The sequence below is a fragment of the Gymnoscopelus microlampas genome (assembly GCF_963454915.1).
Source record: "Gymnoscopelus microlampas genome assembly, chromosome: 2".
NCBI lineage: Eukaryota > Metazoa > Chordata > Actinopteri > Myctophiformes > Myctophidae > Gymnoscopelus > Gymnoscopelus microlampas.
In genome coordinates, this window is record NC_139939.1 from 30144692 (window position 1) to 30215153 (window position 70462).

At 43.6% G+C, this 70462-nt stretch overlaps 1 protein-coding gene and 1 long non-coding RNA gene across 2 annotated transcripts; both read right to left on the minus strand.

Moving 5' to 3' along the window:
• Positions 1 to 33631: 33631 nt before the first annotated feature.
• On the minus strand, positions 33632 to 55124 carry LOC311054857 (uncharacterized protein; the record flags this gene model as incomplete). Its single annotated transcript, XM_084070855.1, has 9 exons — positions 33632 to 33868; positions 35031 to 35231; positions 35458 to 35552; positions 35848 to 35977; positions 53496 to 53696; positions 54321 to 54449; positions 54593 to 54609; positions 54829 to 54876; positions 55069 to 55124. 9 exons carry the CDS (start codon positions 55122 to 55124, stop codon positions 33759 to 33761), a joined length of 987 nt encoding a protein of 328 aa, XP_083926981.1. The 3' UTR covers positions 33632 to 33758.
• An 814-nt stretch (positions 55125 to 55938) lies between these two features.
• Positions 55939 to 59524, minus strand: LOC311037494. The gene is made up of 5 exons (XR_014599970.1): positions 59021 to 59524; positions 57213 to 57369; positions 56972 to 57107; positions 56242 to 56355; positions 55939 to 56134 (listed from the first exon to the last, which is right to left on the minus strand). It is a non-coding gene; the product is annotated as an uncharacterized lncRNA (long non-coding RNA).
• Between the last annotated feature and the right edge of the window lie 10938 nt (positions 59525 to 70462).

Here is a 70462-nt window from a genome sequence, read left to right on the forward strand (position 1 = left end):
ACACAGGAACTTTATATCCTTGAGCCAACCGATCGCCCCAAACTCTAAATATTAGAGTGTCCCCAAGAACCAATCTGCAGCACCATACACGTTCCAAAATATCAATTTGTCACACAAGACATCTTATTATAATCTAATGCTACGCTCACACTAACATGTGGCAAAGCTACTTCTAAAGTTGTAAGCCATTTTCAATGGAAGCCAGCGACAAGAACAGACAAACTTCAGCGCTCCAATGATGCTGTGAATGTCAATCAAATCTATGTTTTTGCTTCAATTTGTTTCAGTTTTGTTTCAGTCAACGAGCGTGTAGACTAGAGTAACGCTTCAGTCAGTGGCAGTTGGGCGGGGGGTGCTCCTTCCATTCCGACATCTCGCCACTCCGACTAGTGGCTTCCGCGTGCGGTTAGGGTTAGGTATAGGGTTCGTTAACGTCGGAAAGGCAACATGTCGGAAAGGCGAAATGCACCCGTTGGGCGGCTGTGTTGGTCACTGTACATTTTGTCACTGCTAGTGGAAAGCTAATGCAGTATATTAGGCAGATTTCTGGATGAACTCTACTGATTTTGACCCTGTAATTTTCCTCTAGCACCACCCTTCAGCCATTTTTCATTTTTTTAAGGGGCAGCATGGAATGCTAACGGGGCTACACAGCGATGCGGTGAAACATCAACACAGCTATCTATGCTTAAACCGCACATCTTGTTGGCTCTGTGCCCAACCTAATGTTTTACCACTCACCAGGTTGCCTGCTTGAGACTATCAACAAAATAATTTCTAACAGCGTGCATGGCTCCTAGAGGTTAAGCCATCAAGAGGATCTCTGTCTGTGTCTCTCCAGATAAAAGCTTTTTTGTGCTTTCATCCTTTTGAATTAATTTCCAATAAAGTGCTCAATCAAAATAAATACTCTATTCGCAGCTAACCTTGTAAACCACTGGACTGATCAGCACCACATTGCTTTTTAGCGGCGCTAGCCGCTCTATACCTTTAGGTATAGAGCGGATATTAGCCCTCTATGCCTGGCTTTTGCGTCAACGTTCTGATTGGTCAGGTGCGCCAACGTTCTGATTGGTCAGGTGCGTCAACGTTCTGATTGGTCAGGTGCGCCAAAGTTGTGATTGGTCACTATTCATGACATCACTATGATGTCATGAATATAGAATTCGATGTCTATATAAACGATGACAATGACTTCATCTTATTATTCATTTGGCTAAAGTCTCCGTCTAGGTAAGTTATTTAAAGTTAATATGACGAATAGAAAGAGAAAGATACAAGAACAGATGAAGGGTGAATGTATAGAAAGTCTGAGTTCGGGACCCAGTCATCCGTTATGACAGAATGGTTTGATAGAGACGATCGAGAATCCAAGAGTCCGTTAAGGTTCTGATTGGTCAGGCCCGTCAAGGTTCTGATTGGTCAGGCCCGTCAAGGTTGTGATTTGTCAGGCAAGGGGACTATTCATGACATCACTATGATGTCAAGGTTTATTTTTTATTTCCTCATGTTTTTTTTTGTATATATTTTTATTTGGCTAAAGTCTCCTTCTAGGTAAGTTATTTAAAGTTAGATCCTCAATTTAACTTTATCTGTCGTCGACGCTCTGATTGGTCAGACCCGTCAACAAAGTGATTGGTCAAGCTTCACATGACACATGGCTATAAACACATTATAAACACATATCGATGACATAATGTATTCAAAGGCGCCGCTACCTTCACACAGGGTGTGATTTTTTGTGAATACATTTCACATTTTCTTAATTTATAATCTCAGATTCACTGTCCTGCCGTCCCTCCATATTTGGGCAAGTCTGACACTATCGATATGACGTTATAATAATGATGATAATAATAACTAGAAAAAGTGCTCCTCGGAGCACAACTCTCCGCCAGAAGACTTGTGTTGGTTCGAAGGTCGCGAAGGTCGCTATCCCTCTTGTATATGTAAGTGTCCTATCCATCCTGTCTGGGTAAGTGTCCTCTTCCGTTCATTCTGTGTAAGTGTCCTATCCCTCCTGTCCTATCCGTCCTGTCTATGTAAGTGTCATATCCCTCCTGTCTATATAAGTGTCCTATCTGTCCTATCTGTCCAATAAGACAGATAGGAACAATTGGACCGCGACTACTTGACTACTTCCGGTTCGAAGGTCTGGGAGTGAGCTAGTGGCCGGATTTTCGGTATTGGAATCTGGCTTATCACAGTGACACATGTATTTATAGGTCGCTATCCCTCTTGTATATGTAAGTGTCCTATCCAACCTGTCTGGGTAAGTGTCCTCTTCCGTTCTGTCTGTGTGAGTGTCCTATCCCTCCTGTCTGTATAAGTGTCCTATGTCATATCCCTCCTGTCTATATAAATGTCCTATCTGTCCTATCTGCCGGTGGCATTTCATGGTTCCCGTCTTACCTCACTCTGACAGTGGCGGAGACACTGTCAGAGTGATGCCATGTATATATAGGCCCGGTGGCGTCACTAGCCAATCAGATCACAGTATTTCACGTGTCACGTGAGGCTTGACCAATCGGTGTGTCATGTTTAGAAAGTGAAAACGCAGTGATAACAATACTCTCCTGGCGGAGAGTAATAATAATAATAATAGAAAAAGTGCTCCTCGGAGCACAACTCTCCGCTGTTGGGAATGTTCTATCTGTACAAGTGTCCTATCCGTCCTGTCTGTATAAGTGTCCTATCCCTCCTGTCTGTATAAGTGTCCTATCCGTCCTGTCTATGTAAGTGTCCTATCCGTCCTGTCTGTGTAAGTGTCCTATCCGTCCTGTCTGTGTAAGTGTCCTATCCAATTGTTACAGTATCCGCCATTTCTCAACCATTTCGTGATTGTTCCTGTCTTACCTCACTCTTACCAGACTTGTGTTGGGAATGTTGGGAATGTTCTAATTCTTATGTTCTAACTGTCCTATCCATCCTGTCTGTATAAGTGTCCGATCCGTCCTGTCTGTATAAGTGTCCTATCCGTCTGTATAAGTGTCCTATCCGTCTTGTCTGTATAAGTGTCCTATCCGTCCTGTCTATGTAAGTGTCCTATCCCTCCTGTCTGTGTAAGTGTCCTATCCCTCCTGTCTGTATAAGTGTCCTGTCTGTATACTGTAAGTGTCCTATCCGTCCTGTCTGTATACTGTAAGTGTCCTATCCGTCCTGTCTGTGTAAGTGTCATATCCCTCCTGTCTATGTAAGTGTCCTATCCGTCCTGTCTGTGTAAGTGTTATATCCGTCCTGTCTGTATAAGTGTCCTATCCATCCTGTCTGTATAAGTGTCCTATCCGTCCTGTCTGTATAAGTGTCCTATCCCTCCTGTCTGTGTACTGTAAGTGTCCTATCCGTCTGTGTAAGTGTCATATCCCTCCTGTCTATATAAGTGTCCTATCTGTCCTATCTGCCAATTATGTATCAGCCATGCAGCCATTTCGTGATGGTTCCTGTCTTACCTCACTTTGACAGTGGCAGAGACACTGTCAAAGTGACGCCATGTATTTATACAGTATTTCACCGTATTGTCACGTGTCACGTGAGGCTTGACCAATCGGTGTGTCATATTTAGAAAGTGAAAACAATACTCTCCTGCGGAGAGTAATAATAATAATAACTAGAAAAAGTGCTCCTCGGAGCACAACTCTCCGCCAGAAGACTTGTGTTGGTTCGAAGGTCGCGAAGGTCTGTATAAGTGTCCTATCCGTCCTGTCTATGTAAGTGTCCTATCCGTCCTGTCTGTGTAAGTGTCCTATCCGTCCTGTCTGTGTAAGTGTCCGATCCGTCCTGTCTGTACACTGTCCGTCCTGTCTGTGTAAGTGTCATATCCCTCTTGTCTATATAAATGTCCTATCTGTCCTATCTGCCAATTATGTATCAGCCATGCAGCCATTTCATGGTTCCCGTCTTACCTCATTTTGACAGTGGCGGAGACACTGTCAAAATGATGCCATGTATATATAGGCATCATGTCGTCACTAGCCAATCAGATCACAGTATTTCACGTGTCACGTGAGGCTTGACCAATCGGTGTGTCATGTTTAGAAAGTGAAAACGCAGTGATAACAATACTCTCCTGGCGGAGAGTAATAACAATGGTAGCAAATATGTAAGATAGTATATGATAATATAATATAGTACAACAATAATGTGTATACAGTATATAATGGTATAATATAAGAATGTTAAGATAATATACAGTATAGTGTAGTGGTATAGTGTAATGTAGTAGAAATACATGGTAAAAAGGCTCATTTTGGAATTGCTTTCATTCAACATAATCAATACTGTCATTGGTTATAGCCTAGTAATTGGGTCTCCTCTAGACTGTGGAACCATTGGCACACACATGTCTGTATGTCAGAAAATGAACAATGTGGGCTATTTGCAGTGGTCGGAAAAGTACAACTTTTTCTTACTTAAGTAAAAGTATCTATACTGCAATGTAGAAATACTCTGTTACAAGTAAAAGTACAGAATTCAAAATGTACTTGAGTAAAAGTATAACATTATTGGCATCAAAATGTACTTAAAGTACCAAAAGTAAAAGTAGTAGTCATTATGCAAAATTTCATGGTTCCCGTCTTACCTCATTTTGACAGTGGCGGAGACACTGTCAAAATGATGCCATGTATATATAGGCATCATGTCGTCACTAGCCAATCAGATCACAGTATTTCACGTGTCACGTGAGGCTTCACCAATCGGTGTGTCATGTTTAGAAAGTGAAAACGCAGTGATAACAATACTCTCCGCCAGGAGAGTATATACAGTATATAATGGTATAATATAAGAATGTTAAGATAATATACAGTATAGTGTAGTGGTATAGTGTAATGTAGTAGAAATACATGGTAAAAAGGCTCATTTTGGAATTGCTTTCATTCAACATAATCAATACTGTCATTGGTTATAGCCTAGTAATTGGGTCTCCTCTAGACTGTGGAACCATTGGCACACACATGTTTGTATGTCAGAAAATGAACAATGTGGGCTATTTGCAGTGGTCGGAAAAGTACAACTTTTTCTTACTTAAGTAAAAGTATCTATACTGCAATGTAGAAATACTCTGTTACAAGTAAAAGTACAGAATTCAAAATGTACTTGAGTAAAAGTATAACATTATTGGCATCAAAATGTACTTAAAGTACCAAAAGTAAAAGTAGTAGTCATTATGCAAAATTTCATGGTTCCCGTCTTACCTCATTTTGACAGTGGCGGAGACACTGTCAAAATGATGCCATGTATATATAGGCATCATGTCGTCACTAGCCAATCAGATCACAGTATTTCACGTGTCACGTGAGGCTTCACCAATCGGTGTGTCATGTTTAGAAAGTGAAAACGCAGTGATAACAATACTCTCCTGGCGGAGAGTAATAATAACTAGAAAAAGTGCTCCTCGGAGCACAACTCTCCGCCAGAAGACTTGTGTTGGTTCGAAGGTCGCGAAGGTCGCTATCCCTCTTGTATATGTAAGTGTCCTATCCATCCTGTCTGAGTAAGTGTCCTCTTCCGTTCATTCTGTGTAAGTGTCCTATCCCTCCTGTCCTATCCGTCCTGTCTATGTAAGTGTCATATCCCTCCTGTCTATATAAGTGTCCTATCTGTCCTATCTGTCCAATAAGACAGATAGGAACAATTGGACCGCGACTACTTGACTACTTCCGGTTCGAAGGTCTGGGAGTGAGCTAGTGGCCGGATTTTCGGTATTGGAATCTGGCTTATCACAGTGACACATGTATTTATAGGTCGCTATCCCTCTTGTATATGTAAGTGTCCTATCCAACCTGTCTGGGTAAGTGTCCTCTTCCGTTCTGTCTGTGTGAGTGTCCTATCCCTCCTGTCTGTATAAGTGTCCTATGTCATATCCCTCCTGTCTATATAAATGTCCTATCTGTCCTATCTGCCAATTATGTATCAGCCATGCAGCCATTTCATGGTTCCCGTCTTACCTCACTCTGACAGTGGCAGAGACACTGTCAGAGTGATGCCATGTATATATAGGCCCGGTGGCGTCACTAGCCAATCAGATCACAGTATTTCACGTGTCACGTGAGGCTTGACCAATCGGTGTGTCATGTTTAGAAAGTGAAAACGCAGTGATAACAATACTCTCCTGGCGGAGAGTAATAATAATAATAATAATATTAAACTTTATTTATAAAGCGCTTTTCGAAAACAGTGTTTACAAAGTGCCATAAAAAACACCCATAGAGATAAACAACAATAGTCAATTAAAAAAAATCATACAATAGTCAATCAACTTCCAAGAGGGCCCTACCTGAGGATCTAAGGCTGCGCACCGGTCTGTGCGGCTCCAGCATATCAGAGATATAGCTAGGAGCCAGGCCTTGCAGGGCTTTAAAAGTCATCAGTAAAATCTTAAAATCAACTCTGAAACTTACTGTCAGGCAGTGAAGGGCAGCTAGGATTGGTGTAATATGGTCCTATCTCCTAGACTTTGTCAGTAGTCTAGCAGCAGAATTTTGCACCAGTTGAGGACGTGAAGTTAACCTGACCCTGCCAGAGGTGGCGGTATTGAGTAACCAGGTTCCTCAAGACAGCTACATCTGAGATCGCTCAAGGGGTTGAGCTAACACCGTACCGCTCCCGGTACGGACCAATCAGCGTGAGCTAAGGGCGGGATCTGGGCAGAAGCGGCTGTGACGCCATATAGAAGCGTCTGTTGTTTTGTAGTTTCTTCACTAGTCAACATGGCCGCTACCATGAGCAACACCGATATGACGATAGATGCTGCAATAACATTAGTTATTTCTCAACTGGACAATATTTCTTCTTTGAAAGAAGAGCAAAGTATGGCACTGAAGGCTTTTCTGCATGGAAAAGATGTTTTTGCTCTCCTCCCGACTGGCTTCGGCAAGAGTTTAATTTACCAACTAGCTCCACTGGTAGCGAAAGAACTGGGGACGAAGCCGAAGCCTATATTGATCGTCTCCTTTGACTGCCCTCGTAGCAGATCAAATCAAAGAGGCTACGAATCTGGGACTCTATGCTGGGCAACTCGTAGATAATGCAGCACACACCGACATCCTCGACGGCCGATGTCAGCTGGTCTTTGGTAGCCCGGAGACGTGGTTACTGGAAGATAAATGGCGTGATATGCTTTCCTCACAAGTGTATCGTGAAAACCTACTGGGCATTGTCGTCGATGAAGTTCACGTCGCATACAAATGGTAAGCTAAACGCCGTTAAATGGCTGAATAGTGTAATTGTTACACTACACATACACTGTAATGTTAAACTGTAAAACAAAACAGAGCAGCGTGTTTCTAAATACGGTTACAGTAGTTCAAAGACGAAGTGTTGTAACATTTATGTTTTATTTAGGTCAAACATTATATTATAAACAATAAGCTAACACACAAACAGACCAAATGTTAAACACAGATCTTACTGTAACTGTATTGTTGTAATGCAACTATGCACGTTACTATTGCTGCTACCTAGACTCAATGTAGGATTTATTTTTCTTTCAACCAGGGGACTGGGTGTTGCTGTCCAAGTGTAGTTATTTGTCATGTAAAGAAAATACAGTATGATATGTGGAAATGTCAGTCTTTAACTGAAGCTACCCAATAACATAAATAACCTAATTATTTCCCCTTTATAACACTAAAGAAAGTATAGCCTACAGCAGTTCTTCATTAATGTTTGTTTGCTGATATATGTGCACTTATTGTCTTTCAGGTTTACCTGTTTTAGCGTTGACAGCATCTGCTGATAACAAGAACAGAGGCCGTGTGACCAGGATGCTGAATATGGAGGAGGCAACTCTCGTGACTGTTAGCCCAAACAGGGTTCCTGCTGATAACTTGAACTGTATGGACTGGGTAGTAAAGGAGGTCAAAGATAAGGGTCTATCAATGTCTCCCATCATAATCTATTGCTAACACTGAAGTTAGTTGGGAGAGTGTTCACCTATCTTAAAGCAGAATTGGGAGAAGATGCTTGGGTTAACAGAGACCAGGATCAGAAGGCTGAGAACCACCTTATAGGAATCTTCCACAGCAACACACTGTCAAAGTACAAAGACAGAGTTTTGGCCTCCTTTAGTGGAGAGGGAGAGGGGAGCTGCCGAGTGGTTGTTGCAACAACAGCTCTTGGGATGGGCTTGAATTTCTCTGGCATGCAAGGGAAATGTAGAGTGGTAACACAAGAGGACAAATCTCTTATCCGGGAAATGTTAGAGGAGTATATGAGTTGTTTAGAAAAAGACACAGCACATGTCTACACTAGCAAGTCAGCATGTACTGGTTTCAGTGCTGAGCTCATAGATGCAGTTGTAGAACGCTGCACACACATATTTGACTTGTCTTTGACATTGAGGATGTAGAGCCTTCTTCTCAAGAGGATAGCTTCACTGAGCCAGACATCGATTATACAGGGTATTTTGATGAAGATGATGAGGACTTTGAGATGGGAACACAGCACAGCAGCTCAGAATCGTCTGACGAATAAGCAGTTGGCCATTAAAGGCTCTTATAAGACTCACATTGGTTGTCAATTAAAGCTGTGGAATATTTAGTTGACTGAATGCTCATAATTAAAATGGTTTTGTATGTAATTTGAACATAAGCAAGTGATTAAAAGTTTGTCGCTGCAAAAAATCTGGTGTTTCTTTTCCAGGTATGCAAATATATCACTTTTAGATTGATAACCTTTTATCACAAAATAAGTACATCATTGTTTTACATCTGTCCTGGTACTGTATGTCACCCTTTTCACTATGCATGATGACTCTAATCCCTGCTTTCCCCCCCCCCATGTTAAAATTGATCGTTTCAAATCATTAGGCTAGAGGCATTGATCAGTTTGCCATTTTACACATGGGATCCAACTTTGATACTGTACAAACATGTTATGATGTTGTTTTAGAAAGTAAACATGAACAAGTGAGGCAAATTAAAATATTTATTTATAGAAAAAACAACTAAATGCTACAGTTGCGCATACTCAGGTAGGGGAAAATCACAACAATATATATATATAACAGGTTTATAAAAACAATACAACATGCGTAGCCTATATTCAATAGGGTCCCAACTATGTGCACTCTCATATCCCTTTCAAGTACCCTTTGTTAAACAGTGCAAATTCGAGATACATATTTTCTGTGTTTGAAAGTAATGAGAAAAATAAAGATGCACTTGGTCCAGTCATTGATGAACAGCAACAGTGAATTATTGCAACATTTTTGACTACTTTGCAGCAGTTATTGCACAGACTTTTATAGCACAATGAGATATACGTTATCTAAAGTGTATCGTGGACATGTTGAAAGACTGTAAGGCTATATTATTGACTGACTCAGACTCAAGAGTAAAACGCTTTAACGCTGAGAGGAGAGTTTGGTGACCACAGGCAGGATGCCTCAGGTGACGTCGGTGTTTCTGCTGTAGCGGTAGCCGTTTCTGGAGGTCTTCTGTCTTTGTCCTCTTTTTCCCATCGCCTTAAAATGGAAAAATCGTCTTCCATTCTTTGAAACAAGCGAAGACATGACCTACATCAGACACGATACGGAGGAGTCTTTAAACAGCGTTAAACCTAACGCTATCAGGCGTTCGTTAATACTTGTTTCGTTTGCAGGCTTAGGCTTATCAAATATCTTCCTTGTACCCGTTAAAATACCTTTTATGCGCAGATTCGTGTTACAAAATCGGCAAAAATCTCCGACCTCCATGATAACTTTTTTTAGCAACTTCTTGAGCGTTCTTGTTGTGGTGAAATACTAGACTACGGTGTTGACTTCCTGGTGTCGCGACGACCATACGTCACGTAGACACATCGATATGATTGGTTGTGTTTGCACGCCCACACGGTGATAGACAGACGGTCCCATCCAATCATCTACCAAGTATCTTGAAAAAAAGGAACAGCCCCGTCGAATTGGCTCCCGAGATCCCAGATCCAAATAAGCTGTGAAACAATGTGTGGAGCAAGCTGTTTGGATCTGGTAGCGTCAGGTTAACGTGAAGTAACCTTTTTGCTGATCCCAGAATATAACGAATTGCAATAGTCTAGGCGTGATGAGATAAAAGCATGAATAACTTTTTCAAGGTCTGCAAATGATAAAAAAGACTTAATTTTAGCAATATTTCGTTGTTGAAAAAAAAAACAAGATTGTACAACTTTAGTTAAAAGACAAATCAGAGTCAAACATCACATCTAAGTTGCGGACTGAGGCATACAGCTCTGACCTTCACTCAAATGACTGCTTCTAATATCCACCTGGAATAACTCAGTGTAAACTTTTTACGTAGAATAGTTCTCTCTCAGATAGGTTATAATATCTGTCTCTTGCTTTGTAACCCCCCCCCCTTTTTTTTTTTACGTATTCCAAATATTTCCCCTCTCCATTAATTCAAAAGAAACAAAAGTGTGGCATTTAACAAGCGTAGTCAAGTCAAGTCAATTTGATTTATAAAGCACATTTAAAAACAACCAGGTTGCCCAAAGTGCTGTACAGCATGATACAAACAACATGAAAAATAAACAGCATTGCAAAAACATTTCAAAAACAGCTAAAGTTAAAACAATGACAGACCACAAGATAAGAGTATGGGGGAGGGGGGGGGTACATATAGGGTGCAGACTAGATGGAGAAACATCTAGGGTGGATCAAAAGCTAGGGAGAAGAGGTGTGTTTTGAGTGTAGGCCCCAAGACTATTGCCAGAGAGAGAAATAAGGGATTTGTATTAACTTTAGCTTTCAAGACCAAATAGGTAGTAGCTATATAGGTTCCTTTTGTTAAATGGTCAGAAGTGAGAAGGAATCTCAGACAAAGCCCAGCAGGGCAGTGACATCATTCGGCCTGCTTGCGCTCACTGCCTTCACAAAGAATCTTGAGAGTCGACAAGACAGAATAATATCCGGAGGAATGGAAAGAGAGTATTGGGGTGCCTGTGGTGAATTTCCTACTGCTTTCATACCTCTTAACTGGCTTCCTGGGTGGGCTTAGAAGTGTCAGAGCAGAAACTGTACCCAGAGAGGCACCACTTATCTAGACAAGATACAAGGTAATGTAGAGGGGGTTGAAGCCAGTACGCCATGGCACTTTCTAATCAAAGAGAGACACATTCAGGACATACACACATCCTTACCTTCATACGCACACACACACACGCACGCACGCACGCACACACACACACAATCAGCAAGGAACCCAGATATACCATAGAACTTCCTCATGACTCAATGATCCAGTACAATAATAGATGTGTAGCATTTTCTTGAATTACACAGTGTCTTTATGCTCTTAGTGAACATGCTGTCTTAGAATTGCTCCAGAATTATATGGGGGCCATATGTTCAGTACCCAGCAGACTGGAATGCAAATTATTTAGGAAAATGTTATTACCTGTAGAACTTTACCACCTCCTAGCTATCTCAGCACTATCAATAGTTGTATAGTACTCACTGATACTGTAAAATGATACATGAAAGACAACAGATTACATGTATTTTTGTTGAGGGTTGGAAAAAAATCTGTGTACTAACAGGGTTGCCTCCCTCTTAAGGATGGCTGCTTACAGTACTGTATGTGCATGTCCTAGTGTGGTGAGGGTGAGGGTCTATCCCTCATTTGTTCAAAAAGAAACATATTTCACCAATCAGAAAAAAATGCTTAACAAGACAAATGTTGGTGTAACTAAGAGATTTTGTTTGTATTTTTTCGAGCATCAGTTTTCAACTATATGACCAGACTTTTACGCTATGTTTCATCACCTGGCATTTCAGGCTTTCATGGTCAAAGTTGATTTTCCAACTGATATGCACAGTATGTATGTTTGCCTTAAGAAATGTTCCCAACATACCAAGCTTGCAGCATTTTTCCCCTCTGACTGACAGGTTAATTTCCTCAGAGCCACAGGTGGTTTGGAAATGACCATCCGCTCCCCCACATGTTTTCCTATGCTTCATTTATAGATACACATTCAAGCCATCCATCCATTCTATTCTTTCCCCCCTCATCTCTTTATTCATATCCCATCGCGGCCTGAAAACAATCTTACCTGTTTCTCTTTTATTCTTGTGCTCTGTCATCTTATACATTTATTTGCTTCAATCCATCTTCCAGAGCTGATGCAGAGGAGCTCAGCTGGGGAAGAGGGGCGTTCGTTTTTTCCAGCATGTCATCACCATTGCCAACGGTGGCATAAAATGCCCCAAGCTACCGTGGTTAAATTGGGTAACGCTAAGGTAGACGAGGACATAAAGCGTATGAGTGTATATACCTGAGGGTTCATTGATGTTGTTTGAAGAAGGAGGCAATCAGAGAAAAAAAAGCCTTTTACATGTTGTTGCTGACGGGCAGAAACCTTCTATCTCCATATTTCAACTTTTCTATGTTTTCTTTTCTTAAATAATGCCCCAGTTTGTCTTCAATTCTCCATAACATACTCACTATGGGATATCAGCGCCCCCTGGTGATAGATTGCTTTATCATTTTACAAACACCTTAGGCTCAGATCACATTGGAATAAGATAGACACAGACACAGTCGGAGATCTCCGTCATATTTTACTTGGTACCAAGGAGACAACGTACAGCTTTACCTGAATCATTTCTGAAGTACAAAATACTTTACATTGATATATATACAGCAACATGAGAAGGGGAGACAGTTAAGCAGGAGGCAGGGCTTAGGAAGTACTCAAAAGTATTAGACCACTATGAGTACTCAGTACTTGAAGTTAGCAGGCAGAGCAGAGAAAGTGAGACACAGCAATCTCTGCTGGACTTAGAGATAAGGAAACTATGCAAACATCTGTAGCCCACAGGAGCTCTGCAACAATAACAAAGCACCTAATATGCAGTCTTTGGCTCCTGCACACATAATGGATGAAGAATATACTTCATCCATTCAACTGAATGATTAATTAGTTGAACACATTAACAATATGAATAGAACTCATAAACCCACACCACATAGAACTGAGAATTGGCTCTGTCATTTCCCTCCTGTTGATCAAATTTATTAATCTTCACATTCTTCTTGTTTTCCGCTTTTCAAAATGGACATCATATCAGGATCTTATTAATCACTTGCCTCTTTCGCTTTCAGTGGCCTTGGTACTTAAGCTATCCGCTTGTCGCACTTTGTCATACAGAGCATAGCACAAAGCTGTTATCAGGGCACATGATGAGACTATTAGAATGTCAATTGATCCTGATCAATAATGATATAAACGATTGTAGATAATGCTGAAAAAACCTAAGGATAGGAAAAAGGACATTATCACTCTCAAAATGTGTGGCTTTCTTGTGAGCAGTGGTTATATCACTTAATAACCTTCAACCGGTTGTATCATTAATTTGACCATCATGAATTGACAACTCATTTTCAAACATTAACAGAGCACTTAGATGTCTGTGTCATTCTCATCATAAAGGCGAACGTCCGCAACCATGCGTTTCAGGATCACACAGACCGATAACACGCGAAACAGCACCAAAGCACAGAGTACCAGTGTTTCAAATTTGCACAGAGCTTGAATCCAACCCCCTCCCATTAACCAAGAAAAACCACCCCTTATGGTGATGTTACCATTCATAGCTTTCTGAAGGGCACGTAGATTGGACATCGCGTTATTGGCCTCCTTAGCATTAATGTCATCTGAAATGTAAACACAACAGGTACTTGTTCGAAAAGTACTTCTCACCAGGACCACTGGATCCCCAGTGGGGTCACGGTGTTTTGATGGCATCATTAGTATGTGGCTACACTAACACATTTACACCAGTTGGCATTTTCCATCTCGCTCCATGATATTGCATTTATCACACTTCATACTTAGTCCGCTTCAGAGTGACATAAAAGCTCTTATTTATGTGCTTAAAACTGATCATACGTTTTGCACGGCAAATAGCTTGACCCAAGGCTCACTCACTGTTTGGATTCGAGGCACTTACTTACTATCAGTTAACTGCAACAGGAAATGTAGGATGTAGACATATATATATATATATGCAACATAACAATCATAATTATCTTAGCTTTAGCCTTCCCCTGCTTAACTTTAATAATAGAGACAAAAGATACATAGAAAATATACAATAACATAGAAACTATAAGAAACATGGAAACTATAAAATTAAAAACCACAACCGAAGTCCACTGGTGTTTCATTGTTCTTTCTAAGTGCAAAAAGGATTTGTGAGTGGGGGTAAGAATCTTCTTCCAACCTTAGATCTGACCCAGCTTTAAAAGCTAGGCCCCATCTTTCCGTTGGGTGCTACCTCATCGCTTAATGTTCGACAGTGTCCGCACCAGGTTTTGTGACTTTTGTGAGTCCACGTACACGCTGTTTTATCTCACTCCTTGATCTTTATGGCAGTTGACTCAGACCAGGACTCAGAAACGGCTTCTCAGCAGGACATAGATCCTCCAGTCATGGAGGGCTCCCTTTTGGCTTGGCGACCTTATCAGCTATCTTATCAGCACCAGATCACCAGGCTTCAGTCCGTGGCACCTGTGGAAGACAAAGAAATCTTGGCAGATTACTAGTTCTTTTGACTTTTTGTAACGTCTCCAAATTCATTTTTACAGTGTATGGCTTTTACCAGAATTTTTAAAAATGTAAGTTTGAATATGTTGTGAATATGTGTCTTTAATTACTATTAATACTTCTTAACTCAGTGTCACTCTTAACTCAGTGTCACTCTCCCTCCTGTTTGAACCATGGCCATACCTTATGGTCATGATTCAATATACAATTAATTACTTGCTTCACAACTGTACTTAGAACACTGCTTGTATACTTCAAATATAGAGGAGAAGACACGATTTTTCAAAGTGAGAAATTGGGGCATAACAAATCATCTACAAAAACAAAACTAAGTGAGAAATGGGGCCTGTGGCACACTAGTATCAAGACACAACAAATGAAAGATAAGTTCCATGAGAACTGAACTCGCTTCCTTTACTATTTTTTTTTTTTTTTTTTTTTTTTAAGCATTCCCATGGGCTTGGAACGTGGGAGTCACTGCTCTCGTCATAACAGCTTGCAGGCTGAGATTAGAATGCCTTCACATGATATACTCCTCACTTGAGTAGAAATACTTTTCAGTCAAAGTGACTAAATGCTTTTAGAAACATGGCAGCTTCTTACTTGTGAAGAGGGAAAGGGCCAAACCTATGAATATTACTAATTCTCAAACTTGGACGAAGTGTCACTAATCTTTTAACAAAAATAACAACAACGGGGGATTTCATAGTAGTGAATGAATACAGAAAGACACCTTTTTCTTAATCATGACTTTGTGGAATCAACAACAAAAACAGAAAAGAACCAGGGTTTAGTCCCTATCTACATGAAGAAAACAACCTTTGCCCTTTAAGTGTTCTGTAACTAAAGGGCTTGGACACAGCCTTGACTTCAAATAAGTCTTCAACTAATACTTAAGGTACTTTTCATTATTGAGTATTTCTTAAAATCAACAACTGCTCTACAGCTTGTAGATCTGTCATCTTTTGGAAAAAGATTTCCATTGCTAGTTACGACACAAATGTCACTTTCAAAAATAGAACTGCCTGCCATTTGACTCAATTTTAATCAAAACAAAAATATTGATTGAATACAGTTTTAATAAACTTAAAGTTTGTGAGCCACTCCATGGCACAGCGGATTCAGACTTGCAGCCCTGCAGTAGCTTGCAAACTCAACCCACACTCCAGGACACGACACACAAACCTCTACGCTTCTTCTCTGGACAGTAATGCCCCTTGACCCTGCAGTGCACATTCCTAGCTTGGGGTACTTGGAACTAATCCCTCTTAATACTTAAGGTTCACTTCGCTTCGCTAATTTACTAAAAACTTCATATTCTACCGCAATGAGCTCAATATCATTAAGCAAAGGCCCATGTTACTTTGATCACTCTTCCAGAGTAAACCACCCACAGGCCTTAATTCAATGTAATGTCACCGCAACAGAACAGAAGTCATAACACATCTTTAACATTTGAGTTTAGACAAAGGGCTTCAACAGAAAAGTGGGCCTTATATGGGAGCTGGTTAATAGCTTTAACTGCACAAACTTCACTGATAAGGGCTCCTAAATATCACTAGAACTTATGGCCTTTTGTGATGTTTTTTTTTTACTTCATCACTGTCTTTCTGTCTCGCTCTGTTAGCACATAGCCCGCACACACACGTGCACATACACACGTGCACACAGACTCCTCTAAACACCCACACACACAGTACCACACAGCAACCCTATTGGTTGGCATTTAAGTACAGTACTTGAGTAAATGTACTCAATTACTTTCCAACATACACTCATTTCAACTGTTCGCTGTAACTCATTCACACTGACCACAAAAATACTTTTACTCTCTGGGAGTTATTCATCTGCTCAGTCACCATTCTGTCACTTTCTTCCCCACACATGTATGTGATACTTAAGTACAGTACTTGAGTGAATGTACTCAGTTACTTTCACCTTCACACTCTTGAGACTGATTTATACAGTAAGCTACATCTGAAGCTGTAACGCCCAGTGATTAAGTATACTCATAGCGGTATTTGGAGTCCAATGTACATGATCTCCCACTGTCTGAAAATCACGCGCTGGGATTGGTGTCAGGTGCCGATAGTTTGTTTCGATGAACAAATTAAGGGATAAGAGACTTTCTTGCTGTAGCCAACTCAGTGATGCGGAATAATTTAGCAAGGGCATATAGATGATTGCATTTGGAAAAGTTTCCCTGGCACTGATATGCAAAGCGTCCAACAGTATATTATTACGTAATGTATCTGGTTGGTCCTTACTATTAATGCCTAAAGATAAAATCAGTATCTCTGCATGTACATCTCTATGGGACCTCTTGATCATTTCACATACATTATGAAAATTCCCTCCCGCGAAACTTTCGACTTGCATGTTAAAATAAGGAATACTCGGTATTCTAGCCAAATTGCTGTCTCCCATTAATAGGATGGGTAGATGTCGATTAAATGCCCATGATCTCTTGTCATATCCTGCATGCTTGAAAGGGACCGAATAATCACGCACAGGAGGACCTGCATATCGCATCCCGGTGCTGGGCATTGTCCACGCCTGAGAGCGCGCTAATATTTGCCTACGATTAGGGGTACTGCGAGGAGACCAGTATGCCATTTGCAAAGATTAAAAAGGAAATAGATATATGTGTGGCTTGTATATTTATATCTATTTTCCAACAACACTGCTCCCTGGGAAGTCTAATTATGAATGTAATACGATTTGGGGCTTTTATTCATGCATAAAACTTTACTTTAGACTGGCTACTGTAATTGTAATGATAGATTGCTTTATCATTTTACAAACACCTTAGGCTCAGATCACATTGGAATAAGATAGACACAGACACAGTCGGAGATCTCCGTCATATTTTACTTGGTACCAAGGAGACAACGTACAGCTTTACCTGAATCATTTCTGAAGTACAAAATACTTTACATTGATATATATACAGCAACATGAGAAGGGGAGACAGTTAAGCAGGAGGCAGGGCTTAGGAAGTACTCAAAAGTATTAGACCACTATGAGTACTCAGTACTTGAAGTTAGCAGGCAGAGCAGAGAAAGTGAGACACAGCAATCTCTGCTGGACTTAGAGATAAGGAAACTATGCAAACATCTGTAGCCCACAGGAGCTCTGCAACAATAACAAAGCACCTAATATGCAGTCTTTGGCTCCTGCACACATAATGGATGAAGAATATACTTCATCCATTCAACTGAATGATTAATTAGTTGAACACATTAACAATATGAATAGAACTCATAAACCCACACCACATAGAACTGAGAATTGGCTCTGTCACCTGGCGATGCACAGAGCTACATACAATAAACTCCCGGGCCAATCCATTGGCTGTTAAGGGTATGTCACGTGTCCGGTAGACCGGAACCGGCTTAAAGCCGCTCGCGTGACGTGGCTCATCCTCTTTTAGCTTCTCTGCTCGACAGATGCACACGGCTAAAAATACAACACATACATTTATCTACATCAGGATCTAGAAAACAGCTTTAGCCCACCGCAGGTTCACTTGTGTTCCCCACGGGTTTTTCTTTCTCAAGTAGCACGCTCCCGCGGCTATTTTTTGTTTATTTCAACGTCTTTCTCTTCAGTTCTTCCTCCTCGTGTCTCTGAGCTAGCCGAACGTGCTAGGCTAACGGCTAAGCTACCGGCTTTTTAAGCTAGCTGCTACCGGCTTTTTAAGCTAGCTGGCCTTGCCTTGTTCGTTCTTTGTTTGTTAGCTTAGCTTAGCTCAGCTACAACCACACTAGCCCCACGATGGAGGAGCCCCGTCGGTGTGACCTCGATGGATGCCAGCATCTCATCGCCGGCGACGATCCTCACCAGGTCTGCATAGCCTGCCTCGGACTGCAGCACGCCATTAAAGCGGCGAGAAACGATCCCAACGAGGCAGACTACTGTGTGGACTGTACTTTCTTCGGAGGAAAGCACCTCGACGCCCGTCTGGCTAGGGCCAGAGCTCTCGCCGGGCGGATCACCCAGTCGAGCAGTGAGTTTTCGTCGACGGCACGGGCGACACACCGTACGGACACCGGCCCAGGGAACGTGCGTGGCGGCTCACACCACGTACAGCCTCTCACTATGGGCCATCCGACAACCATGGCACCTCCGGAGGACAACGCTCCACGGCGCCATGATGCCTCATCACACGCTGTTGCTTCCGTGAGTGGAGGGACACACCGCTCACGGAGCGAGCACAGCACGTCTCCAGCGGCCATTGCAGCTGTGTCGGGTGGACCACGCCAGATACAGCAGGCTAGCGGCCCTACCTCTCCCGCCTCCCCGCTTCCCCCACCCCGATCACCACGCCGCAGAGACTCAAGCAGCGCGTCGCAGGACGGGAGTGTCTACTCCAACGTGGACAGCATGGAGGAGGGTGAGGCCGACGAGGACGATATCGCACCTTCTCAACCAGAACCAACTAGGGAAGTTGTGATGACCAGTCCCGTCGACGACGCACCGGGGCCTCCCTCCGCCTCCCAGGATCCGGAGGGAGAGGGCCCCGACACCACCGACCCAGACGAGGAGCCCGTTTCGGTGGTTTTCGACCGCGCTCACGACAGATGCGGTCTCGTGCGTCCAACGGAGGAGAGAGCTTCCTCCGTGGCTCCCGTCCCGGGCTACCAGGGCCTGGCTCCGCAGGTTGCACGCCCAGCCAGGTCCAGAAAGGTGGCGATGTGTAGCAGCTTCGACGAGGTTCTACACTTCACCTGGGTAACCCACAACGAGCCCCCCAGGATCAACTTCACCATCGAGATGCTGGGCGCTCGTGAGGTGGGTCTCAACAGTCTTCCCCCCATGGACCCGGTGCTGGCCCGGGGCATTGCGGACCAGCACCCGAGCGCCGTGGGTCTGACTCCCGAACCTCACTTCACCAACGCAAAGGAGAAGGCTATCTCCACAGTGGTGAAGAGAGCTTACAAATCATCGGCGCTAGCAGCGCGCGCGCTCAACGCAGCCGGCATACTTCAGGGCTCGGCTGCCATTCGTCTGGCCGAGCTGCGCAAGAAGTATGGAAAGGATATTGCGGAGTTGGAACAACTGCAGCAGCTCACGATCCGGCTTTGCTGCCACGCTACCATGTGGAACGGTAAGGCGATGGCAGACTGTGCGGCGATTGAGCGTGCTAGATGGCTCGAGCTAGCCAAATTCAAGAGCGAGGTGACGGACGCCAAGAAAACCTTGATGGCTCTGCCTTTAAAGCCACACAATCTCTTTGATGGCGCCCCAGACTTCCTACGCAATTCTACTGAGTCCAGAAAAGCACAGCAGGAAGCGGCGTCTGGCGTCTTGGAACCCGCTCCTCCCCAGAAAGAAAACAAGCCCCGCGACGAGAGACCTCAGCTTGCGGGGAGAGGACGCTCCTCTTCCCGCAGGTCATCGGCCAGCAACTCTCGGCCCGGCTCGGCCCAGAGAACCGCCACAGAAGGCTCTCGAACCAGGGCACAGGACCGGAGGGAGCCCCCCCGCCGTAACCCCCCCCCCGCTGCCAAATCTCAACGCTGCGACGGAGGAAAATCCTGTCGCGGGCGGGCTACCTGACACTTTGCCCCCAGTACACTCGCTTGTCCAGCGGCAGCACCCAGGTCCCCTCGGAGGAAGTGGGTGGAGGCTGGGCCCCCAGTCAGTGTTGTTAGGGAAGAGGACAGGTTCTTTGTCAGCCCCGATGGACTCGGGCGCCAAGAGACACAAACTTTTTGTTGTACCGTTAGACAATGCTATGCAGAAAGATTTGAGAGTCATGGAAAAAGTGAGTGTTGTTCCAAATGTGTGTGTACAGTCCACTGTAATAAACATGTTGAAAGTTACAAAACCTCTCATTATTCCACCTGTCTGCGAGCGGCGGAGCAGGGGGGTCCCCGAGCAGCGGGCCCCCCTGCAACGTCGCTCAGTGTCTATAAGCCCACAGTATTTGGAATGTCCGGTTCACGACATTCCAAATGCTGCTGGGATAACCCCGCTGAGGGTGCTGAATACAATGAGCCCGCAATGCTCGGTAAGTCCCGTTCGCGACTTTCCGAGCATTGTCGGGACGAACCCGCTAATTGTATCAAATACAGTAAAGGTAATAAAATCGGTGCCACCCCTTCCCATCGGGCGCTTAAGCGCCGATGTATCGGGGTCACGCCAATTTTGTCTCCCGTCCAACAGGAGTCATGTTTTGGTCGATCAGCACATAATGGCCGCTCGGGTCCACAGTGGCAGAGCCAAAATGGCGGACCAGAGGCCTTATCGTGTCACCAACCCTTTGTGTATTATGCCACGCTCGCTTCTAGAGGGCGGCAGAACGCCTCCTCAGAAAAGGAGGACCTGTCTGTCGTCACTCCCAGGGAGATCCAAAATGGCGGCGGCCGAGGAGGCCAAAATGGCGGACCAGTGGTCTTGTCGTGTCACCAACCCTTTGTGTATTATGCCACGCTCGCCTCGAGAGGGCGGCAGAACGCCTCCTCCGCGGAGGCCCCGTCTGTCGTCACTCCCAGCGCGACCGGCAGAAGGGGCCAAGATGGCGGCGGCCATGGAGAGGCGACAGTTAAGGAAAGTTTCAGTGTTAAACGATCGCGTAACTTCCCCATGTCTCCCGCACGGGCCATCGCTACCTCCACCGTCTCTAGCGTTAGCCACGCATATGACTCCGGTGGTACGAGTAGCGACACCATTAATCCCCATGGCAGCGCGCACACGCTCCGAGGGGACGATGACGTCAGCAGCCCCCACCAACCCTCTCGCTCAGCACCTGACGCAATGGAAAGCTTGCAAGCCGAATCCCTGGGTTTTACGCACCATACAGAAGGGCTACAGGCTGCAGTTTTCCACCAAACCTCCCATGACGGACGAGGTAATGTTTTCTCATGCGAAGGGACAAGCGGCCAGCACATTGAGAGCAGAGGTTGTCTCTCTTCTGAGCAAGGGCGCCATAAAGGAATTATCTCCGGATCAGAACCGGTTGGGGTTCTATTCGAAGTATTTTCTGGTGAAAAAGAAAGGGGGGGGCGTACGACCCATTCTGAACTTGAAGGGTCTCAACAAGTACCTGACGGTTTTCAATTTTCGAATGTTGACGACCGCGGCGCTGTTACGCACGGTGCGTCACGGGGACTGGTGGACGAGCATCGACCTCAAGGATGCTTATTTCCACATCCCAATTTACCCCCCGCACAGGAAGTTCCTACGCTTCGGCTTTGAGGGGAGAGTGTACGAGTACACAGTCCTCCCCTTCGGCATGTCATTGAGCCCCAGGGTGTTCGTGAAGTGCACCGATGCGGCTATAGCTCCACTGAGGCGGCGGGGAATCCGACTGTCGACTTACATCGACGATTGGCTTGTGGCGGCGGGCTCGAGGGAAGAGGTGATACAACACACGAATGTAGCTCTCTCTCACCTATCGTCGCTCGGTTTCACCGTCAACGCTCAGAAGAGCGTTTTGGTCCCGTCCCAGCGGACCACTTTCATAGGGATCTCGCTGGACTCGAACACGCTGATGGCGGCGCGTCTGTCCCAGGACAGGATAGACAGCTTTTTGGCCTGTGTGAGGTCTTTCCACGTGGGGCGTCGAGTCACTTACAGGCTTTGCATGCAGGCGGCGGGTCTCATGGCTTCGGCTATACACCTGATCCGTTTGGGCAGGCTCCACATGAGACCTTTTCAGAGGTGGATGCGGGCTCTCGGGATCCCGTCCACTCGAGGTTCTCGGAAAGTTCTGGTGTCTTCACAATGCATGGAGTCACTCAGACCGTGGTCACAAGCAGCTTTTCTGTTCGGGGGGGTCAGAGTAGGCACCGTGATATCACGGAAGGTCATCACCACGGACGCCAGTTTGACCGGCTGGGGAGCTGTACACGAAGGCCGTCCGGCCAGGGGAGTGTGGGACCTCAGTTTACAGTCGGCCCACATCAACTACCTGGAGCTGTTGGCGGTCTTTCTCGCTCTCAAGCACTTCGAGACTCGCATCCGGGGTTGTCACAGTCAGGACGGACAACACCACGACCATGTGCTACATCAACAAGCAGGGGGGCTTGACCTCCCCGGTGTTGGACAGCCTGGCGTGCGAACTGACGCTGTGGTGCGACTCGCGTCTGGCGTCAATACGAGCGTTTCATGTACCGGGCATCTTGAACAGCGGTGCGGACCTGCTGTCCAGGGGCAAGCTGTGGTACAGCGAATGGTCCCTCAAACCGTGGGTGGCGGACCTGATTTGGGCCAGGTTTGGCCGGGCTCAGGTCGACTTGTTTGCCTCCAAAGAGAACGCGAAGTGTTCTCGGTTCTTCTCAGTGAAGGGGAGGGACTCCTTGGGCCTGGACGCCTTGGCACACAGTTGGCCGGACGAACTGCTTTATGCGTTCCCACCACTGGAGCTGATCCCCCCGACGCTGGAGAGAGTCAGGCTCCAGGGTCGGTCAGTACTGCTGGTGGCGCCGGCATGGGGCGTGTGGAGGTCGGAGATAACTCCTCTCCTCTACGACGAGCCTTGGCCCCTCCCCCTTCACACAGACCTGCTACGGCAGGGAGGGGACATGATTTGCCACGAACGCCCTCAGGACCTAGACCTATGGGTTTGGCCCGTGAGAGGGCGAACTTGACCTCGTGTGGTCTGCCTCCGGACGTGGTAGCTACCATCCAGGGGGCGAGGGCCGCTTCCACGACAGATGCCTATGAGGGCAGGTGGAACATGTTCGTGTCTTGGTGTCAGGAACAGTCGCCGCCAGTGGTGGCTTTCCAAGCCCCGGTGCGCTGTGTTCTTATTTTCCTGCAAGACAGGTTAAACCAGGACCTGGCGAGTAAAGGTGTACCTGGCGGCCATTTCCGCTTGTCACGAGGGCTTCGGTGACAAGACGGTTGGTCAGCATCCTTTGGTGCGCCGTTTTATGAAAGGGGCCAGGCGGGCTAGGCCGGTCAGCAGGCCTCTGTTACCGGCCTGGGACTTGGCATTGGTGCTGAATGCACTCTGCCGTCCCCCTTTCGAGCCTTTTGAGTCTGCGGACCTGAAGGTCGTTAGTCTCAAGACGGTCCTTCTTGTGGCCCTGTCTACGGCTAAACGGGTCAGTGACATGCAGGCGCTCTCAGTGAGTTCTGAATGCATGCGGTTCTCGGGTGACGGCAGGAAGGTTTTGCTTAAACCTAACATGGCGTTTGTTCCCAAGAATGGAGTGGTAGCCCAGGCTCCAGTCGAGCTGGTGGCTTTCCACCCGCCTCCCTTCGCTTCGGCGGAGGATAAGCGGTTACACTGCCTCTGTCCGGTGAGGGCTTTAAAGCTCTACTGCCAGAAGACAGTGGTCGGCCGGTCGTCGTCTCAACTTTTTGTCTCCTATGGCCCAGGTGGTCGGAGGAAGGCAGTGACTACGGCGACGCTTTCTCGATGGATCTTGGATGCCATTAGGCTGGCCTACGTCAGTGGTGGTGCTCCAGTTCCAGAAGGACTGAAGGCTCACTCTACTAGAGGTTTGGCTGCGTCCTGGGCCCTCTCCAGGGGTGTTTCGATAGATATGCGCAGCGGCTAACTGGTCGTCTCCGTTGACCTTTGCGGCCTTCTACAGCCTGGACGTGGCGGCGTCGTCGGTGGCGCACGCCGTTCTGGGCGTGGCGGCTGTCTCTAGTTAGGAGGGGAGATGGACAGGCTTGGTGTCCTGTTCTCTCTCCAGACTTCCTTCTCCTGTGTCCCCTCGGGACCGCCAGTAGGTGGGTTCCAGGGGAGGAGGCCCTGTTTCCTCGTATTTACTTATGGAGCAGACTCGTGTCTGTTCATTAGTTGCATGAGGCAGACTTTGGTCTGTCAGGGTCTACCTTTTTCTATATCCCGCACCCTGGCCCGGTGGGCTGGGGTGCCCATGAGGCCAGAGGTCACGCCCAGGGGGGCGGGGCCTTGGGGCTGATGGGCGTGCGGGGCTGTGAGGGTTTGGGGGTTTTATAGCCCCAGGGGGGTTTATGAATCCCATAGTGAGTATGTTATGGAGAATTGAAGACAAACTCGAGGTTACGAAGGTAACCCCGGTTTGTTTAAATTCGGAGTAACATACTCACCTAACACCCCTTTTTGTGCGCATCTGCGTGCAGAGAGCTGGTGTTAAAGAGGATGAGCCACGTCACGCGAGCGGCTTTAAGCCGGTTCCGGTCTACCGGACACGTGACATACCCTTAACAGCCAATGGATTGGCCCGGGAGTTTATTGTATGTAGCTCTGTGCATCGCCAGGGGGCGCTGATATCCCATAGTGAGTATGTTACTCCGAATTTAAACAAACCGGGGTTACCTTCGTAACCTCGAGTTTGTCGTCATATCCTTTATTTAACCACGTAAAAGTAATCATTGAGATTAAAATCTATTTTCCAAGAGTGTCCTGGGCAAGAGGGTACCATGCACTATTACAACAATAAACAAACAATACAATTGTAGCGGTTTGTTGGATTATAGTTGTTGGGGTGCCAATCAGAGTCAGTCTGACAAAATTAGATGATAATCCCAATAACCCTACAAACCTGACATACTACTACATCAACCCTAAAGATAGCTCTCCACCGCACCGACGTCGGCGGCGGTAAGTGTTGGAAAGCGTCGGTTGTCAAAAATGTGCTGTTGAATGGTTGAATTATCCACCCTGTGCTCCTCAGTGTCACCAGAGGAAACATGTCCACTGAGATCCAGAGGAAGGGTGTATTTTGTTTGTTTTGTTGAATAAACTGCCTGTTACTCCAGTGTGTGTTTCCTTTTTGATTAAGCCAAGGTTAGGACTTTTAGTTTTTTTGTGTGCACACATTTTGTTGGTTTGATTTTCCAGTGCTTTGAGTCTGGGGTGCCACTCTACGAGCCGGCTTTGACAGATGCTGTGTTGGAGGCCAAACGCTGTGGCCTTCCTCTGGTCCGTGAAATCAGTCCGTTGTTTTATTCACACATTTTCCACGTGTGATGTGGGGACCAGCGTTAAAGGCGCAGGTCGCCACAACATATATCACCCACCACATACAAGTGAACACGGTACAGTATATCCTATTAAAATGCAAAACAAGATCAGGAACTAAAATGGTTACGAACATCACCATGAGTGGCAGTTGACAAGTTTAAAAGCAATCACATTTGCCAGTAGCACTTATCTCCCTATCCTTTAAAATAGATTTAAATTCCCCCGTAGTAATCAGCTCAGATAGGTTCAGATTCTTCTGCAAATCATTCCAAGATGAAGAGGCAGCATATTTAAGCTTTTTTTGCCTAATTAATTTTCAGGGCTCCTAAGACACCTTACATCTTAAGACAGGTAAACCGTAACATTAAGTTAAACCAAGCAGGGACAGACATTTTTCAGAGAAGTCTGAACCTTTAGAGGCCAGACCACCTGTGCACATACTCTCTTTCTATCTATTCTCATATTTTCTCTATACTTTTCTGTAGGTCTCTCTCTCCCTGTCCTTCTCTCATCCCAAATCTCCCAAAATCGTTGTTCATATCCACCCTGTCAACAGCCAGACTCTGACACATCTGGACACATCGATGGCTTTGTGTAATGAGCAGGTTTGCATGCATGCCGTTTTCTCTTCATATACAATTATGATGACTTGACAAAATGCTATTTGATAATAATGCAATATAACCCAGGCTTTACCGTGAATAAAGGTGGATTTATCCTCTCCTCTCGTCTCCTCACTCCCCTGAGACTAAGTTTCACCTCTGAATCACTGGTCTGCTCGACCATAATTCCTGTCACCATTGCCACAGTAATTCCATGGATCAGGGGGACAGCAGCTGTCACGTGTAATTGAAAAGAGAGTTACACCCTGTGTATGTGTGTGTAGAAACATGCACGCACGCACGCACGCTACGCACGCATGCACAAGCACGCACGCACATAGCACACACGCACGCATGCACACACACACACACACGTCACACACACAAAACAAATCTTCTCCTCCTCCATTTTCTTTTCTCTCAATCCTTTCTTCTCAATCCCTCTGTAGCCAAACAGTACCTGCGGTAGCACTACCTCCCACTCTCCTTGTCAAATTATCTTTCTAGCACTCTACCTTAATTTTATGTGCTAACTTTGTGTATCCTTCATCCACTAAATGTTTGTCCACCAATCCCCCTCTACTTTAGTTACTATAACTCCACTCCTCTCCTCTCCTCTGTCCTCTCCTACCAGTATCGTTCTCCCTGCCTCTATCCATCCCTTGCTCAGTCTAATCTACCATCCATTCTTTCTCTTACAGTATGTGACTGCTGTGATGTGATAACCCCACTGTCATGGGCTCGCAGTCTTTGTGTCATCTGTCGTGACAGATAGCACCTTTAGCCTTGGGCAGGGACCCTTTTGACAGATGGACTAAGCTTACCAGCCATAGCCAATCCCTGCTGTCAGACGTGCGCGCCTTCTGACACACACACACACACACACACGCTCACGCACACACACGCACACACACACACACACACACACACACACACACACACACACACACACACACACACAGAGAGAGAGAGAGAGAGAGAGAGAGAGAGAGAGAGAGAGAGAGAGAGAGAGAGAGAGAGAGAGAGAGAGAGAGAGAGAGAGAGAGAGAGAGAGAGAGAGAGACGAGAGAGAGACGAGAGAGAGACGAGAGAGAGAGAGAGAGACGAGAGAGAGAGAGAGAGAGAGGGGGGGGTGGTGTAGGGATGTAGCATATATCACCTTTGCCATTACTCCCACTGTCCCCCACCCCCTGGCAGCATCCCCAATGCCAATTTGGGTGATTTAATTGGTGGATTTAGTGTCCCAAGCAAGGTGAAGGGCTGTCTTGAAAACAATTTAAAAGGCAGTCAGAAGAGAATGAGGCACCAACAGGGAATCAGAGAGAGAGAGAGAGAGAGAGAGAGAGAGAGAGAGAGAGAGAGAGAGAGAGAGAGAGAGAGAGAGAGAGAGAGAGAGAGAGAGAGAGAGAGAGAGAGAGAGAGAGAGAGAGAGAGAGAGAGAGAGAGAGAGAGAGAGAGAGAGAGAGAGAGAGAGAGAGAGAGAGGCCAGATGTTTCATAATGAAAATGACTTATTTCTCAATGGAACAAAAAAGTCAGAGGGTTAAGTGGAAAAGTCTTACAGTGAGAAACAAAAACATTCATTAGAGGGAAAGAGACTGGGACAGAAAGAAAGAACATCAGATGTTCTTGTCAGATTTGTGATACTTATGCCTGATTTACTTCGTGGTGCATCGTGTCGCAGACAGAAAATATCCAAAATTCAACCTCAGTGTTGCGCTGCCTGCAAGCTTACAATGCTGTGAGCTTGTAGATCAGCTATTTTCGGTACAAATCACCCTTTACTCTGCTCATGCCAACTGAAGGGGAAAGAGACCGCCAGATCACAACACAGACAGCATTATATGGGGAAAGAAGTAAGAACTGACCTAGAGGTGTGCATAATTGAGCAGCATGAATAAACAACCACATGACCTCAGTGTCCTTTATTGTTTTTTAATGCATATTTTGGGGTCCTTTTCTGAGCTTTTTATTGACAGTGTATAGAGATACAAGTGTAGCCCAGGTGATAAGTCACTACTTTCTTTAAGGGTTAAAATAAATTAGTCTAGGAAACTGAAAGTAATTTAGTTCCAAAAAATAAGTGGTTAACTTGTTTGACTCTTTAAATATGAGAAGATAATACTTAGTTCATGTTTTACATTCAATATGAAAAAACAAATACCTTTAACTGATAAAAGACTACAGAGTGTGGTTTTATGTTGTGTGAATGTGGGAATGAGTGGGTGGATTGGATGTGAGGGGTTCCAGGTAGTATCACCTGCGGTCATTGGCCGCGGGGGAGAGGAAGAGGCGGGGAGCGAGAGTGAGGAAGGAGAGAGGAGAGAGGAAGAGGGAACGAGGAGAGACTTTGTGAGAGCGAAAAGGAGAAAGAAGAAACATAAAGACTTAATAGTGAAGACGCTTTAGTACAGTTGTTGCTGAAGTTAAAAACAACAGTTTAAACTTACTTTGGACACGCAAGTGTTGGTGAGAAAGACGTGACGGTAACGTGCGTAAACACTGGTTAAGAGTGTCAGTGTTTGCGAGTGGAGCGCTTGGTCAACCGGCTGGAAAGCACCGTGATAGTCGAGACGTCGGCTGGGACTGTTCCGGACCGGGAGTCCAGCTTCGTGGCCGTTTGAAACGCCTTATTCCCAAGTACTGTATCCACGAACTGTTTCTACATGAGTCTACTGTGAACTGTGAGTTGAACTGTATCTGTTTGGAGTCACTGAGGACCGGAATCACCGCGTCGCAGGAGCGACGCACAGGCCTGCAACGTAGTGTGTGTGTATTCCTGCACTATACCTGCACCCAGTGATATTGGTACATAGAAATTGATCTATTGAAGATTCTGACTTTCAAATGTACATTTTTTGTTTTGATTGTATTGCTGTATTGTTGTATTGTGCTTTTTGCTTTGGCAATGTAAACGTATGTTTTCTCATGCCAATAAAGCCCTTTGAATTGAAAATTGTGTGTGTGCATGTGTGTGCGTGCGTGTGTGGGCCCACAGTGTTTATGGTTGACGTTATTGTTAAGCTCATGGTTGATTAAGGTCATGGTTTCACTTTAAGTTGACGCTATATTTAAAGAAGGGTTGAATTAATAACTAGATAGGTAACCTGGGTTTTGTGAAAACTACTGAGGGAACTTTATTTTTGTTTCAATTTCAATTTAATACTTGTCAACAGGTATAATTTATTGATTTGCTCCAGTGTTGTTATTTGGGTAAAAGACAATTGGTTTGTTGTAATTTTTGAGTATTGTGCTCACAGCTAATTCATTTATGCTTAAACAGGGTTTTTAAGCCTTGTGGTTATTTTTAGTTGGTCCAATATGTGTTAGTGTGTCATTTGTTTATTTCATTTATTGTTTATTATTTCATTGCAAGGTAAAAAGGGATTTCTTCTGTATAAAAACTAAAAAGACAAAAAACATAAACCTTTCAGTAAAGTGGATCTCCTGAAATTTAAAAACGTTGTCTGGGTCAATTATTCAAAACATTATGGTATTCTATAGATTATTCGAACTCTTAGACCGTTGGGGTGCTACACAAGAGACATAAAGACTGCTCTCTCTTTATGTTTCTTGTGTAGCACCCCAAGGGAGTGACATGCAGCATATTATGCTCCGTCCAGCCAGGAATCGAACCGGGGGCTCTCAGTCATTAGAAGCCATGTGCAGTGGTGGAAGAAGTAAACCACTGCACTTAAAAGTATCAATACTGCAATGTAGAAACACTCTATAAAAGATTTACTGGCATCCAAATATAATATAGTTAAAGTGCCAAAAGTAAAAGTACTCATATGCAGAATGTTCCATTTCACAAGTTCAATATGTAAACAAATCCTTTGAAAAAAGCCGATCTACGAGCTTGTAGATCGACTATTTTCAAAGTATATAGAGGGCGGCTGGTAATGTAAGTTTTATTTCAAAGTAACTAGTAACTATACAGTTTTCAAAGAATTGTAGTGGAGTAAAACGTACAATAATTGCCTCTGAGTGGAGTAGAAGTAAAAGTATTGAAAATTGGAAATACTCAAGTAAAGTAAAAATACCCAACAATTTTACTTGAGTACAGTTCTTAGTTACTTTCCACCACTGGCCATGTGGTATGCACCCTAACCATTCGGCTACTGGGTCACCCTCAGTGTCCTAAATTAATGGTCTTATCTCACATTATCAATAGGAACCCTAATGAAGGGGAGGGAAACGGCTGGAGACAAGCAATCAGTCAAATGTAATCATCATAATCGCTTCACGGCTCAACCAAAGGCAACTTATTAATCGCATTCAAAAGGGCTTTGCATCGGGGCTGTGGAAGCGTTCTCATTCTCACCCTATTCCTCAAGTTTCAAAGACAACAGCAGCCTCTCAGTGGGTTACTTTTATTGATAAAAGTAACCCAATTTGAGGCATGTGCCTTCAGTCGTAACTGAGAAAAGATTACACCTTGTATTTCCACAAAAGTCCGGGAGATGAAGTTTGGTATTCACACAGGAAATAGAAACTGGAGGTTTAAATGGACATAGAACAGTGGGTCTCTTTGGACTTCGCAGTAGCATAAAATCACTATACAATCTTTTCCTGGCATTGTGTGACTCTTTTAAAAACTTACACTCGCACAAACAGTATTTAGATTTCATACGGGGCTCACTTTTAAACAATTGAGCGACAGATGTAGTCCATATGTCAATGTCAAAGAACAGAACACTCACTCGCAGGCACGCACGCACCCACGCACGCACAGTCGCACACACACACACACACACACACGCACACGCACACGCGCGCGCGCACAGGAAGAGAAACTAATTCACTTCCCTCAATGCACAACTTGGTTGATTAAATGTACATGTTTATAGTCCATCCATCTAATGCTGAAAGCAACTTCTCTCTCTCTCTCTCTCTCTCTCTCTCTGGGCGCTTCTGTTCACTGATGTTTTTAACCCCCATCCATCCATATCCATCATCTCCCTCTCTTATTCTCCCTCTCTCTTCTCCGTTCCCTCATCTTGTGTTCCCTTCATCTGCAATACATTCCATTTCTCATTCTTGTTCAACTAGCTCCTGTTGCTTTCTCATGTGTCGTCACTCCATCATTGTCTCCTGGGCAAACTCATGGGTCTTCTCCTCAGATGTCCTCAAATCTGTTTGTCAAATAGTTGCAGCAAACCTAGGTGCTGGGTGGGGTGGGGAGTGTGCAAGCAAAGCACCCCATAGCTTTTAATTCTACAATCTGGATTAGCACCAAGCTGTGAGGGAGGCAGAAGGAGCATGTTTGTTATTTGAGTGTGTGTGGGTGTGTGTGTGTGTGTGCGTCTCTAAGCTTCAGTGTTTGCTGTGTGGAGGTGCATGCCTGCACTTTGTGTGACCGGAGGTTGTTTTAATATCTGCAACCCATTGTGAATTCACCTCTCCTCTCTTCTCCCTCCTCCTTTCTCACGTAACCTCTTTCCTCTCTTCATCTCCTCCTCCTCTAGTATTTGGACTGTATTCAAAGGGCTGCAGGCCTGGATGAAATTAGACTGAGTGCAATGTAATGAAGAGCATGCCAGGCAGTGCTTTGCTAATATTGCCCAGCAGTATTGCATGCAAGCACGCACGCACGCGCACACGCACACGCACACGCACGCACACACGCACATACAGCAAAGTAAAGGTCTCATGAAAGTTTTGTGAGGGGAACTTTATGGATAGAATATGTAGGCTACAGAAAACGCCCCCGCTGAATCCAGGTGAGAACTTTTAGCAATTAAATCCACTTCAGCATGAGAGAGGTAGATTCAAAGTAGGAGTATGTCAAATAAGTATTTTAAGCATTGTGCGCATCAATGCATGGTTTGTACAAAAGGGAGTGGAAATAATATTGCACTGTTTAATATATTGTACAGTCCTTGCAGGTAGCAGACATAAATGCTAATCATATCTATGGAGTGAATTTAGATGGCATCGGATAGGTTGTTAATCACATGAAGGTCTGTATAAACCTAACTCTCTATCTTCTTGATTTTCTCTCTTTCATCCATCTGTTACTCCAGTCTGGCATTAATTCCATTTGCGTCCTCTGTACACTGTATATCAAACTAGTAAATCTTCTAAGTCTCTCTACACATGAAGAGCATCTGTTAAATACCTACTGTAATTAAATCATTGTTTTAATGGATTTGGTGACACCTGTGGTGACTGGTGGTCACCATAGGCTGGCTTATTAGCCGATGGCTCGTAAGACACCGGCTGGGCAGCCGTAGCATAGTGGGTACCCACATGGAAAGAACCTATATGCGTCATATATGTTTGTAATATATGACCGCATACATAAAATTGGCACCTTTCCTATATGTATATGTACATATATGTACATATATGTGCATATATGTACATATATGTGTGCATATATGTGCATATATGTGCATATATGTACATATATATATAGGAAAGGTGCCAATTTTATGTATGTAACATATAGGTACATATGACCTGTATTTAACATATAGGTACATATATGACCTGTATGTACCTATATCTACATATATGCAATGAAACATAATTATATGATACCTATATCACCTATAAAATAGGTGAAATAGGTGATAAGTTTGTTTTACATGTACACATTAATCAAATCCAATAGAAACCCAAATGTAGAACTTTAACACTTTATTTAAACAAGGTATAATATGCAAACATGAAACATTATGGCTTTTAAAGTGGCAAACAGCTGGATAAAAAATATATATATAAAATTAAATTAAATTAAGCTCCGGGACATGGTTAACACTCCTTTTCCCCTGCCAGGCTTTTGGAAATGCCAAAACCCTGAAGAATGACAACTCAAGTCGCTTTGGGAAGTACATGGACATCCAGTTTGACCACCAGGTTAAATTAAATTACTCCAGTTTGTAATTACCTGTACAACCCAGACCCAAGAGAATAGACAGACAGAAGTTAGTTACTCATCATTGATGTTTTATTAATGAACAAACATAGCAGGCAGCTTTAACAGTATATAAAAAAACAAAAATGTATTGGCATCAAAATTTACATAAAAGTTGAAAGGACCACTTCACCACTTTTCATACAATTAGTACTCACTAATGTTCATGATAAAATACTACCATTTTTTTCTACTCTGTCTGTGTCTCATAGGAGGGCTGTGGGTAGTTCAGAAACCCATCCACCAGTGACATCATCGTTTGGCCGTTTTTTTTTATTAAAAAAACACATTTAGATTTGTATTATCGTGAGAACGATGGCTTCCATTATTGCATTGCAACTTTTCACAAATATTATTATGAATAGTAAGTTACAGTTTCTATTAGCTTGAATTCAACATTGATGATGTCACTGGTGGACAGGTTTCTGAACTGCCCACAACCCTCCTATGAGACAGACCGAGTAGGAAAAAAAGGGTAGTATTTTATCATGAACATTAGTGAGGACCAATTTTATGAAAGCCGGTTGAAAAGTGGTCCTTTAAGTGCAAAAGTGCATCATGTTTAACATTTTGCATGTGTAATAAACAAATGGCCACAACCAAAACAGTGCTTTTTTTTAACATAGTGTTGTTCGTCGACTAAAACTAAGACGAAAAATGTTCTACCTTTTTCCACTGACAAACTAAATAAAAGCTATGACGACTAAATGTACTGACAATTTCGTCAACAAATAACTAGACTAAAATGTTAGGAAGGGACTAGTGGACAAAAATCTGCTGCCAAAAACACTGGGGAGTACCTAGTCCTTTGCAGCACGGCTTCGGCACTTATTGGTCATGGCTTTCTTCAAGCCCTCTGCAGTGAAAACATTTGTCCATGATGCCAGAGAGGAACACCGCAAGACGTAGTCTGCAGACAGAGAAGATGACATGACACAAGTCAGTCAACATGGGTTTCCCCCGGTTAAATATATACATTTTAAAGACTATATGACTCTCTACAGACTGAGCACAGCATAGCCACAGATGAGGCCAACCTGGTTCAGAGTGTACTGTACGTCCCACCAGCGCAACATGTTGGAACCTGCATTTCTTTACTGCACAAAGGCAGCCAAATTGCCCAATGATAATGTATTGGTGACATCATAAATTGAGAATATAATTTACAAAACCAAGATTTGTCAAGGATCAAGTGTATTTATATGTCCTAAGCTGGGCCTTTTACAGCAGATAATAAAAGCCCTAAAAACACAATACAGTAACACAGACATGTGTATACATTGTCACAAGATACCCCCCACAATCTTTCTAGCCCCCTTAAAAGAGAATTCCATGCTAGAATGCTTTCTTACCTTTCTATGTAGTTGTTACGTCCCCACCAAAGAGGTCCAGGTGTTTTTGTGCAAAAACTCCTTATTGCCTATTTCCCCTACCATAGGCCCTCAATGAATTGCATTGAATGGAATGGGAATTGAATGGGGCTATGGGGTGTTGTGCTAATTCGCTTATTTCCATCGAAATAAGTAGTAAAGTGTGCCGCTTGGGATATTATTTACATTATGAAAAGAGAATATATACAAAAATAATAATACTTTTGAGCAAAAGAAATAAGCGAATTAGCACAACACCCCATAGCCCATTCAATGCAATTCATTTAGGGCTCATGGTAGGGGAAATAGCCAATAAGGAGCTTTTGCACAAAATAACACCTGGACCTCTTTGGTGTGTACTTAAAAACTACAAAGAAAGGTAAGAAAGCCTTTTAGTATGGAATTCTCCTTTAAGGGCATTTTTCTGTCTAATACCTAGATTACCATACCAGCAAATGGCAGCAAAGTAGATGACAGATTCAATGAAGGCTCTATATCATTGATTTGTTTACCTGAAACCTGGCTAACTTCCTTAAACAGAAAAGGCACTGCTGGCCTTTCTTGCAAACAATTTCAGTATTGGAATCGAATTTCAGACGATTGTCGATTATGGTCCCAAGATATCTATAAGTGGTTACCAACTCCACTGACTGGCCATCTATAACACTACTCTGAGGAACTAGTGGTGTGACAAATACTTACTGAACAGTGCATCCCCCTTCGCCTCATCTAGTTTGTTCTTCCCCTCTGGGATGACACCATGCTTTCCGTATACGACGGCATTGCGGCACTCCTCATGGGTGAAGAACACCTCGAACAACGCGTGGAATAGCCTCTTGCAGTCCTTCCTGGCACGCTGGTGTATGGCTGCCAGCTGCACAGAGGAAATCAACTGTCCACAGCCTGTGAATAGAGAGCAAGCAATTAACAAACTGCATTTTAAGACATCAGTTTTGCACTTGTAAGGCTCAGCTACATTGACCCCTTTCTGCGCTCAGTGCACCATGAAAACAGACAACTGTGACCTTCTGAAAACTTCACTATCTAGTTGCAGCTCACAACACGGATCACTCGCTACCAAGAACGTCAGGTTCAGTGTGAAATGTATGGCAAACGTATACATCCATACCTGGATATAGCTCCTGCTGCCCGAGACTGGACACTCCAGACTCTAGGTCACCGACCAGGGTGATAAAGCCCTTCAGTGCGTCTAGTTGCTCAGAGCTTAGAACAAAGACAAAAAAATCTGAGTCTACTGAGTGTATTTGTAAAACAATAAGATTGAGTACTGTTCTATATAGCTCTACAGTATATTCTGATAGCAGTCATTGATGAGTATTTGTTCAGTAGCAGGGGTCGATTTCCCAGTAAACAGAAAACAGTTTTATTTTGGGATACCAAAGTTTTCCAGTCATGTCAGAGAACTCACAAAAGAGGTACAGGATAAAGTAAAGTTTCAAGTGAGACAAAGAAATTAGCAGACAACTGAAAACTGCAACATTACAGGCAATAAAACTTACTGATACTGGAGAGCACAGTGGTTATCCTCCTCAACTGGAGCTGGTGCTTCTCCACCTCAGACCGACAAGAGTCGCAAGGCTGCCACCCTTGACCCTCTGGTATGCTCTGGTCAGATGGATTTGGTTGACCTAGAAAGATTGAAAGTCAAAAACTGTAAAGAAAAGTTTAAAAAAAAAAAGTAGAATGCAAAACTCATCTATGAATCCTGAATTTGAAGGACAACAGTGCAAGTCTGCTGACACTTAGCTGAGGAACCACACCTTCTACTGGAGCATCACTGGACGGAGATGGAGGTTGCAGTACACTGGGTGTTTCTTGGTTCCACTGATCCAAGTCCATATATGTAGCTGCATACGGCTGTGCAGAAAAGAGAAAAGGCCCTTAATTGTACTAGGTCAAAAATCATCAAAACTATAGGCTACTATACAAGCTCATAGCGCAGCACCGAGTGCTGTGCTACGAGCTTGTAGGTCTAAATGGGTTAAATCTAAAGAAAACATACCTCATCAACAGGTCAGCAGGCCTGTGTAGAAGAGGCTGGAGGGTATGGCTGTAGATCGGGGTAAAAGGTATCACAATGTTGCAGAGACATAGAAAAGTAACCTTAGTTTGTAGTCTGTCAAAGATCTTTAAAAAATAGCTATGCCTTTATGCAATGCATTGTGGATTTTAGATAGAAAACCCCTTAAGACAGTGTTCTGAACTTCTGACCACTTCTTTACTTCTGAACAACTCCTAAAATCAGAGCCTGAGATAGAGATCTAAAAAAAACTAAATAAGTAATAAAACTCTACTAAAATATGACCATGACAATGTCATTCACGTAGTGGGGAAGAGAATGGTCCAAATGTTTTGCACATAACTTACACTCAAAGCCAATCGAAGTCCATCAATTGCTTCAGGAGGGAGGAGACAGGAGGACAAACCCACTTTTCTGGCTGAGCAGCTTTGTTGTTTGGTGCCACCGCCAATGGGTTGATCCCAACGAAACATCTGAAATCACAAAACAAAAAATGGAAAAGGTGCACTCACAGCCGTTCTACAAGAGAGCACATCATTCGAGTTACACATGATGGTTCTACTTAAAGCAGAAAGTTACCTTTGAATGAATTCCAGTGTGTAACAGGCGTGCTCCTCCTGGTGCACCAAAGTTGTAATAACTGGAAAAGCTGCCATTCCAGCCAGGAAGTTGATCTGTGGAGCCACAACGACCGACCTCAATGCTCAGCATCCATTGTGTAGCTGTGAGAACTTCACCTAAAGATAATTTGACATATATGGTTTGCATGTTAACAGTGTTTGTCTGTTGCTTTCCACATAACAATAGACTGTTAAACTAAAACATGACCTCGATATAGTCTCCGTATTTGCAATGCTTTAAAACAAATTAGAAAAAAACAGTAAAAAGTGTGCAGACTAAACTCAGTGTTAATTTAACTGTCTTAAGCAGGGGTCTTCAACAGGGGGTCCGGGACCCCTAGGGGGTCCTCAGAATTACTACAAGGGGTCAGAATTACTACAGGGGGTCCGCCAAATCTTTGTGTGATATGATTATATGTTAATTTAACTGTCTTAAGCAGGGGTCTTCAACAGGGGGTCCGGGACCCCTAGGGGGTCCTCAGAATTACTACAGGGGGTCCGCCAAATCTTTGTGTGATATGATTATTTATTTTACCTTAACCACTTGAACCTTAGCATCCCTTTTCTGAGGAGAACTTTAGCCAAAAATAGCAGATCTACAAGCTCACAACGCCTCACGCTGCATTTAGGGAAAGAGAGTACACATGATCCATTCAATGGAATGAATGGATCCTTATGACCAGGGGTCTTCAACGTTTTCAGGCCATGGACCCCCTAGCTGAGAGAGAGATGAAGCAGGGACCCCCTCTATATTGTATAAAATTGTGTTTCAGATTCAACTTTTTTTGTTTACTTGGTCTGCTCTTTTTCCCTCTTTGCCAAAAATAGCTGATCTACAAGCTCACAACGCCTCACGCTGCAAGGCGTTGTGAGCTTGTAGATCAGCTATTTTTGGCAAAGAGGGAAAAAGAGCAGACCAAGTAAACAAAAAAAGTTGAATCTGAAACACAATTTTATACAATATAGAGGGGGTCCCTGCTTCATCTCTCTCTCAGCTAGGGGGTCCATGGCCTGAAAACGTTGAAGACCCCTGGTCATAAGGATCCATTCATTCCATTGAATGGATCATGTGTACTCTCTTTCCCTAAATGAAATGATTTTACTTTGTACTGTAGATTCAAAACAAAATTCATAGATATAATAATTATAATAATAATAATAATAATAATAATAATAATAATGATAACTAGAAAAAGTGCTCCTCGGAGCACAACTCTCCGCCAGAAGACTTGTGTTGGTTCGAAGGTCGCGAAGGTCGCTATCCCTCTTGTATATGTAAGTGTCCTATCCATCCTGTCTGGGTAAGTGTCCTCTTCCGTTCATTCTGTGTAAGTGTCCTATCCCTCCTGTCCTATCCGTCCTGTCTATGTAAGTGTCATATCCCTCCTGTCTATATAAGTGTCCTATCTGTCCTATCTGTCCAATAAGACAGATAGTTCCCGTCTTACCTCACTCTGACAGTGGCGGAGACACTGTCAGAGTGATGCCATGTATATATAGGCCCGGTGGCGTCACTAGCCAATCAGATCACAGTATTTCACGTGTCACGTGAGGCTTGACCAATCGGTGTGTCATGTTTAGAAAGTGAAAACGCAGTGATAACAATACTCTCCTGGCGGAGAGTAATGAATTGCAGTTAAAACAAATGAGGCCAACATTAGCTCTCACTGATGTGGTCTGATTTATACCTGAAATAAACAATGACATCATGCACCACATGGAAACTAATATGCTAATGCCATGTCTAAGACTGTGTTGCACGCCCCCAAAAAACTGATCTAAAAGCTCACAATGCGTCGCTGTGAGCTTGTAGATCAGTGATGTTTGGGCATGCAACACAGTCTTACGACGAAACATATACAGTAGAAGCTTTAGAAAGAAGCCGGTGGTCTGTATAACCCCCTGTATTATGACAGTCATGACGAAACTTCAACCTGGTGTTTGCACGTTCTCCATGTAAAGCCCTACATCTACATTAACGTTCAGATTTCAAATATAAAGTGCTTACCCCATGGCCACGGATGTTACAATTCACTTCGGGTCGGTGTAAGTACCCGTATATTCCGGATTGTTAAAAGACAAAACATTTTAATCCGATTGGTGGCCATTTTGTCATAGAGTTATAATGTAACAGAGTGCAGTACTCCTCCCAACCGATAGGGTCAAGTAGTTGAAAGCCTACAGAAATACGGAGAAAATGGCCATCGATCGAATTAAAATGCTTTTTATTGAACAATACAGACGATACGGGTATTGCTGAGTGCCCGAGTAGACTTGTAACATCCATGAACATAGAGTAAGCACTTTATATTTAAAATCTGAACGTTTATGCAGATGTACAGGTTGTAAATGGAGAAAGTGCAAAACACAGGTTGAAGTTCGGCCGTGACGCTCGTGACGGACGAGCGTCGTGTGATCCATAGCTAATACATGACAACTGCACACCGTTTACGATACTAACAAGTTGGATAACACTTTAATTCCATAAACTAATTAAACTTACCTGTTATCTGGTAGAGTAGAAGTACGGAAGCAACTGGTTTGTAAATAAATGTTCGCTTAGCCGACGGTTAGTTAGTTCCGTGTCTCGCGCTACCGGTTCAAAACTGATAAGCTCCGCCTTGAGCAGCTGCGTGACGTAACTGTAGGTCTGGTCAGGTTCTCAACCTGTGGGTCAGGACCCCCAGGGGGATCCCCACATGATTGGGGGGATCTGTAGGTGGCAGTGACAGTGAAGTGACAATTTAAGTAACCCTTTTAATACCTAAAAAAAATACTGCATCAAAAGTAATCAACAAACTATACAAAAAAAATGGTAAAACGTTGGCCAAATTGTCAAATGATATAAGAAAGAGGCAAAAATAGCCCATCGACTCAAGGCGTTGTGAGCTTGTAGATCAGCTATTTTCAAAATATTGATCTGTGGAACGGAGTCAAACTAAATGCCTCAACTCCAACATTACAAGTGCATATCAGGCTTGGGGGTCCCCAGTTCAAATATGATTATTTTGGGGGGTTGTGGCCTGAAAAGGTTGAGAACCAGTGAAGTAACAGGATGGCACTCGGACATCTGCACACCTCAATGTAAAATTGGCAATTTTGTCCAAAATGTTAAAAAATGAAATATTTGGAAAATGTTTTAAAACAAAGCATACATGATTAGAACATTCTTAAACATTTGACAATTAAGGTCTAATATTTCTATAATTGCTAGAAATTGCTAGAAAACCTGTATAGCAGTCATTTTGGGGCATAAACAAGAAGTTGAAGGATAAAATTAATAACAATAAAAATAACTGATAATGATGATGATGTTCACATCATGTAAAACATTTGTTAAATTGTTGTGCCTTTTGTTTTTAAACCCTGTAGCACTTTGTTATTTCCAAAAATGTAAAGTGCATTATAAATAAAATGTATTATTATTATTATTATTATTATTACTCTCCGCAGGAGAGTATTGTTTTCACTTTCTAAATATGACACACCGATTGGTCAAGCCTCACGTGACACGTGACAATACGGTGAAATACTGTATAAATACATGGCGTCACTTTGACAGTGTCATGCCACTGTCAAAGTGAGGTAAGACAGGAACCATCACGAAATGGCTGCATGGCTGATACATAATTGGCAGATAGGACAGATAGGACACTTATATAGACAGGAGGGATATGACACTTACACAGATGGATAGGACACGTACAGTACACAGACAGGACAGATAGGACACTTATACAGACAGGACGGATAGGACACTTATACAGACAGGACGGATAGGACACTTATACAGACAGGACGGATAGAACACTTACACAGACAGGAGGGATATGACACTTACACAGACAGGACGGATAGGACACTTACAGTATACAGACAGGACGGATAGGACACTTACAGTATACAGACAGGACGGATAGGACACTTATACAGACAGGACGGATAGAACACTTACACAGACAGGAGGGATATGACACTTACACAGACAGGACGGATAGGACACTTACAGTATACAGACAGGACGGATAGGACACTTACAGTATACAGACAGGACGGATAGGACACTTATACAGACAGGACGGATAGGACACTTACACAGACAGGAGGGATAGGACACTTACATAGACAGGACGGATAGGACACTTATACAGACAAGACGGATAGGACACTTATACAGACAGGACGGATCGGACACTTATACAGACAGGATGGATAGGACAGTTAGAACATAAGAATTAGAACATTCCCAACATTCCCAACACAAGTCTGGTAAGAGTGAGGTAAGACAGGAACAATCACGAAATGGTTGAGAAATGGCGGATACTGTAACAATTGGATAGGACACTTACACAGACAGGATGGATAGGACACTTACACAGACAGGACGGATAGGACACTTACATAGACAAGACGGATAGGACACTTATACAGACAGGAGGGATAGGACACTTATACAGACAGGACGCATAGTACACTTATACAGATAGAACATTCCCAACATTCCCAACACAAGTCTTCTCAACACAAGCACTTTTTCTAGTTATTATTATTATTATCATTATTATGTATACTTTACATTACTGTAAAACTAACTTCTACAGTTAGATTATAACCTGACTGTAATTTCTACATTATGTTACTGTGTAAAAATGCAGTAAGTTTCTGTAATGATTTTTTTTCCATAATAAGTTACTGTAAATTTTTACTGTAGAGATTACAGAAATGTGTTACAGTGTAGATAGATAGATAGATAGATAGATAGATAGATAGATAGATAGATAGATAGATAGATAGATATCTCCTTTATTTTGCCTCACATCTCATTTATGGCTTAAGAAACAAATGAGCCAGAGATGAGAGCTCAAACTTGGATTATGCTTTCCTCTGGGTACATATTAAGAAGCTATATAGGAGACTTATATGTCCTGTATAATGAATATATAGAGCCTATATATGGATAAAGAAGCTATATAGGAGACCTATATGGCTTGTAGTATCAACATATATGACCTATATGAGGGTATAAACAAGCTATATAGGAGACCTATATACCCTGTATATGCACATATATGCACCTGATTTTGACCTATATGTGAGATATATGCAGCCTATATGGAGCTTATACCAGGCATATATGTGGTATATATGCACATATATGCGCATATATGATCCTTATATGTAGCATATAGGTTACATATAGTTGCATATATGGAACATATAGATTCTTTCCATGTGGGTAAGGAGGCTGTCTGGTAATCAAAAGGTCACCGGCTTCCCTCCCAGCCCCGGTCTATATGTGGAAGTGTCCCTGAGCAAGACACTTACCCCTAACTGCCCCCCCCCCCCCCCCCCCCCCCTCCCGATCACTCTTCTTTAGACTCTTTTCTTGCACATTTGACATGCAACATTTCCTATGTGTGCATGCATCATTTCCTGTCCTGTGTACATTAAATTAGCATATTTGCTGGTAATGGCAGACACCATCAGAACCAATGACAGCATGTATAGGACTGCTCACAGAACATTGATTGAATGGCTATATTGCCCATATACAAATGTATAATATTTAAATACATTAAAGTATGATCACAACATTGTTTTTATTATAATTTCTTTCACAAAAGCATGCAGCATTGCTAGTTCGTAGAGCACACTGGAAGAAGGTGCAATATGCTCAATGGAGATGAGAAACTCTGGGATTGGATGAAAGAGACAAGAAGAGAAGGGGGTTTAGAGGGTGATAGATGGTGAGGACACAAAGCATGCAGGTGGGCTTAGGGAAGAGGGGGTTCGGTTGCTGAGAAGTGATGTGAGGCAGGAGGAAGCAAGACAAAGTAGAAGGGCTGATAACAGTGGTGGACAGCAGCTAAGTACATTTACTTGAGTACTGTACTTAATTACAGTTTTTTTTTTTTCACTTCACTGAGTATTTGTATTTTGGGGTACTTGACTTTCACTCCACTACATTTCAAAAACAAATATTGTAATTTTGTCTCTACGACATATCTAAGGAAGAAAGTACAATTTTATTAGTACTTTAACTCAAGTACAAATTTGACTGAGCAACTTTTACTTACCGAAGGCACTTTCTTTTTTATGGTTGATTACTTTTCATGCAGTAATGGTCTTATTCTTATATGTTTTGAGGAATCCTTAAATTGTCACTTGTGTGACCTAAACAGAGGATATTAGTCATGGCCAGACTAATATCACTGCGTGGATATTAGTCTGGAACTTTGGTGTGGTAGATTCATTTCCAAGGGGCGGTTACAAACAGATTCAAACGTCACAGCAAAGAAATGTCCCACTTTGAATAGTGGGCTCTGATTGGTCGCCCACAACTCTGGGGTGAGCAAAATGTAATTCAAACCGAGGAGTGCCAGACCAATCTACCCAGGGCTATTTTTGTTTAGCCTGTGGCAGATTCGTCTGGTTTCCAGGCTATAGTCCCGACCCACAGTTTGAGAACCACTGGCTTAGAGGGACGACGGGGTTGGGTTGCTGAGAGGCGATGTGAGGCAATAAGGGGAAGCAGAGGGAGAGTAGAAGGGATGGTATGATGGATAGAGAGCACAGTGAAATGAGGCAGAGGTTGGCTCAAAGGTTAGCCACAGAGACATGGGGTTAGACGGTGAGGAGAGGGAGAAGCGGCGAGAAGCGGAGTGGAGGGGAAGAAGAGAGAGAGAGAGAGAGAGAGAGAAAGAGAGAGAGATAGAGAATGATGGATGGATGGAAGTTGCTGAAGTGGAGACATGAGGCTTAGTGGTGATGGATGGAGCAGTAGCCTCCAGACCCTGTACACCTCCCTGGGTCCCCATGGAACCCAACCTGTTACTGTGTGTGTGTGTGTGTGTGTGTGTGTGTGTGTGTGTGTGTGTGTGTGTGTGTGTGTGTGTGTGTGTGTGTGTGTGTGTGTGTGTGTGTGTGTGTGTGTGTGTGCGTGCGTGTATACACTCTTGTACACTGATATCCTGATGTATATGTGCGCATGTGTTTGTGTGTGTTGAGAATGTAACGGGAACAACGGTGTGCATACAGTGTGTGTTTTTGTGAACGCAAGCATTTACGTATACCCATGCATGTGCTTTGATGTACGCAAGATGGAAGGAGGGTGCGTGAGGTATAGGTTGTTTAAGAATTTGTGTGTTAGCTTTTAAGCAATCTGGGAACCCATTGTCAAATAAAAAGGAAAAACAGCGCCCTCTGCTGTTTTTCACTTTTGCATTTGGCTCTGGGGGGGGGGGGGGATTAACTGGATACATGCTCACTGGAAACCGGGGTTTGGACATGCCTTCAGCCCTTTACTTCCGGTGTGCCGCCTATGTTTTCATTCCCACAAACAATATTTCTCCACGGAACACTAACACCATTTCTCCCAAAGAACATGGATCGTTTTGGTTATAAGCCCACTTGTTTCTATGATGAAAGAACAAGTTAAAATGTTACTAACTTTCCGTGGTATTGTCGGCTCCGAGGACGCTATTGTTAAATGAGTTTCGGTTTGTTTCCAGTGGGAAGCAAGCCGTACACATGTAAAACCCCACCCACTTTATTTGATTGGGTAAAGCGCGGCCTGCTTCCTGATCTGAAGGTACGCCCACTTGTAGCCAATGTGCATAGGTTCTCAACGCGGCTCCCGAAAAATTCAAGCGCAGCTATGAATCTGTTCTTGAGAGATTAGCTTTTAAGTGAGAGGCTGTGTGTGTGTGTGTGTGTGTGTGTGTGTGTGTGTGTGTGTGTGTGTGTGTGTGTGTGTGTGTGTGTGTGTGTGTGTGTGTGTGTGTGTGTGTGTGTGTGTGTGTGTGTGTGTGTGTGTGTGTGTGTGTGTGTGTGTGTGTGTGTGTGTGTGTGTGCGTGCGTGCGTGCGTGTGTGTGCCATGCCATGTACAGTACCATCCCTGTGTCCATGTGGGAGCTCTATGAAGTGTGGAGGTCGGGCCCTTTCAAGCCAAATATCACTGTAGTCACTACTGACTACTGGAGACATGAACGAGAAGAACATCTGGCTCATACCCGTGCCGTTCACATCCCAAACACACACATACCTTAACCCATTCAGTCCGGGAACGCATCTGTTTCATTTTAGATTTTAGCTATAACCATTATTTTATGCTTTGGCTATTAAAAAAATGTCCTTGACATGAAAAGGTTTGAGAACCACTTATATAGCAACATATCCGCCTCAGGCCTTAATGGGTTAAGAACACGGGCAAATACGTAACAGAGGTTGCTAGTTCAAATCCCTGACACTGGCACGCCTAGGTATGATGGTAAAGGTCATTCTATCGGGGGAGAGCAGAGGAGAGGAGAGGAGAGGAGATAAGGAGAGGAGAGGATCTCAGTCTCACCTGGGAGAGAACAGGTCCTGTTTTAAAATGGCAGGGGTGGAAAAAGAGATAAGCTGTGCCTGGGGGAAATCGTCAACAGGCAAAGGAAACTGCAAGAACTGGGGAGGAGAGGGTCCAAGATAATATAGCAAAATATATCAAATTTGGGGGAGGAAAGAGGGTGGTTATTTCAAATGAATATCATTAGGGGTAGCAGGGGGCAATTTGTGAGACCGACTGAAAGAAGTCAAAGAGTACATAACAGACAGACAGACAGACAGACAGACAGACAGACAGACACAGAGAGAGACGGACGGACGGCTGGCGGAAGGACGGACGGACGGACGGACGGACGGACGGATGGACGGACGGACACACAGACAGAGAGAGAGAGTCAAAAAGCAGGCCTGTCTTATAGCTTGGTGAGCGTAGACATCTGATGGAGATGAATGTGTTGGATGGGTGGGCGCTGGGAGGCAGAGGTCCAGACTGGGAGTGTGTGAGCTGGATGCATGATTGATGGAAGAGGTAAGAGAGGGTAACGAACGACGAGAGAAAGGCCAGATAGGGGTGAGAGGAGTGTTGAGAGGTTCACCATTATGAGTGTAGTCTAACACTTAGCAACCAGCGATGAGGACGGAGCTGGACGGATGGCTCAGGGTGGCTGAAAGAGCGGCGGCACTGTGAGAAAGTGAAGGAAAAAAATAAGAAACAGGCTAAGATGGAAGGACTGAAAAGAATCCTGCATGGGTTTGAAATGAAAAGCCGGCTAGGGTTCATACAACCCTAGTTTACAACCAACAGTAGCAAGGTTGTAAACTAGGTTCCAAAACTTGAGTCACCTTCTGCTACAGCAACACTAAGATGTTGTTCATTAATGAAGTCAACCAAACGTAGCTTGAGGATGGATGCACACACACACACACACACACACACACACACACACACACACACACACACACACACACACACACACACACACACACACACACACACACACACACACCACACACACGCACCTTTTCCTCTAGCGGTGAGATAAGCAGTAATGAGCTCAGCTGGCTGCTTCTGCACACCTCTCAGCGTTACAGAATCGTATATCTCCACTACCACCTTCTTCTGTCCATTCTCTTATCTTCTGGCCTCTCACCTCTATTACTCTTTCACGATTCCTCTCTCCTTCCTTATTCCCACCCATCCCTTGCTCCCTCTTTGGGCCTTTGAACCTCTATCCATCTCTATCTATCATTCCCACGTTACCCTTTTTTTCAATCTTTGATAATAATTCTTTCAGTCTGGCAGGTCACAATATAACATTTCTCAGATGACCCGTGTGTGTGTGTGTGTGTGTGTGTGTGTGTGTGTGTGTGTGTGTGTGTGTGTGTGTGTGTGTGTGTGTAAACAAACCTTTTACATCCTCAAACTACTATGTCAAATTAATTGAACTGCTTCCACTAATCTATCTAACTATATTGAAATAGCCTGGGTGGCCTCAGGGGCACCGATTTGTGTCCGCGCTCGCGGGTGCGCAACACACGTGCATGCGCGGCCAGTCCGTGCAGCGCACGTGCGAAAAATTTCGGGTAATATCCGGGTTTGTTACCTTTTTAGGGGGGTTTTGTTACTTTAATGCGGTTAATTTGGTTAATTTGGTACCAAAAATGTTCTCCATGAAGTGAAGATGTCGGTGTTTTTTTCATTTTCTTTTTTTGTGATGAGTTTGTCATGGGTGCTCTTCATTTCCCCTGGGTGCTTTAGCCCCGAAGCACCCGCAGTATCGGCGCCCTTGGGTGGCCTGACGGTAGATGGTGTCCGTCACAAACATAATGTCTGACTTGCGAGGCTTACGGTTGCTCTGATCCGCAACAAACTTGTCACAAACACTGTCCCGGGTCTGCCATAAGAATAGTCACACCAGGGACCACGTTGTACCACCCTTGTTGTTGGTATGTATTGTTGTGTTATTGTTATGCTATGTTGGTTAATTGAATACATAGGACCACAATGGAAACAAGTCCCCAGGGCTTTTTTTGTGTTATCCTCTCAGCCTAAATGTCTGACTGTACCTTGTGCTGTTGATATTTCTGAGTCTGACTAATGAAGTATTCAATCAATCAATCAAAGCTTACTGTGTCAGGGCCCCCAGGGGCTATGTACAGTACATTGTTGAGGTGCACCGTTGCTCCGATCCACACCAAACACTGTTCAGAGGTCTTGCATGAGTATTTCACACCAAATAACCTAAATTTCACCAATATGGGCCCTGAAAATCTAGTTTTGACAAAAGCAGAGTGAGGAAAAACATAAATCAACTGGGTGCTCTGCACAACAGTACGTACTGTAACAAAAACTTTCAATTTAGATTTCCTGAAGCCTCTCATCAGACTGCAATCTCTCCATTTCCTTATCAGCTGCTCTTGTATTCAAACTTACTATATTTTCCTACCTTTTTTATTTTAGCCCTTACATATTCCTTTTTTCTCCATCATCATTCTGTCCCGTCAGTTCTCTCGCTCCTTCCCCTCCTCCCCTCTCCCACAGTGGCAGCTGAGAGTTTGTGGTTATTTTTCAGGCAGTGGCCCATAAGATTGGACTGTCATAATCTATGGCGCTGAGTTATAAGTGTTTCTAATCCAAACCTGGGGACAGGGTCATTTTTCCTCTACCCTACCCATCTCTTTCTTCCCCTCTACTCCCTCCTTCACTCTCCTTTTCCATTCTCATTCTTCCTGCCATTCCCAGTCGTTCATTCATTTCACTCGTCCCAAAACTCCTATTAATAACTGTCACTCAAGTGTCATCTCTCTAAACACGTTTTGGCTGTAAATTAACATAAACAGTGCTTTGTGCTAGAATGACGCAAGTGCTCACTGTTACGATTGCAACAAATTACCACAAGTTGGATTTTCTGCACAGCAAAATCCTGAGTGTAAAATTCTCTGAAAAAAACAACAATTAAAGTCTATTTTTACAATTTCAGGGTTAAATTAACGCTCAGGATTAGATTTTACAGGTTACTTGTAGTATCAGTATCTCAAGCAATGCATGGGATAGAACTGTCAAAATAAGGCCAAATACACAGCCATGACCACAGAAGAAACAGTAATGCCTAATTGGCTGTATACTGCGTCGTACAATGGTTTCCCAAACCAGAATAGATACATCTACAAGCTCAAAATTAGTCGCAACACTTTGTGACTGTGAGTTTGTAGATCGGCTATTATTTGCCACAAGACACCATCTTACGACTAAGTATAACTCAGGCTTAAGATACTTCAGTGATCCTTTACTGAACAATCTCCCCCCTGCAGCACGCGGCAGGAACATAACGACTGCAGCTCACACCAGCCTCTATCCCAGAATCCTTTTTGTAGGTCTTAACCACTTAAGCCCTCTATCAGTAGTAAAACAGACCAACTGTACTTTTCTGCAAAAAATAACCAATCTACAAGCTCACAATGTGTCGCAACGCAAGCTTGTAGATCTGCTGTTTTTGGCCTCTGGCTAATGCTCACCCCCAAAATATGGATGCTGGGGGATCAAGTGGTTAATGAGGTGGGATGAGCTGCAGCCATGTGTCTTGATCAGATATAACCATCTCCCTCATTCAAGGCGTGGGAGTTTGACAGACGACCTGTCAAACTGGCAGAACGACGCTGCTTTGCAGGGGTGGCGCATGGCATGGGTGATCCCTGTCACACAAGGCATCCAGGAACGACAAACCACAATATGGGCCCAGTTTCACCTGTGAGATTGTCTGTATGGTATCACTTATAGTAGCTGGCTGGCCACTCGACAGGGACCATTAGCAGGAAAAGGACAGCGCAGTGCTGCGCACTCTGCCAAATAATATGATGCGTGTGTGTGTGTGTGTGTGTGTGTGTGTGTGTGTGTGTGTGTGTGTGTGTGTGTGTGTGTGTGTGTGTGTGTGTTTGTGCGCGTGCGTGTGTGCATGTGTGTGAGAGAGAGAGAGAGAGAGAGAGAGAGAGAGAGAGAGAGAGAGAGAGAGAGAGAGAGAGAGAGAGAGAGAGAGAGAGAGAGAGAGAGAGAGAGAGAGAGAGAGAGAGAGAGGATAATTCAGTCATTAACTGTCCAAACATGATGAGACCACTTGGCTAACTGCTTCACTCTCAAAACACCCTTTTTGTCCCCTGAATACCCTTGGCTCATGCTTGCCACCCTTTCCCCCTCTCTCTCGCATACACACACACACACACACACACACACACACACACACACACACACACACACACACACACACACACACACACACACACGCATGCATGCACAAGGCCAGTGAGTTTTCAACTCATTTAACTTGATCAGTTCATTAAAAAGATGAAGCGTGCTCTCCCTAATGGGCACTTGAGCTGCAACATGGGAGAGCAGATTGCCTCCCTTGCCTGCTAAATAATTAGACTGTGGTGGGGTGGGGGGTGATGGGAATGGAAGAAGGGGGGTTGAATGGGGGGGGGGGGGGGGGGGGGTGGAAGTGGAGAGATAGAGAAGGAGAAGGAGAGGGAAGAACATGATAAAACAATCTCTTCTGTCCAGGGGGATTTTGGAAGACATCTGGTCTATATGCACGTGTGTCTCTGCATGCATGCGTGTGTGTGTGTGTGTGTGTGTGTGTGTGTGTGTGTGTGTGTGTGTGTGTGTGTGTGTGTGTGTGTGTGTGTGTGTGTGTGTGTGTGTGTGTGTGTGTGTTCTTGTATATGTGTAACTCTGAGGGTTGACCAACGGGAGTGAGACTGCACTTTTACAAAGCATCTTCAAGTCACACTAAAGATACGACATGGACCAAACACTTTGGGTGAATAGAGGAGAGAGAGAGAGAGAGAGAGAGAGAGAGAGAGAGAGAGAGAGAGAGAGAGAGAGAGACCATCTCCCTTTCTTTCGTCGGAATCGTCGTCATCCTGCACCTTCTCTATTATTGAGTGAATTTAAGACACTATTATTGTCTTGTCATTATTTGAGCTTCAATTATGTCTCTGTCAAGAGATATCTGCAAAACAGATGTCCTTCAATGTCCCTGGGGAACAAAACTAAATAAAAAATAACTTAAATTTCTTTTTAAATGTCCTCAGGATTCAATTTTGGGTTTTTATTCTGTCCACTCATCTTCGGGGAGATAGCAGTAAAGATATGGAGGCAGGGGAACTGGCCAGTATATCATCAGGAGGAAGGGTAGACATAACAACGGCAAGGCAGTAGATCTTAGATCCTTAAGAATCAGGCAGCTCAGCGAGCGTGCACGCATATGCTGCACAGACAAACACAAGCACTCATACACTACCTCACGTGCACATGCAAATAAACATGCAGAAATGCTTACATCTACGTACATGAGCATGCAAACACACCACCCCACACAAACAGCCATTCTCTCTCTCTCTCTCTCTCTCTCTCTCTCTCTCTCTCTCTCTCTCTCTCTCCTTTCTCAGTATATTCTCTGTCAAACCCAGACTGACAGTGATAAGACCACAAGCTAAATCATAACTTCAATGGACCCAGACATCGAAATACCTTGCCCCCTATTACACCCTGTCAGATCAACATGATTTTGGAGGGCCCAAATCCTACTTAACACATATCTAACATCGGCTTTCACCACTGCAATCACCCACCCTCTGTCCTCCATAGAAAGAAACCAAACAGGGTTTCACATTTTTAATTGAGCTTGGTCGAAATATGAGATTTACTTATCCCATCATGTTAACACATTTGGATACCTCAAGGTTTGAGACTCTGTGACACTGACACGGTGCCAGAGACAATTTCAAGTGTCTCTGGCACCAGGCCGGCTATGGACAGACCCAGAGGAAAAATCTGCTTCTCATTTTAATCTCAGATGCTTCTCTTGAGCAACCAGCTTTTATTTCTCATTTGAAGATCACTTAAAGATCACCTATGGATTTTATGGCTCCTAACTTGAATACTAGGATCCGTAAGCGAGACATAGGGGGAGACAGCGGTATATACATTAGAGCTGTATTTGAGAGATAGATGAGGAATAGACAAGATACAATAAGAGCTGTATTTGGGAGATAAATGAGACATGGGCGAGATACATTAAAAGCTGTATTTGAGAGATACATGAGACATAGGCGAGATACATTAAGAGCTGTATTTGAGTGATAAATGAGGCATAGGTGAGATCTCCCTATTGGCTTTGTTAAGTCTCTTTAGCTTCTCATTGAGACATACATTAGCAATAATTGAGATTTAATTTCCCATTTCTCATTGAGGTATAAATGAGTGAACATGCTAATAAATATTTAAAAAACAGCATTAATTGTGGCAAAAACACATTTATTGAAGTATCCACAAACAGCAGGCAGCTTTAACATATATTTATATGTACAAAAACAAAAATGTATTGGCATCAATTTACATAAAAGTTGAAACTTAGGTATACTGGGAGTGGGGAGACTAAAACTAAGACGAAAAATGTTCTACCTTTTTCCACTGACAAACTAAATGGAAACTAAATAAAAGCTATGATGACTAAATATACTGACAATTTCGTCAACAAATAACTAGACTAAAATGTTAGGAAGGGACTAGTGGACAAGCGATCTAGTATATGTCATCTTACAATTAGTTGCATGCTGAAAATTGCAGATCTACAAGCTCACGTGTTGCGGTGCAACGTGTTGTGAGCTTGTAGATTGGCTATTTTCAGCAAGTGTAAAAACAGTCATTACGACGGCATCAAGGCCCGACAAAATACATTTTTAGTCGACTAAATCAACTGTAGATTTAGTCGACTAAAATCTTATGACATTTAGTTGACTAAAACTAGACTAACACTAAAACATTCCAGGTGACTAAACTAAGTGAAAACTATTCAAGAGACTAATGACTAAAACTAAAATCTGCTGCCAAAAACACTGGGGAGTACATAGTCCTTTGCAGCACGGCTTCGGCACTTGTTGGTCATGGCTTTCTTCAAGCCCTCTTCACTGAAACCATTGGTCCATGATGCCAGAGAGGAACACCGCAAGACGTAGTCTGCAGACAGAGAATGACATGACACAAGTCAGTCAACATGGGTTTCCCCCGGTTAAATATATACATTTTAAAGACTATATGACTCTACAGACTGAGCACAGCATAGCCACAGACGAGGCCAACCTGGTTCAGAGTGTACTGTACGTCCCACCAGCGCAACATGTTGGAACATGCATTTTTTTTACTGCACAAAGGCAGCCAAATTGCCCAATGATAATGTATTGGTGACATCATAAATTGAGAGAATATAATTTACAAAACCAAGATTTGTCAAGGATCAAGTATATTTATATGTCCCAAGCTGGGCCTTTCACAGCAGATAATAAACGCCCTAAAACACAATACAGTAAGACAGACATGTGTATATTGTCACAAGATACCCCCAACAATCTTTTTAGCCCCCTTAAAAGGAGAATTCCATGCTAGAATGCTTTCTTACCTTTCTTTGTAGTTGTTACGTCCCCACCAAAGAGGTCCAGGTGTTTATTTTGTGCAAAAACTCCTTATTGCCTATTTCCCCTACCGTAGGCCCTCAATGAATTGCATTGAATGGAATGGGAATTGAATGGGGCTATGGGGTGTTGTGCTAATTCGCTTATTTCCATCGAAATAAGTAGTAAAGTGTGCCGCTTGGGATATTATTTACATTATGGAAAGAGGATATATACAAAAATAATAATAATTTTGAGCAAAAGAAATAAGCGAATTAGCACAACACCCCATAGCCCCATTCAATGCAATTCATTTAGGGCTCATGGTAGGGTAAATAAGGCCAATAAGGAGCTTTTGCACAAAATAACACCTGGACCTCTTTGGTGTGTACTTAACAACTACAAAGAAAGGTAAGAAAGCCTTTTAGTATGGAATTCTCCTTTAAGGGCATTTTTCTGTCTAATACCTAGATTATCATACCAGCAAATAGCAGCAAAGTATATGACAGATTCAATGAAGGCTCTATATCATTGATTTGTTTACCTGAAACCTGGCTAACTTCCTTAAACAGAAAAGGCACTGCTGGCCTTTCTTGCAAACAATTTCAGTATTGGAATCGAATTTCAGACGATTGTCGATTATGGTCCCAAGATATCTATAAGTGGTTACCAACTCCACTGACTGGCCATCTATAACACTACTCTGAGGAACTAGTGGTGTGACAAATACTTACTGAACAGTGCATCCCTCTTCGCCTCATCCAGTTTGTTCTTCCCCTCTGGGATGACACCATGCTTTCCGCATATGACGGCATTGCGGCACTCCTCATGGGTGAAGAACACCTCGAACAACGCGTGGAATAGCCTCTTGCAGTCCTTCCTGGCACGCTGGTGTATGGCTGCCAGCTGCACAGAGGAAATCAACTGTCCACAGCCTGTGAATAGAGAGCGAGCAATTAACCAACTGCATTTTAAGACATCAGTTTTGCACTTGTAAGGCTCAGCTACATTGACCCCTTTCTGCGCTCAGTGCACCATGAAAACAGACAACTGTGACCTTCTGAAAACTTCACTATCTAGTTGCAGCTCACAACACGGATCACTCGCTACCAAGAACGTCAGGTTCAGTGTGAAATGTATGGCAAACGTAAACATCCATACCTGGATATAGCTCCTGCTGCCCGAGACTGGACACTCCAGACTCTAGGTCACCAGGGTGATAAAGCCCTTCAGTGCGTCTAGTTGCTCAGAGCCTAGAACAAAGACAAAAAAATCTGAGTCTACTGAGTGTATTTGTAAAACAATAAGATTGAGTACTGTTCTATATAGCTCTACAGTATATTCTGATAGCAGTCATTGATGAGTATTTGTTCAGTAGCAGGGGTCGATCTCCCCTGCTCTTCAGTAAACAGAAAATGTAGGGATATTTTGGGATACCAAAGTTTTCCAGTCATGTCAGAGAACTCACAAAAGAGGTACAGGATAAAGTAAAGTTTCAAGTGAGACAAAGACATTAGCAGACAACTGAAAACTGCAACATTACAGGCAATAAAACTTACTGATACTGGAGAGCACAGTGGTTATCCTCCTCAACTGGAGCTGGAGCTTCTCCACCTCAAACCGACAAGAGTCGCAAGGCTGCCACCCTTGACCCTCTGGTATGCTCTGGTCCGATGGATTTGGTTGACCTGGAAAGATTGAAAGCACGTCAAAAACTGTAAAGAAAAGTAAAAAAAAAAAAAAAAAAAGTAGAATGCAAAACTCATCTATGAATCCTGAATTTGAAGGACAACAGTGCCAAGTCTGCTGACACTTAGCTGAGGAACCACACCTTCTACTGGAGCATCACTGGACGGAGATGGAGGTTGCAGTACACTGGGTGTTTCTTGGTTCCACTGATCCAAGTCCATATATGTAGCTGCATACGGCTGTGCAGAAAAGAGAAAAGGCCCTTAATTGTACTTGGTCAAAAATCATCAAAACTATAGGCTACTATACAAGCTCATAGCGCAGCACCGAGTGCTGTGCTCCGAGCTTGTAGGTCTAAATGGGTTAAGAAAGACATACCTCATCAACAGGTCGGCAGGCCTGTGTAGAAGAGGCTGGAGGGTATGGCTGTAGATCGGGGTAAAAGGTATCACAAGGTTGCAGAGACATAGAAAAGTAACCTTAGTTTGTAGTCTGTCAAAGATCTTTAAAAAATAGCTATGCCTTTATGCAATGCATTGTGGATTTTAGATAGACCAATCAAAAGCAATGTGGAATGTAATACAAGTCACAAATAAATTCAATCTAAAGAAAACATACCTCTTCAACAGGTCGACAGGCCTGTGTAGAGGCCGGAGGGCATGGCTGTAGACCATAGTTAAATGGGTCATAAGGCTGAGAGACAGAAAAATGACATTAGTTTGTAGTCTGTCAAAGATCAGTACAAATACATTTACTAAATGAAGTTGTGTTCAATGGAGTGTTGTGTTCATCACATAACATTCACCACAGTATAAATACACCCGAGATCAGTTGACTCAAATTAATTCCCCCCTCCTCCCCAACAAACCTTCTCATCCACAGCTTTGCCCTGCGATACTGTTAAATTTGAGCAGAAGGTGTGGTCTCTTACTACTAGTGAACCAACACTTACAGTATATCTGAAATATTACAAAGTCACAACTTAAATGTAGACATTAAATGTATTGAAAACATTTTACCGTGTCAAGAGCTGGGCCTGGGGAAAGACCGGTGTGGCCCAAGGGCTAGCCCCACTTGAAAACGGATCATAAAGCTGGAGACATAGCAAAATAATATTAGCGGTAGTTTGTAGTCTGTCAAATTGAAAATCTACAGCCAATTGTAGATTAACTAACCAACACTTACGACATTTGTATCTTTAACCCATTTTGTACGGGACTCCTTTTGGTGTTTTAAGCATTATGTTATACTTTAGCTATTGAAAAATAGCAGATCTACAATCTCATAGCCCGGCACTTTTTGAAAAAACGTGAAAATGTAGTGCAAATCTTTGGATATATTTTTTCAGAGCGTTTTTAACTGAAATCTTTGCTTCAGGGGGGTCCCTGGAACAACATATTTTCAGATGGTGGTCGGCAGCCAATTACATATAATCTTGGGGGTCCTCGACATAAAAATGTTTGAGAATGACTGACATATTAACAGGGTTTTTTCAGAAAACTGTCAGGATTTAGAAGACATTTGTAGAATCGTTCCCAGGTCTAAATGGGTTAAGTAAAGACCTTACATAGTATTGAAAAGAACATTGTACCGTGTCAGGAATCTGTGGACAGAAGCCCTGGGTATGGACTGGTGTGATGGCCTTAGGGCTTGCTAGCTGTGGTGCAGACCATTGAGCAGAAGGCTGGAGAGACATGAAATCTAACATTAGAAAAAAATATCTGAAAATAAACCAAAACAAAAAAAGAGAAAAAGGGCGTGGAACCAAAACTCTTGAGGCATAAAACTCACACGGCAAACAAGTCCGTTAAGGAGATGTCAAAAGTCCATTCAGGCAGGATGTCTAAACCAGCAGGCATCCACCGGGGTGAGGAACTCATGGTTGGAAATCAGTGACATGACAATCTGGAAGGGCACAAAAAAGAACAATATAAGTATTGAAAGCTGATTATGAGGTGTAGGTGGGAAGACAAGCAGAGAAGGTCAGGTATCTACAGGGCTGAGAATTGGGGACAGTTGTCATGTGAGACAGGTGATGAGGAAAGGTGTGTGGACAGTTAGAAGATGGCAGGTCTGGGGAGGTGAGGGGCAATCCAGAAACTGCCCTGTGATCCTTTCTTCTTACATTAGTTGACTTTCCCTTTTCTGAACAACACCTAATAGGTAAAGTCCTTTTGCACACCTACTTACAAAGGACATGCAGTTACACAGGAGATGACAGCCAACGTAGAGAAGAAAATAAGTGGTCCTGCACACCATATTCAATTACTTAAGATTTATTTGCTTAGCTACCTAATGAAGGTCAGCTAATCGAAACGTTCTTACAAATAGATAAATAAAATGTAACTTAAGACAGTGTTCTGACCACTTCTTTACTTCTGAACAACTCCTAAAATCAGAGCCTGAGATAGAGATCTAAAAAAAACGAATTAAGTAATAAAACTCTACTAAAATATGACCATGACAATGTCATTCATATAGTGGGGAAGAGAATGGTCCAAATGTTTTGCACATAACTTACACTCAAAGCCAATCGAAGTCCATCAATTGCTTCAGGAGGGAGGAGACAGGAGGACAAACCCACTTTTCTGGCTGAGCAGCTTTGTTGTTTGGTGCCACCGCCAAATTGCGCCAATGGGTTGATCCCAACGAAACATCTGAAATCACAAAACACATATGGAAAAGGTGCACTCACAGCTGTTCTACAAGAGAGCACATCTTTTGAGTTACACATGATGGTTCTACTTCAAGCAGAAAGTTACCTTTGAATGAATTCCAGTGTGTAACAGGCGTGCTCCTCCTGGTACACCAAAGTTGTAATAACTGGAAAACTGCCATTCCAGCCAGGAAGTTGATCTGTGGAGCCACAACGACCGACCTCAATGCTCAGCATCCATTGTGTAGCTGTGAGAACTTCACCTAAAGATAATTTGACATATATGGTTTGCATGTTAACAGTGTTTGTCTGTTGCTTTCCACATAACAATAGACTGTTAAACTAAAACATGACCTCCATATAGTCTCCGTATTTGCAATGCTTTAAAACAGATTAGAAAAAAACAGTAAAAAATGTGCAGACTAAACTCAGTGTTAATTTAACTGTCTTAAGCAGGGGTCTTCAACAGGGGGTCCGGGACCCCTAGGGGGTCCTCAGAATAACTACAAGGGGTCAGAATTACTACAGGGGGTCCACCAAATCTTTGTGTGATATGATTATATGTTAATTTAACTGTCTTAAGCAGGGGTCTTCAACAGGGGGTCCGGGACCCCTAGGGGGTCCTCAGAATTACTACAGGGGGTCCGCCAAATCTTTGTGTGATATGATTATTTATTTTACCTTAACCAATTGAACCTTAGCATCCCTTTTGTGAGGAGAACTTTAGCCAAAAATAGCAGATCTACAAGCTCACAACGCCTCACGCTGCAAGCTTGTAGATCAGCTATTTTTGGCAAAGAGGGAAAAAGAACAGACCAAGTAAACAAAAAAAGTTGAATCTGAAACACAATTTTATACAATATAGAGGGGGTCCCTGCCTCATCTCTCTCTCAGCTAGGGGGTCCATGGCCTGAAAACGTTGAAGACCCCTGGTCTTAAGGATCCATTCATTCCATTGGTACATTTGTACTCTCTTTCCCTAAATTAAATGATTTTACTTTGTACTGTAGGTTCAAAACAAAATTCATAGATGTAATAATAATAATAATAATAATAATAATAATAATAATAATAATAAATTACAGTCAAAACAAATGAGGCCAACATTAGCTCTCACTGATGTGGTCTGATTTATACCTGAAATAAACAATGACATCATGCACCACATGGACATTAATATGCTAATGCCATGTCTAAGACTGTGTTGCATGCCCCAAAAAAACTGATTTGAAAGCTCACAATGCGTCGCTGTGAGCTTGTAGATCAGTGATGTTTGGGCATGCGTGAGTCTGTATAACCCCCTGTATTATGACAGTCATGACGAAACGTCAACCTGGTGTTTGCACGTTCTCCATGTAATGCCCTACATCTACATTAACGTTCAGATTTCAAATATAAAGTGCTTACCCCATGGCCACGGATGTTACAATCCACTTCGGGTCGGTGTAAGTACCCGTATATTCCGGATTGTTAAAAAAAAAGCATTTTAATCCGATCGGTGGCCATTTTGTCATAGAGTTATAATATAACAGAGTGCAGTACTCCTCCCAACCGATAGGTTGTAGTAGTAGTTGAAAGTAGTTGAAAGCGTACAGAAATACGGAGAAAATGGCCATCGATCGAATTAAAATGCTTTTTATTGAACAATACAGACGATACGGGTATTGCCGAGTGCCCGAGTAGACTTGTAACATCCGTGACCATAGATTGAGCACTTTATATTTAAAATCTGAACGTTTATGCAGATGTACAGGTTGTAAATGGAGAAAGTGCAAAAAACTGGTTGAAGTTCGGCCGTGACGCTCGTGATGGACGAGCGTCGTGTGATCCATAGCTAATACACGACAAATGCACGACGTTTACGATACTAACAAGTTGGATAACACTTTAATTCCATAAAGTAATTCATCTTACCTGTTATCTAGTAGAGTAGAAGCACGGAAGCAACTGGTTTGTAAATACATGTTCTCTTAGCCGACGGTTAGTTTCTCTGGCTGAACCCGACCGGCCGTTTCAAAACTGATAAGCTCCGCCTTGAACAGCTGCGTGACGTAATGACGTAATGTCGCACTGTAGGTCTGGTCAGGTTCTCAACCTGTGGGTCGGGACCCCCAGGGGATCCCCACCTGATTGGGGGGGATCTGTAGGTGGCAGTGACAGTGAAGTGACAATTTAAGTAACCCTTTTAATACCTAAAAAAAAAAAAAAATACTGCATCAAAAGTAATCAACAAACTATATTAAAAAAATGGTCGAAGAAAAAAAAGAAAATAGCTGATCTGCAATAAGAAGTTATAGATTTTTGAAATAGTTCAAAGTTAAGCTTTTCTCACATTTTTCAAAAATATATTTTTTAAATTAAAAAACATGTTTTCAGACTCAAAAGAGGACGCTGAATCGAATAGGCTAGGTCTCGATTTTGTATGACCCTTATAAAGTGGTTTAAACAAGCGTTAAAATGTCATAAACTTGGAAGCTTTTTCCACAAACATATTATTATTATTATTATTTTATTTTGACCCTTCCACCCTCTTATTTAGATCATTTTGAGTCGAATGGTAGGTTACACAATAGTCTAGTATTGTTTAATAGGGAAGTTATAGATTTTTGAAATAGTTCAAAGTTTATCTTTTCTCACATTTTTTAAAAATATTTTATTTTTAAATTTAAAAACACTTTTTCTGACTCAGAAAAGGACGCTGAATTGAATGGAATAGGTCTCGATTTTCTAGGACCTTGGGAAATACAAAAGCTCACCAAAAAGATTGGACGTTGACTTTTGTCACAAAAGTTAGCACAAAATCTGGAACTAATCGCTCCAGATATTTTTTAAAAATCTAAAACTTCTCTCCATCCATATTGAGAGTAAGCCGGATATTTTGGCACCAGCCCTGATTTTTTTTGACACTGATAAAGCTCAAAGTTCAGCGAAAAGACTGCAAAGGTCAACTCTTGCTAAAATTTTAGAAATTATATTTTTCTTCGAGACTCTGGTTTTAGACAAATATGATGACACTGATTCCAAATATTTACGTTTTATTTTTCTCGGAAAACAGGAAGTGCCTCAAAAGGCCACTTCCTGGTTGGTTTTAGGGTGTTCCAGGCCCGTGATTTCCCCGATATATTTTTTTCCTAAATCTACACGTAAAATAATGCCAAAAGTCGAGATGATCAAACCCTGATATCAAATCATGATTTAATTATCCTTTAATTGGCTATGGTTACGGCTTCGCTATCTTGCTCAATATCTCGAATACGATAAGGACTTAGGGTCCACTTTTTGGATATGTTGTAGAACTGGCTGAGACGCACGCATGGATGTCTTGTTTGTCCCGTTACGGCACTTTTTTTTTTTGACTTTGTCCTTTGGTATTGTAATAAATGCGGGTTCTTATCTTTTCCACACAATGGTAGATAATGTCAGACCATGAAATAAGCAGGACAACCAGGATGTACACTTTTACAGAGCGATCTTTATTAATGCATACTCTAAGTTTATGAAACAATACAGTGCTTGAATGAAACCCCTAATAATAAAACCATTTGCTACACTACTTAAAATACAGTGCTTTTATATGTGCACCAATGTTAGGCAATCATACTCGATTGTTGACATGGGTACTTAACTCGCCAAGCGGCGGGACCCTCCCCCGGGGTCTGAGCTTGTGCCACCGTCCAACTCCCCGGGGAGATACTGGCTGGACGACGGGAACGTGCGTGCGGATAAGGATCAATCAGTCCTTGTGCTGGACCTCGCACAGTTGAAGATCGGCGGAGCAGTGTGCCAACACTCACTAAATTCCCCCTGGCTAACTACAGGAGACCGTGGTTGTAGTCTCCCCTCCTGCTGACAACAATAGCTCCCTCTCGCTACCTATCTTCACGTCGGCAAGACTACAACTTGCGAACGCCCCTCCCGTCCCTTGAGTGCCGGTCACAAGACGTGTTGCTCCGATCCGTGTCTAAGTCCGACTGACTCTTTTATAGTGTCTGTGTTCACACCGCACCTGAAATCAATGCAGTCAATCACTGCGTCTGTCTCATCATTGTCACTCATGAGTCTGTGCTCTGCCACACCCATCACACTTCTCCCCGACTTGAAGAATGAGACTCGTCCTCGAGTCTATAGTGACACATCGTAATCACATAACCACACGGCTGGTCTCCGCTGGCGTGCTGGACGTCCTCCCCTTAACGTTGGCACCCCTGGAGCGTCTTGTGTCCACCGCCCAGGATTGGACACAGACAGATCCAAAGGCTGGGCTGATCCAGCGGCTGCGGAACCTGCTGGCATGTTGACCTCTCGCAACCCAGCTGGTGAGCTCTGCAGGCGTGCTGAACGCCCCTCCGCAAACTCTGACGCTGCTGAGGCTTGGGAGCCCGGCTGCGCAACGGCTACAGACTCATCCAAGGGAATGGCTACTGCAGAGGCTGCAGACTCGACTGGCATGACCCGCTGCGTTACCGGTGATGGGGTCCTCTGTTGCCCTCCCACATCCTCGGTCGTCCCTGCCGGCGTTGTCGTCATCTCCGCAGGGACATCCCGGCTGGGCGGACGAAGCTGGACCCAACTGGCACCAAACGGGACCCCCGACTGCTGACATTGCTCTGGTTGAATAGGGCAGTCCCTCTGTTCACCTCCCATGGATGTCTCACTCTCCACCGACTCTGATGGCACTACCAAGGAAGAAGTACAAGGTTTGAGTCGGTTGAAATGCACAACACTCTCTGAGCCTCCCTCGACTGGCACTAGCCTATAGAGGACCTCTGTCACCCTGTCCACTACTCTAAAGGGGCCTTTATACCGTCTCTGTAGTTTGGGACACAGTCCACGCTTTTTAGCCTTATTCCTCATCCAAACTAATTCTCCCTCGGAATAATATTGGAATTTTGCCCTGAAATCATAGGCCACTTTCTGGTGTCCTGAGGCCCTGGCTTGATGTTTTTTTACTGCCTCAACAACAGTGGACAACGTGTCCCTCAACCTAGACACATACTCATCCACTGAGGTGAAGGACTCCTGGTTGCCTACGTTTAACATAACATCAACCGGTAAAACCATTTCCTGTCCAAACAATACTCGGTAAGGGGTGAAAAGGGTGCTAGCATGTACACTACTACGATATGCCATCATAACATAAGGTAAAAGCGTGTCCCAATTAGACTGATTCTCTTCCACAAAGAGGGATACCATATCTAACAGAGTACGATTGAACCGCTCAATCAATCCATCTGACTCGGGGTGATAAGGTGTGGTGCGAGTTTTGTGCATATGCAGCAGCCTACACAGTTCTCTGAACAGATTAGATTCAAAGTTGCGTCCCTGGTCTGAGTGCAGACTACGTGGGGCCCCATAATGACACACCCATTCCTCCGTCAAAACTTTAGCGACAGTACAGGCTTCTTGGTTAGGTAGAGGAAAGGCCTCTGTCCACTTTGAGAAGTAATCACCTACAACCAATATGTACTTATTCTTTCTCGAGGTCACTGGGAGGGGACCAAGGATGTCAAGTGCGACCCGCTCGAAAGGCCTAGATGTCACAGATGGCTGTAAAGGGGCACGTGGCAGTTTCCCCTGAGTCTTACGGGATCCACAATCTACACACTGTTTGACCCACATTTTAACATCTCCAAACCATCCCGGCCAGTAAAAACGGTCTTTAACTTTTCCCTGCAGTTTTTGCACACCCAAATGTCCCCCTGTAGGAACATTGTGCAACTGTTTTAAAACTTCAGGAACCAGCGACCGTGGTAACACTACCTGTACCCGGGATGCAGCATCAGAATAGGCAGGAGGAATCCTCACTAATCTACCTCCTTGTACCTGCAGCTGTGTCCAAACTGGGACATATTTCTGTAGGTCAGAGTCTTCTGGGATTACCCCATCAGTAGCCAGATTTTTACATTCAATTATTCGCTGCAACTCACTATCTGCCCTCTGTGCCTGAGTCAACTCATCCATCTCAGCAGCCACTATAGCATCAGGAACCTCTTGCACTACACGCACTTTTGGGTTAATCCCGACTATTGTTTCCTGATCAGATAGCTGTTTCTTTTCGAGAAAGCCGGGTAGCCTAGAGAGGGCGTCAGCGTTACTGTGTAGCTTGCCTGGACGATGGATGATAATGTATTGAAAATTGGCCAGCTGTTCAAGCCAGCGAGCCAACTGCCCCTCTAAACCCTGAAAATTGTGAAGCCACCTCAGGGAGTTGTGGTCAGTTCGTAACACAAACTCTTTGCCTAACAGATAGTGCCGAAAGTGTTTTGTATACACCACCATACTCAAAAGCTCCTTTTTAGTGGTAGCATATTTGCGTTCTGATTTACTGAGAGCTCTACTTGCATATGCGATGACTCGCTCCATCCCCCCTTCCTCCTGAGATAATACTGCTCCAATCCCCACATCGCTTGCATCAGTATCCAAAATAAATGGTTTACATGGGTCTGGGTAAGCTAAGACAGGGGCAGTAATCAAAGTGGTCTTAAGTTGATCAAAAGCACATTGGCAGGCCTCACTCCATTGAAAGCGCTTCCCCTGCTCTGTCAGCTTATGTAAAGGGCGAGCAATATCTGCAAAACTCTTCACAAAACGTCTATAATAAGATGCTAGGCCTATAAAACTGGCAACCTCCGTCTGATTAGTAGGGACAGGCCACTCTCTGACTGCCTCCACCTTAGCTGGGTCTGGCCTAACTCCCTCAGCAGAAATGACATGGCCGAGGTAATGGACTTGTTTTGAAAACAAATTACACTTAGATGGTTTTACTTTAAGGTTGGCCTGCTGGAGTTTGTCCAGTACTTTGTCTAGACGTGTCAGATGTTCCTGAAAAGTACGGCCAAAAACTATTATGTCATCTAAGTAAACTAAGCACGTTGTCCACTGCAAATCAGCGAGAATTAGATCCATTAACCTCTGAAAAGTGCTAGGTGCATTGCAAAGTCCAAAACTCAAAACATTAAACTCAAACAGTCCTTGACGGGTGGCAAAGGCAGTCTTATGGCGGTCCTCTGAGTCTACTTCCACCTGCCAATAGCCACTAGCCAAGTCCAGGGTGGAAAACCAGCGAGCATGTGAAAGGCTATCTAGAGCATCATCAATCCTAGGGAGGGGATATGCATCTTTTTTAGTAACCTCGTTAAGTTTCCTATAGTCAACACAGAAACGTAGTCCACCCCCCTTCTTTTTCACAAGTACAACCGGGGCTGCCCACGGACTACAGGAGGGACGGATTATGCCATTGGCCAACATTTGCTTCAGGTTCTTAGTCACTTCTTGTTGTAAGTGCAGAGGGACCCTTCGAGGATGCAATTTAACAGGTTGAGCATCACCAGTATCAATTTTGTGTGATGTTAGCTGTGTCCTACCCAAATCTGTGTCCCCCCGACTAAACACATCCCTGTATTTATTAAATGATTGCCTAATTGCTGTCAACTCATCTGGGGCAAAACCTTTCCCCCCCACCCCAAAATGGCCCATAAGTGTCTCCACTGTCCAAGGTGGCAATAGAGTTTCTCCCTCACTATCCTTACAGTGCTCTATCATCTCCTCTCCCACTTCAATATCTGTAAATAGTGTGCCTACTTTCATGCCACTCTTTAGCGGTAAAGCGTCGTTAGTTACGTTAATAACACGCACTGGCAGTCTACCATGCTGCACACTACAAACTACTCGGGCTACTAAAATGTCACTCTGTTTGGAGATGAAGGAAGGTTCTAATAACCCTTCAGCATAATCCCCCCACCCACTTCGGACCTGACCCCAAACGATGGCCTCACTGCGAGGAGGTATCACTGTATCAGTCTGGACAGTGACTATTTGAGGCTCCAATGATGGGTTAAGATCGATCAAAGGAAATTGCTTGCCCATTATCTGACAATTCTTCTTTCCCAGGTCGACAACAGCTCCATACTTTGATAAAAAATCAAAACCTAGCAAAACTTCTTCTGAGGGGATATCGGAGACCAAAAACTCTGCGACAAGTGCAAGTGAATCAAATTGACAAACTGTCTGCCAGGACCCCAAAATTTGCATCCCCCCACCATTAGCTGCTGTAGCTCTGCCAACATAATTTACTAGGTCGCTTCCCCCTTTAGTAGCAGAAAGCCACAGTTGCTTAGGAATAATGGAGCGTGAGGCTCCTGTATCAACCAATACATAGCAATCCAACCCACCTATTTTAGCTTTCAGATATCCGGAACCACCCTTTGAACTAACCGGGGCCACAGTTGACAGAGAATGGGGGGCGGGCATTGGACCCGTTGTGCACGCCCCCTCTAGTTTCCCTGTAAATAAGGACAATCACGTCGAATGTGGCGAGTACAACCACACTCCCAGCATCCCCTGTTCCGTTCAGCCTCCCGTTTAAATGGAGTGGGCGCTTGAACTGGGCGTACAAAAGGAACTGATGGTGAGGGTGTAGGAACAAATTTACTGGGGTGGCCGATAGCCTGTACTGTCGATTGCAGAGATTTAACCTCCTGTCGTAGGCCCTCCACCACCCCAAGCAGGGAGTCCATTCGCTCATCACTAGTAGATTTATCAACAACGCCCCGCACCTTAGCATCGGTCATTGAGCACCCACCCTCCAAACCCCTAATGAGCTCAAGCTCTGCAGCCAGGTTAATGGCTTCCTCCAATGTTGCCGGCTTGACACTGCGAAGGCTAATGCGCAAATCTCCATTTCCCACATGTGCAATGAAATGGTCTTTCGCCAACACATCCTGGGTATTAAGATCTATTGAGGGGTAGGCTTTAGTAACCAGACGGCGAAGCGCAATGCCAAATTCTCTGACAGTCTCATTATGTAACCTCCTACGTGAAGAGAAGCTAGCCCTGTTCCAGTCATCGCTATCACAAGGGTCTAAACATCTCCCCATGGCGGTCTTTAGCAAGGCATAGTTAGCTTTAGCAGTTGCAGACAACCCACTATACACCTCCCGAGCGCGACCAGACAAAAGCAGGCTCATAAATTTTAATCTCAGGGATTCATCCCAATTATTAACATCAGCTGCCATTTCGAACTGTTCAGCCCAATCAACCCATTCCCGCCCTGTGCCCGTGAAGGTTTCTGGCATAAAGACTGGCCGTGGAGTTGCAACCAAATTAACCTGGTTAACATTGTTGCCATCATCTGCATTATGTTCAGGGTCTGGCATTTTGATAGATCCCACCACTGCCACCAGTGTAATAAATGCGGGTTCTTATCTTTTCCACACAATGGTAGATAATGTCAGACCATGAAATAAGCAGGACAACCAGGATGTACACTTTTACAGAGCGATCTTTATTAATGCATACTCTAAGTTTATGAAACAATACAGTGCTTGAATGAAACCCCTAATAATAAAACCATTTGCTACACTACTTAAAATACAGTGCTTTTATATGTGCACCAATGTTAGGCAATCATACTCGATTGTTGACATGGGTACTTAACTCGCCAAGCGGCGGGACCCTCCCCCGGGGTCTGAGCTTGTGCCACCGTCCAACTCCCCGGGGAGATACTGGCTGGACGACGGGAACGTGCGTGCGGATAAGGATCAATCAGTCCTTGTGCTGGACCTCGCACAGTTGAAGATCGGCGGAGCAGTGTGCCAACACTCACTAAATTCCCCCTGGCTAACTACAGGAGACCGTGGTTGTAGTCTCCCCTCCTGCTGACAACAATAGCTCCCTCTCGCTACCTATCTTCACGTCGGCAAGACTACAACTTGCGAACGCCCCTCCCGTCCCTTGAGTGCCGGTCACAAGACGTGTTGCTCCGATCCGTGTCTAAGTCCGACTGACTCTTTTATAGTGTCTGTGTTCACACCGCACCTGAAATCAATGCAGTCAATCACTGCGTCTGTCTCATCATTGTCACTCATGAGTCTGTGCTCTGCCACACCCATCACAGTATGGTCTTAAGGTTTAAGACTCTATGAGCCTTCCAAAAGTATAGAAGGTCAACTTAGGAGTGTCGTACCGTGACAAACAAGTAGATCTGCGCTGAAAATAGCAGATCTACAAGCTCACAACGCGTTGCGATGCGACCTGTTGTGAGCTTGTAGATCTGCTATTTTCAAATAGCCAATGCAGCCATACAGATCTGCAAGCTTAACCGAATGACTGTTAAAGAAGTTTGTTTAAATTAGTTTATAAAATGATATATTTTCACAGCGATTATTTATTAGTGTAGATATACATTTATGAGTGGATTATGTGTCCAGATGCCTCTCAGTCAAACAATGCTTGCTCCGCAGGTCTAGGATGGAATAAACGGGTGCAGCCAACGTCAACAACTGGTCTCGACCAGACGTGAGATTTCAGCCTACCGTAGGATAAAGCCCACGTCAGGATATATTGATAAATGCCGAAAGGTGCGGTGATCTCGCCGTACGCCCATTATTTGGGCTGCACCGCGTTGATAAATGAGGGCCAAGGTGTGGGCCAACATGCATGCTGTTCAGTTTGTCTTTCAGAAGGGGGGGGGGGGCTGTATGGTGTTAAAGGCGCTTCGAAAATCAAAAAATAATATCCTCACAGCACCACTTTCCTTGTCCAGGTATGTACTGTAGTCGAAGCTATTGAGGTCAGAATTAAAATCCCTGTATAAGGTTGCAGGCACCCCAACTTTAAGCTGGTTCCCTAGGCCTAGTAGAGCCTAGGGAAGTTGTTTATGATACTAGTCACCTATTTCTTGGATTATGAACGTTGTCCCAAACGTTCATAATCTATCACGTGGTTTCCCAGTTTTTGTTGCCAGACCCAGGGGGTCGGCCTACATGAGGCTTTGTCCGTCCCCCTTTCGTCCATACATGGGCATAACTCGGTCCCTTTCGTCCTTACATGGGCATAACACGGTCTGTCCCCCTTTCGTCCATACATGGGCGTAAAAGTCTGTCCCCCTTTCGTCCATACATGGGCATAAAAGGGAATTTATTCTGGGTCTGGCAGAACCAGGTCTCCTGGTCTTGTTGTATTTGTATTTCATAGTAAGTCCCAGAAATAATGAATTAATTCCTTATTGGTGTCAAATGAGATATCCTGAAGGCTTTAACAAATTGTTAATAATAACTGAAATTAAATCACTGATACTGGACATTTTGTCTTGTGGAAAAAGGAGAAATGTCCAATTACATTGGACTTTTTTAGATTTGAACATAAATGGTAAATGGTGCATTTATATAGCGCCTTTATCAAAGGCACTTTACATAGATTGTGCATCAATTCACCCATTCACACACCGATGGCGGCGGAAACCAAGCAATGCACCAACCAGCACATCAGGAGCAATATACTGTAGAGGTTCAGTGAAACCGGGTTTGAACTGGCAACCTTGTGGTTACCATCCAGCCACAGTGAGCCACTCTACCCCTGAGCCACTGCCACCCATAAATATGAATAAATATGCTTATAATGACTTAACTATTATATAATTGATATGTGCTAATTGGATCACCAAAATGATTTGTCTATGATGAATAATAAATTAAGGAGTCTTTTGAGTCATTTCTAGTGGTCAGACTTTGGTAGACCTTTGATATGTTATGAATAATTAAGGTCTGGTGCCTATCTGAGTCTTATGGGATTTGATCGATCTCAGTATTAAAGAGCTCTAAATGAGATTATGTTGAGCTCTCACTCTGAGCTATATTTGAGAAGCAACAATTCTGCTATACTGAGCAACATTTAAGCCATTTTTGATATCTCCTGTATAGCTCAACAGAGCTCCATCTGAGACATACTGAGTCTATTTCTCAGGAGAAAACAATGAGAAACATACATTTGAGATGCAACAATGCTGCTACATTGAGCAACATTTAAGCCATTTTTGAGATATCCTGTATGGCTCATCAGAGGTTCCATCTGAGACATACTGAGTTTATTTCTCAGGAGAAAACGATGAGAAACAGGAGCCATAAGCTGAAATCTCCTTTTTGCCTCACATTTATCTCATTTATGGCTTAAGAAACAAATGAGCCAGAGATGAGAGCTCAAACTTGGATTATGCTTTCCTCTGGGGAGACTTTTGCAGAGGAGCTGACTCTACCATGGTGCCCTATTTTCTTTGGACTCACACACTGTCCCTGACACCTCCTCCTAAGAAACCCAGTCCAGTTGACAACAATGTTAGATGCCATGGTTATGGAAAAAAAACAAAAACATATTTTTCTGTTTTACTTTATTTTATTTTATTTTTATGTCATTTATTTGTATTGGCTTCTTGAAAGACCTGGATTATGCTTTAGGAAAGGCACTTTCTTATTGGTGATCTTATATGTAAGGTGTAGGGGAAAAGGCAGAATCTGTTTGTATGAAACTGAGTTTGCAAAATAATGTTGATTTTTGTGTTAAGTTTTTGTGTGTGAGTAGAACTTGCCAACCCATTTCAACAGAGACTACTGACTCACTCATCCATCCCATATCCTCCACCCAGAGTACCAGCTTTTATTCCCGACGATAGAGAATACCCAAACAATCTAGAGCACTGGTTCTCGAAGTGGGGTTCGGGGACCCCCAGGGGTCCTCGGGGGGTGTCCCCAGCAAAATGAGGAACATAGATATTTGTCATCTATTAAACAAATAGACAATCTACGAGCTCACGTGTCGCAGAGATGATTATAAACATATTTTCTATTGAAAGTTGACAGGGACGTGTTTCCCGCGAAAATGACGTCATCCGGCCGGAAAACGGAAACGGAAATGCACCGGTTTCCTGTTTGGCCAGGAACTACCGCACTGGTTTCCTGTTTGGCCAGGAACTACCACGCTAATAACAAAAAGGAATCTCACGCTGTTTTTAAGAGATTATAGGATTTGAAGATGGAAAAACAACAGCAAAAGAAAACACAGCACACGGTAATAATGCTCCACTGGCTAAGAGAAACGATCCGCAGATAGTATAAAACAATTAAAAGAACGCTTTTTGAAACGCTTCCGTCTTCCGGTGAAAACAAATGGAATTCTGGGTAATGCAGGCATCCACTACAGGCCTGCAATGATGGTAGTGACCAGTAGAGGTTGCTAAAAATCGTTATTTGTGGACCTGCATTGTATTACTTTAAAGTGTGGTATGTTGTTTTAAAGTTTGTATTAATGGCACTTGAATGTATGGGCATATGAATACTAATATTTTTGTGACTCTGTCACATGTCTACATACTCTGTATGTAAACTGTAGAATGACATTTGTTAAATGCAGTAACACTGAGCCCAAGTCGAATTTCCCTAAGATGACAATAAAGTATATTGTATCATATCGTATACATGGTGTCAAATCTGGACTTGATATGAAAGAATTATTGGTATAGGTCATAATGAATTGAAGAAGTGTTTGAAATGGAGCGTATCTGTGGCCCTCGGGTGAAGAATTATT